This window comes from Vipera ursinii (genome assembly GCF_947247035.1).
Source record: "Vipera ursinii genome assembly, chromosome: 2".
Classification (NCBI taxonomy): Eukaryota; Metazoa; Chordata; class Lepidosauria; order Squamata; family Viperidae; genus Vipera; species Vipera ursinii.
Window position 1 is genome coordinate 86,490,409 of NC_139513.1, and position 71,734 is coordinate 86,562,142.

At 40.2% G+C, this 71,734-nt stretch overlaps 1 protein-coding gene across 2 annotated transcripts; it reads right to left on the minus strand.

Moving 5' to 3' along the window:
- Positions 1–39,982: 39,982 nt before the first annotated feature.
- Positions 39,983–53,254, minus strand: SMAD5 (SMAD family member 5). Of its 2 annotated transcripts, none has more exons than XM_083357032.1 (8): positions 53,169–53,254; positions 52,048–52,165; positions 50,296–50,817; positions 48,802–49,053; positions 48,077–48,196; positions 46,863–47,084; positions 45,450–45,706; positions 39,983–44,798 (listed from the first exon to the last, which is right to left on the minus strand). In XM_083357032.1, the coding sequence occupies exons 3-8, from the start codon at positions 50,696–50,698 to the stop codon at positions 44,655–44,657; spliced, it is 1,398 nt and encodes a 465-aa protein (XP_083213158.1). In that variant the 5' UTR covers positions 50,699–50,817; positions 52,048–52,165; positions 53,169–53,254; the 3' UTR covers positions 39,983–44,654. The 2 variants fall into 2 exon arrangements, with proteins under 2 accessions (XP_083213158.1, XP_083213159.1); XM_083357033.1 differs by having other exon boundaries at positions 52,031–52,165; positions 53,169–53,248.
- Positions 53,255–71,734: the final 18,480 nt, after the last annotated feature.

Below are 71,734 nucleotides of genomic sequence, written 5' to 3' on the forward strand. Positions count from 1 at the left end.
GATCTAGGCAGTTTCTCAACTTTGGTGACTTGTGAATGTGTGGACTTCAACTCATTACTAGCTAGACAATTCTGAAAATTGAAGTCCACATATCTTCAAGCTGGCAAAGTTGACAAACAGTGATTTAAGATGTCCCATTCCATTCCAAATAAGGAGAGACTATGGAAACAGTTACAGAGCAACTATGAAGATTATTCTATGAATCTGTCAGATAAAGTCCCTCAGCTTGTTTGAAACTGAACTCTAACTATACAAATCCTACAGAATACCCTCAGAGGTCTGCCTCACTGGCTATCTAATATCTACATGAAGCTGCTGGATGAGATTGGTAATTATTATGTGGTTAGGTATCATCAGTATACATCTCTCATATATAATGCATCAGGTATACATCTCTGTCTCAATTTGGCCAAATAATGGTGCCAAAGTTGTTTCTCCATATGTACTGTAGGATCTGGGTAAGGTTTCAGCTCAATCCTGGCAAGACTAAGTGACTATGGGTTTTGAGACATCCCCCTCTTTTGATCTGGAAGCTTTCCATCTTCAGCTCTAAATGAGGTTGTACACACACATACCCAAACAGAATCAGATCATAATTATGGAGTCCTTTTGTGTTCACAGCTCATGCTTGAAAAGCAGGTAGCAAACAAAGATAGTTGGGCTTTCGCACAAGTTTATCTCAAGTCTCAAGCCCCAATTGTACTAATTTCTTGATTGGAGCCCCTGTTTACAGTAATTCATGCTTCAGGCAACTCCCACTGAGATTTGATTACTGTATTGTGTCCTTTGTGGGTCTGCCCTTGAAGCTTCAACTTATCCAGATTGAAGTAGAGTGAACATAAGAGAAAAATGATAAATATATTTTTTAAAAAGTCTGGAAGCCTTATTTGGACTTTTTGCTTAAGGAAGAAAGACTGAACTGATGATTCAAGGATTTTGGATTTATAAAAAGATAAAGAGGAATGGAAAAAGTAAGACAGCAATTACTCAATCGAAAGAAAGGAGGGAATCAAAACTATATGTTTTTTTTTTACTTCTTTTTCTTATTTCTCTTTTTTTCTTATTTTTCTATTTATTCCTTATGTTTTATTGTATTGTAAAATTCTAATGAAACATTATATTAAAAAAACAGAATTAAGTGGTTCAGACAATCAGGTATTTCACAATATGTCATATAACACTGTTTGGTTAAGCTGTAGTTCCGCATTAGTCCAATATAAATAATGTAGTATAAAGTATAATGTTCTGTAAAGAAAAGATCAGGAAGATTGGATCAAGTTGCTGATAGAACAGGGAAAGGGGCAAAAATAATTCCTAGTGCCCTGAAAGTACGAAAGTTCACAAAGGTTAGGAGAGGTCCAGTGCTTTTTTTGTAAAAGAAAATGGTGCCGGAACTCACAGATGTCATACAACCTGCCTTGCCTACCCTACAAGGTTCCATCCAAAAAAGGTACCGGAACTCTGCTCTGAGCATTCTATGACAAAAAAGGACCTGGAGAGGTCTAATAATGCCTAGATAACTGAAAGTTCTCTACCACAGCTTTAAAGTAGTCACCTCATATCTTAATTACAGCACCTTAAATGCAGGTCTGGGAAATAACTCATTAACTAATATTAGTCAATCTCGTGTTTCTTGGTTTTACTCCGCCATCATTTGCCCACAGTGTGCTATGCTGGATTGCCCTACTAATACTGGCTGTGTGGATGGCTTGAATGTTCAGAGGAATTAATGGATATGATGATTATTACAAAAGAACTAAATCTCCAGACACATCTGAATGGAGGAAATTGCCACATTGCCAATTGAAAGAAACTAAGCTAAGTACGGCTGTGTGTATATGTGCGTGTTTGTGTATTCTTTCCTCAGAGACAATCCCTTAGCCATTTAGAAAACTGATTACTCTATTTTGCTAAACTCATCCTTCCCAAAATAAGAGACAAATAATTACTAGACCATTCAATTAAAAATGCTTTTTGCATGTTTCAAAATTAATGTTCACCCAAAGTTAGTAGACCACTTTATTTAGGCCACAGAGGACAGCAATTTAAAACAAAGCAGGAACATTGGCACAAGCTGTTTAGGAGATAGCCACTGGTCAGTAATTTCATTTTAAAAAGCTCCATGGTTTCCATTCACAGCAATGTTGGTTCATTCTTTAATAATACATACAATAAAATGTTAATAGTGGCAAGGTGGTGTTCCTTTTGCAGCAGAAAAAAAGGCTTTATCTTTCTCATCACAAAAGGGTGAAGCCTTTCTCTAAAATCAGAAAAATATTTTCTTTCATGTAACATGCTGCACATTATACTCATATATTTTGTATGTTGTTATCAACATTTAATCATCTCTTGAAATCCAGATGTATTGGATGATAATTCTAAAATAATTTCTAGCCAGAAATGCCCGTAGTAACATTAACTGGAAATTGTTTAGAACAGGGCTTTTCAACCTTTTCACCCATTGTACCACTTTTAGGATATGGCAACATCCGAGTACCACCAGTTGCCTAGCAAGGTGTCAAAAACTTGATGACCAAAAAAAAAGGGGGGGGAAAGTGATGAAGTACATGTAGTCCTTGACTTACAACTGTTTGGTTAGTGACTGCTCAGGCTTGTACGGTGCTGCCACTGGTTCAGCTCATTCCCCTCCCCTGCTACCACTTTTCTAGGATGGTCGTGTGCCAGGTGCCAATGTACCACAGGTGGTATCCATACCACTGGTTGAAAAGCCATGGTTTAGAAGATAACAGGTCAAATTGTTATTTCTTAAATTGTATATACATGTCAGAGCTTGCTAAATACAATATCATTCTGAGTAAATATTTGAATAAAACATCATTCATAAGAATTCACACTTATTAAAGACTTTATCGTGATTCAACTCCATGTAGAATCACAGATCAAGAAAATTTAGCTTTTTTTACTTCCAACCATAGAATGGATTATTTGTATAATCTATTTGTTACTGTACAGTAGATCCTGCTTTTCATGAGAACTACATTATTTCTAATTTAAGGATCCAAATCAGAACCATCTCCTTCAATCTAAATGCAGTCCTTTAAAACCATGAAAGTACACAAGCTTTTATCTAATCATTTGCTGCCTTTTCTCATTCCTATTACCTCTTCTAAAGCAGCTCTAAAACTACAACCTACTCTTACTATTATAACAATAACATTTCAACATAACTCATCTGAAGCATCAGCAGTATGAGAGAGTCCTAATTCCTTCAAAAGGTGACTGGAATGAAACAGAAATTAAAAATGCTTTATCAGCTGAGGAAAAAATTCCACCACTCCTACACCTTCAGTTGTTCTTGAAATGGATAGGGATAGGAATCTAATGTGCCTAGTTTAGAAGGAATTAAAACTAAAAAGACAAGTGGAACAACCTGCCTCCAGAAGTGTTGAATGCTCCAACACTGGAAGTTTTTAAGAAGAGACTGGCCAGCCACTTGTCTGAAATGGTATAGGGTTTCCTGCCTGAGCAGGGGGTTGGACAAGATGACCTCCAAGGTCCCTTCCAACTTATTATTATTATTAAGTATGTGGCAAAAGTTTAAAGGTAGTAGTCCTCCACTTACAACCATAATGAAGCCTGCCCATTACAGACGTAAGTCATGATGTTCATAAAGCAGGTCACCCACATGGCCAACTCAATTTTATGATCTTTTTCGTGGCAGTCATTAAGCAAACACCACAGTCATAAAATGACTGTTGCAGCCATTAAGAAAATGCCACCATCATTAAATTAACCGTTTACTATGGGCTGGTTGCCAAAACCCAGAACTAAATACCAGTTTTCAGCAAAAACTTCATAAAATGCAATCATGAGACACAGGATGCTACAAATGTCCGTAAATTCTGGCCTTTGAGTACCTGAAATGTGGCCACATGGTGATGGGAGGGCATCTGTCAAAACTTTGACACCAGGTTGTAAATACCCTGCAATCTGTCATATCTTCAAACAGTTGCTGACCAGACTGTTCATAAGTCAAGGACTACCCATATTCTCCTCATTTCTTCCCTCCTGAATAGATTATTTCAGCCCTATTCTGCTAGTGCAGAATATTAGCAATGTTAATCTTAATTTCCTTAATTTCCTTCCTGGTTTCAACTTGCCATCCAGAAATTCTCTAATAATGCAGTCCTTGAGAGTTAGGTCCAGTGGTGGGATTCAGCCAGTTCACACCAGTTCGGCAAAACTGGTAGTTAATTTTTTGTTGCCCAGGTCACATATTTGAATCCCACCACTGGTTAGGTCATGTTTGAATGGAGGTGGCAGCCTCTTGTAATGTTAATTGGATGTCAAGGGCACTAAAATGGACCGTATTCTAAGCTAAGGATGCAAAGGACAAATGAATAGATAGGTTTTCTAATTTTTTTTATAGTTGGCATAACAATCCATTAAAAAGCAATGGCAACACAAATGGCCATTTTTGCCTGTTGTTTATGATAAAGCAAGGGACGCGGTGGCTCAGTGGGTTAGGACGCTGAGCTTGTCGATCTGAAGGTCGGCAGTTTGGCGGGTTGAATCCCGAGTGCCGCATAACAGAGTGAGCGCCTGTTACTCGTCACAGCTTCTGCCAACCTAGCAGTTCGACAGCATGTAAAAATGCAAGTAGAATAATAGGGACCGCTACGGTGGGAAGGTAACAGTGTTCCGTGCGCCTTTGGCATCTAGTCATGCCAGCCACATGACCACGGAGACGTCCTCGGACAAGCGCTGGCTCTTCGGCTTTGAAACGGAGATGAGCACCGGCCCCTAGAGTCGGAAACGACTAGCACGCATGTGCGGGGGAACCTTTACCTTTTTTTACTATGATAAAGCAGTTTCTGATAAACCCCTTGCAGGAACATTCGATAAGATGCAAAGGCTTTCTAATAAAAAGTATATTCCAGTTTTTGCTTGCAGGAAAAACATAGACCACCACTCAGCTTATTAGCCATATCATCAAGGTGGAGATATGTCCATAAAAGGGAAAGAAGATGGAAAGAAGCTTACACATGCTTCCTCCTTTCTCTGCTTTCCCCTCCAAAAGATGTTGCTCGCATTGACAACCGTAACAAATTCTTTGTGATGAACAGAGGGTTTTTTTTCTTTCTTTTTAATTTTTTTTAACTCAAATAGCAAACCACTGAAGCAATCCATTTAAGACTTCTTTTCATTGCTTATTTCACTGGTGAAAAATGTTAACTTGCCCAAACTTAGCATAAACACATTTTCCTCTCAAAGGCAAAAAATAATAATCTAAAACCAACATTGCCTTCTCTCTCACTTTCAAACACATATTCATACACATAATAATTAGCCCTACAATGTGAAGGACAAAACAATAATTTATTTGATTGACTGACTGGATGTTAAATATAGAGGCTGCCTGATATAGAGGCAGCATACAACACGAAACCATACAAAACAATATAATACGAAAAATAAATGAGTAAAAGAGTAACATCTACTTGAGCAAATACAGTAAACTACAAGGAGCTCACCACCCACTCTGGCCAGTCTGGAGAAACAGCCAGGTTTCAAGGGCTCATTCAAACAAGCTTGTGAGCAGAGCAGTGGCCTAGTGGTGACAACACTCACCTCCCACTTGGAAGCATAAGAGTTCAATCTCAGGTAGCAGCAGATGTTTCTCTCCTGGGGTGCAAACAAAAAATATCTGCTGTGAACTCCATGTGACATCAGGAAGGACACCCAACCAGTAAACACTCAGCTCCACCCAGTCATCCTGACCCTACCCTGAATTAAGGGATTACAGGGTCATAAAAAGGGAGTTTTGAATAAGGTCAGAGTGGGAACAACCTTTTGAAGCCAATATGGCAGGCATAATGGGAAGGCCCATTTCCTGGGCCAGATGATGCTGTTAATTGATGGGACCTGGAACAAGGCAACCGTGTTGATTCATATAGGGTGGGCAGAAACTATAGAGCACAGGGCTTCCAATAAGCAGCCCGATGACACAAAGGACTTTATAAGTGATAACTAGTACCTTAAATTTTCCATGCTCACAGTTTTAAGGTGAAGGCTCTGTCACTAAAGTTTTTAACTCTCTTTACCATAACATGCCATTGAATTGAAAACAATTTTCCAGTGATCTCAGTTGAACTGAATACATATGTTGGAAAGGATAGTGTAGAAAGAAAAATCTTCATCAGGGTCCAGTCCAAGCTGGGAATAAACAACATGGAGACTGCTTTAGAAAGAAGGTTGTAGTTTATTGAAGAGGAGAGCCAGACAGAAAGATGGCTCTGGAAAAAAACAACTGACCACATGGAGCATAGTAGTGGGCTTTTATACCTTCTGGGGCTCTTGAGGTTTGAGGCTTTGTATTTCCTATGTCATGTACTTTGACATGAGTCTGAGTGTGCCCTTTTGGTATTGGTGGGTTAATCCTATTATGCCCTGTCTTAAAGTTTGGGTGGGGTACGTAGATTTTAAGGGTTTGTTTTCCTAATCTCTTCAGTTTCTAGTTGGAAGGCTCCAACCTTCCTGAATGGATTATTACATCTGCATTTCTAAAAGCTGGTTTCTGCTGAGTTGTCTGGCTGGTGGGGGGGGGGGAAGTTTCTGCCTTTTTAAAGATCTTCTCCATTATTCCTTTGGGGATATATATTCTTCCTTTAATATTCCCCAAAACATTTCTTTCTGGGGGGGGGGACTGACTTCCCACAATAGATAAGTGCATTTTTATTAATTGTCATTTATCATCATCCACCCTTCATTAAAATTCATTATAATCCTGACCATCTCAAAGAGGCATAGGAAATAAAATTAAAAACTATGAGAGTCTCCAAAACTTACATCAAAACAACTTAAAATTGCAGAAGGCAGGTAGGCAGGCACCATGTTAAAACCAGGACAGTAAAAACAACAGTGAAATGTTCAGCAAACTAGAGTCAATTAAATATTAAACACATTTCAGCCAGTGCTGTATATTATGTTGTGTTTTCTATTTTCCTGAGCAGTAGGGATTCTAGAGCAGCTGTGCTGATTATTTGCATGTGTATGAGGAGAGAAGGTGCTGGGGGTCTATATAGAGAAGAGGTACTGCTTTTTGTTGCATCATAAGCACCTTCCTTCTTAAGTTAGGACAGGGGTAGGCAACCTTGGCTCTTTTATGACTCGTGGACTTCAGCTCCCAGAATTCCTGAGCCAGCCGAGTCATAAAAGAGCCAAGGTTGCCTACCCCTGAGTTAGGAGTTAAAATAGTGTAAGCAGAATTTCCATGTTCCCAGATGTTATGTTAAAAATTGACCTCAATCTTGCTTTGTTTTTTGTTGGATTCCAGTAGACTTTTGTAGAATTCCTGCAAAATGGTAATTGCTTTTATAATGTTATTGTATTCAGGCTGTATACAATAGTAAGCAACTACCACAGCTCTCTTCACCTGGAAGTTCTCTGACTACCTTTCCAAATCTGGAGTGGCTGGGTTATTTGGCTGCAGGTATAAAGAGAAACCATCTACAAAATATTTCATGAATGTTTTACAAGAGCCTGTTATTTATAGCTTCTCTTTCTACTCATGCAGCTTTCCAGGGTTAACTAACTAACTAACTACTAGGCTATGCATTTCTGCCCAGAAATGAACCTCACTGCATTCAACAGGATTCACTGCTGTGAGTTGGAATGTAGCCTAAATGAATAAAGGATTAATTGAGTATTCTCTGCTGGTCCCATGTGCTTATGAAATTTATGATTCTTTTCCATCTGCTAGATCCAGAGACTGCATTCAATGGGGCAAATTCTTAAGATTAGTTATTTATTTATCAAGTTTATACAGCTTGATAAGAAGTGACCCTGGGCCATGTAAAAAATAAAGTAAAACAACAAATCTATAGAAACAATCATTAGCAAAATAAAAAAAACAATTGTTATTAAAAATTAAAAGATACAAATGATACAGCAGACAGATACAGTGAATCAATTAACCGCCATAGTGGATCCATTTTAGAATGCCATTGGTTGCCTGGGATTCCCAGGCCTGATGACCTAGCCAGGTCTTGAGGGACTTTCAGAACATTAGCAGGCATGGGAGGAGAATCTACCATAAGGCAGACAACACAGCACAGGAGGCCCACTTCCTGATACTAATCAAATGTAAGTCCTTAGCAGATGGTACCCACAGCAAGCTTTCTTTGCCAAATGTAATGGGAAGGGCTGAAGTAATTGGGGAGAGATGGTCCCTCAGATAACCTAGGCCAGGGGTAAGCAACCTCGGCTCTTTTATGACTCATGCACTTCAACTCCCAGAATTCCTGAGTCAGCTGACTCAGGAATTCTGGGAGTTGAAGTCCATGAGTCATAAAAGAGCCGAGGTTGCCTACCCCTGACCTAGGCCCATGCTATAAAGGGTGTTCAAGTTAAAAAAATACCACCATGAATTGGACCAGGATGCAAACTGGTAGCCAATGTAGTTCGTAGAGCACAGTTGACATGTGCTGTTCTGGGAAGACACATAATTGTCCATGTCATTGTATTCTGCACCATTTGAAGCTTCCAGAATCTTCTAGGGCAGCCCTATGTAGCATGCATTACAGTAGTCCAATCTCATGAGTGACTCTGAGCAGAGCCTCCCAATCCAGAATAGGCATAATTGGCATAAAAGGCAAAGCTATGCAAAGCCCCCTGCCCCCTGACACTTGTTCTTAAAGCAAGATTTATGAGTCTAGGAGAAACTCCAGATTATATACTGGGTCTGTCTAAGGCGGTGCAACCCCATCCAGCACCAAAAATGGCACAGTCCTAGAATTAGCAGAGCCCCAAACCCAAAGCCATTAAATCTTGCCAGGGTTCAGCTGAAGCCTGTTGTTCTTCTGGAAAGTATAATAGAGCCAACATACCCAGTTGTCCCTACTGAGCAGATTATGATCATATAGTTTTGCTTTGCTTTATTTTGAATCTTATATCTGGCTTGGAGGTGTAGGAAAACAGCACCCCCACCCCAAGAAAGAAATATTTTGGGGGATATTTTTAAAAAAGCAGAATATACTTCCCCAAAGGAATTGTGGGAGGTCACCCACCCAGAGAAGGAAATATTTTGGGGAATATTAAAAAAGACAGAAGATTATATTTCCCCAAAGGATCTTAAAGGCAGGAAAGCAGACCCAGTTTTTTTTAATAGTCCCAAGCATAAACTAGGCCGAGGCCAGGCCTGTAGAAATGCAGCTTTGATAATCCCATTCAGAAGGTCTGAGGCCCCATTCATGAGCAAATACTGCCTGCAGAAACCCATTCACAACAGGATCTTTTGAAATCCCTTGCAGCAAAACTGACAGCTAACAATAGCAGAGTGATAGAATTAGAATCAGCAATCCCTCACTCAAAAAAATCCAACACAGGAAGTAAGCCATCAGCCACAGCCACAGAGAAGCAGGACATGACCTTTAGGAAATAATAAGATTAACCCACTACCATTAGAATACCAAAAAGGACACACTCAAAAGCTCAGGTCAAAGTTCATACCATAGGAATATCTCCAAATACGGGAACAGGAAACAACCACAACATAAAAGCCCCAGAAAGTATAAAAACCCACCACTCTCTGTTCTATGTGGTCAGCTACTCCAGAGCCACATTTCTGTCTGGTTCTGCTCTTCAATAAACTACAACCTTCTTTCTAAAGCAGTCTCCATTTTGTTTATTCCCAGCTTGGACTGGACCCTGATGAAGATTTTTCTTTCAACAGACTAATGGAGAAAATCTTAAAAGGCAGAAACCTCTCCCTCTCCTCCAGCCAGAAACTCAGCAAGCCAGCCCTGCAGAAATGCAGATTTGATAATCCCATTCAGAAAGACTGAGGGCCCATTCTTAAGCAAATGCTAGCAGGCAGAAGCCCATTCAAGACAAAATATTTTGAAATCTCTTGCAGCAAAACTGATAGCTAACAATAGCAGAGTGATAGGATTAGAACCAGCAACCCCTCACCCATCCAACGCAGGACATAGCCATCAGCCACAGCCCCAGGGAAGCAGGACATGGCCTTTAGAACATAATACGATTAACCCACCACCATTAGAATAAAAAAAGGACACGCTCAAAAGCTCAGGTCAAAGTTCATGCCACAGGAATATCTACAAACAGAAAAGCCCAAGAAGGTATAAAAACCCACCACTCCCAGCAACATGTAGTCAGCTGCTCCAGAGCCACATGTCTTTTTTCTATAACCTCCTTTCTAAAGCAATCTCCATTTTGTTTATTCCCAGCTTGGACTGGACCCTGATGAAGATTTTTCTTTCAACAGATGTTAGAATACTTCAAAAAATATATTTCTCATCTAAAGTGTGCATGCAAGTAATTGTTATATTTCAATTACTCAAGCAAAAAGACTGGAGGGCTCAAACTGGTGGTCCCATCAAAGTTGAAAATCTACCTCTGATCTTGGAACTGGCAAATAGCCACTAGGATTAAAATCTCCTTCTAAAGCTACCTGAAATGCTGCATCGTGTGGAGAAAAATTCTGCCTGTTTTAGAATGGGTCTTTTGTGTATAGCCAGAGACAACACTGTGGACCAATATTAGCTAAGAAATGAATTCCATTAAAACAATAGGGCCTACTATCTTCTGAAAAATTAAGCACAATTTTAACTCTTAGATCCAATCTTCTGCTAAATTAATAAAAAGGTAAAGAAAAATGGGCTTTCAAAAATAAGACTATTTATGATCAAGTAAACTTTCTCGAATTAACATGAGATTTATTGGTTTTGGTCCACGTTATCCCTGGCAAACATGAACATGTCTTATCAGCTCTTATATTATCACAAATAGCTCTATGCTTAGAACATGCCAGGAAGAGATTAATACATCTATAACAACATATCATACAGATGGGATAGTTGTAATTTAATGTTGTTTTTATCCCCAAACAAGATTTAGTGGCTAAACCACAACAATTAGCAGTTCCTGCTCTAAACTGATTGTGTCTAAATTGTTATAGCTACAGGGCAAGTGAAGCACATGGGAACAGAAAGCAGAAAGCTGGGCCAGCAAATGGGAGAATTAGTGGCTGGTTATGGATGTCTTAGCCACACAGCTCAGTTTACTGCCACAATGATTAAGGAAATGTTCTTGAAGTGTGCATGCCCACCATTATTTCAACATTACACAATTTTATTGGGGAGGAAGATACGATAGAAGCAAGTCTTCCAAAAGCTAGGGGGCAGCAGTTGGCCAACTTTTTCTTTACAGAACTGCAGTGGACAAGGTTTTTTGCTTCCTATTCTTATGAAACAACCCACAAGCTTTTAACTCAGAAGTAGAGTTCCACAACATGGCATGGCATCATACTACAGTTCAGAGACATCCATAGAGGGATGTCAAAAAATGGAAAATATCGGCCACATAACTAAACCTTACCTCTTTATAATATGCAACACACATAGGCTTTAATTGCATAGTCACATCTGCTGTCTTGACTTTTTTGACACCAGCCCTCCTCATTCCCCCCATAATTGCCTGTGACTGCTGCTTTAAGTTTATATCTGTAGTAGTTATCCATACAGAGAGAGACAGACAGGCAGACAGAGACAGACAGAAAGAGAGATCATCTGTATCTAGATCTAAATATAAATATAGATATATAAAATACTTAAACTCAAATAATTAAATTATTTTGACTAATGTGTCCTGTGTCCTCTTCTGTATCCAGTTTTTGCTGGTTGGGAGGTGAAAACCTTATCACCTATTGAAACCCTGACATTCTCATTCAAAGCGTTACTGACTGGAGATTCTGATGCAATCATTCCTGTACTAATTCAGTCAGACAGATCTGCAAATCTGGGTGGGGAGGGGAAGGTGTTAAAAAATTCACAATTTATTTGTTTGTTTGTTTCCTTATTTATTTATTCATTTATCCATTTATTTATCTGTTCATCTATCTATATTTATATGTCTACTTCTATCTATCTATCTATCTATCTATCTATCTATCTATCTATCTATCTATCTATCTATCTATCTATCTATCTTTATCGGAATAACTTCTTTGCAGCTGCTTCCTAGAAACTAAGAGTGAATTGCTGTAGGCTGCTTTTCATACACTGAGAATAAAATCCTTAATTGTGAAATCTCCCCCACAGACATTAAAGAAATGCAGCTTATATTAATTGCCCCTCCCAATCGCCCAGGTAATGATCAGTAAACTGGGAGGCAGTGTGATGTACTATTCGGTGGTCAGTTAGGAGCTCCATGTTCTAGTCCAGTCTCACCCACAGAAGTTCCCTGCGTGACTTTGGGACATCCCCCTCTTTCAGCCCAAGCTACCCACCAGGGTCATAGAGGCATGGAAAAGGAGGAGGAGGCAGCACCATATATGTCACCATGAGCTCCTCTACAGAAAACAGGATACAAATTTAACAATGAAGAAAAATTAATAAATAAATGGTCACAGTATCCCTGCAAGGGATAAGAGGCTGTGTACTATGAGATCATTTAAGAAGACAATGTCAGCACAGTAGTAGCAAAATAATAATAATAATAATAATAAGCTGCCCCTCATGGCAACGAGGCTCAAATATATCGAATTTTAAAGCTATGTACAGTAGGTCTGTCCATGATCAAGGCATTGTATGCATGCAGAACACACGTAGCAATGTGATTCCTTATTCTTTTGCACCTTCCCATGTTCTTGCATCACCTAAACCTGCCCCACTGAGAACAGATAAAGTAATTTGAATCATTGTGTGACACAACTGCACCCATTCCTGGATCGGGAGGGTTCCTGGTCACTCTTGCCCTAGTCGCCTCTAGCTTGGACCACCACAATGTGCTGAACAAGGGGCTGCCCTTGAGGACACTTCAGCACAATGCAGTGGCGAAGGCAGTCATATGTGCCTCTAGAATAGCAAATGCCATACCTCTGCTCTGCGAGCTGCATTGGCTGCCAGTTTGCCTCCAGCTCCAATTCAAGGTGCTGCTTTTAAGCTTTAAAGACTCTCATGGCATTATCTGAGGGATTCCCTCATTACGTTGAGGCAGGGAAGGCACGCTGTGGGTCCTGTCTGTGAGGGAACTCACAGGAGATGAGCCTTCTCTGCCATGATACTGTCTTATGGAACATTCTTCCCACCCACACGTGAGATTAATTCCTTCCCTGTTAATGTTCTGGAAGTCCCTCAAGATCTGGGTATGGCTTTAGGTATGGAGTGGTGGAATGTAGTCAGGATTCCTAGGAGGGAGGGGCTGTATTACAGAGCGGCAAGAAACTGTGAAGTTTAGTTTGATTTGGAGGAAGAAGGTTACGATGCCTCCTTCCCAGAAGTTCTCAGAATATATGTTTAATGATGTGAGTGGTATGCTTTAGTTTGGCAAGATTTCTGTCTATCAGCGAGGAACAGTAAAGGAAACTAAGAGTGTCTTTCTTGATCTTTGAAGCCTAGCACCTGGAGTCACAGGGAACCAGAGACATTCTTAAATATATTATATAAGTTAATAAGTTAATTACTGCTAAGCTTGTAAGCCGGACTGTCTTCGGAGAAGGGCGGGATATAAATGGAATTTTTTTAAAAAAATGTATTATTATAGTTGGTATATTCACTTTTTCCATGTACCTTGTGGTTTGTATATTTTAATTGTTAATATTTTAATTTTTAATAATAATTTGTATATATATAGGTATGTATGTGTGTGTGTATATATATATATATATACACAGATAGATAGATATAATAGATATAGATAGATATGTAGATATTAACAAACTAAGCGAACACTGGGATGAAATAAGAAAAACTAAAGCAGTTTTTATTGCTAAAAGATCAAGCTTTTGTTGGCTAACTGCCAATGTCGTCAGGATGGAAACGCTGGGTGGGGAGATCGCATTTATACTGTTGGTGTCTGCACTCTGCTCATGGAGCACATCACAAGTCTGTTTGTTGAGGTTGGCCGTATTTCTTTGAGTTGTCGCGCATCCGTTTTGGGGGGGATGTAGTTGTCTCTGGGTATCTGTTGTCAAGAGTGAATTGCTGATAGTTCCATGTGTTGTAGCCATAGCTCTAGTCATTGCCCGTGTTCTCATACCAGAGGTTCTAAATGGTTGCTGCTCCTCTTCCCCGTGTTCTACATTGCAGGGTGGTTGTGTGTTGGTGCAATCTTGATTTTGATACAATGAGGGGCTCTGTGAATGCTTGCACTGTTTGTTTTCATATTGCGCATGTCGTTCCTCTTCCCAATTCCTTAGTGCCTGGTATGCAGGGGGGAGGTCTATGTGCAGGTTGATAGAGGAGTGGTTTGAAAACCAAGCTTCCTTAAACAAGCGGCCACCTTTAGTGTTGTCACTATATAGATATAGATATATAGATATATAGATATAGATAGATAGATAGATAGATAGATAGATAGATAGATAGATAGATAGATAGATATATGCTGTAAATTGACCTGCGTCCCCCTTCCCAAGGCTCTGAATTTGCTTGTTTCTTCCTTCTGTTCACCGTTGATGCCTTTGGTACTAAGTCTTTTAATTTGGAAGCCTGACAACAGGGCCTCTTCATTTATAAATTGTGCTTCGTGAACTGCTTGTGGTGGAGACAGAATAAATTAAGTTGAAATAAATAAAGACCAGCGTTAGTCAAACGAAGAAAGCCTTGGAAATATTCAAAGCACTGTATGTCTCTTGTATGTTAGATTCTTGATAGTAATAGTAATGTTGTGTGGTTGAATCATATGAAGTGGAGTTGAAGCTCAGACTGTAATGGGGCTAAAGCTACTACGTAGTGAGTTTTGGCAAAGACACAACTATGCTTCATCCCTTCTGCGAGGAGAGCGCCAAGAAAGCAAGAGGGGAAAGGAGTAGAAGGAAAAAAACAATGTGGTCTGTAATGTGATGTCAGGGACCACCTCATCTATTACATCTAAGGAGATAAGAAAGCAAATTAATTCTTCTGTCCCATCTACCACTGAAGGGTCAGCAGTCAGTCAGGATTCAAATCAAGAATTTCTGCATCCAGTGATCTAAACTCTCTGTGCTATCCCAGCTTTCCATTCATCTATCCTTTCTTCTCTCTGCCTTGACATTTCTTCTAATCTGAGCCAAGGAACCATGGCTGAAATCTCAGCTCTGCTCTGCACTCCTTCCAGAACCTTAGAAAAGACACTCTTCCACATGGGCCAGTCATGTTGTCCTGCCTTAAGATCACGGGATTAATGTGGGCAAAGAATCACAAGATGTTTGGTAGTATCAGTTATGATTTGAGATTTAGCAGGCCGTGAGTCAGAGCAGAAGTCCTTCCTTCCTTCCTTCCTTCCTTCCTTCCTTCCTTCCTTCCTTCCTTCCTTCCTCCCTCCCTCCCTCCCTTTCTTCCTTCCTTCCCCTTCTTTGACTACCCTTTTCTTCTTAGACATAAATTATTTGGCTCAGGGGTATAAAACAAGCAGCTTCTCTCAGAGGAAGCAGGGAGAAGAATTCGGGTGGGGGAGAGAGAGTGTTTATTTACATTTGACAAGAGCTGCTGACTTTTAGGAAGCCAAAGACACCCTCTCCCATTTACAGATTCCTTCCTTGCCTTTGAAATCTTGAAACTCTTCCCAAGCACACACATCTGATGCAATACCAAGTCTTGGGTGGTCTTATGTGATCTAAGAAGGAGCTGCTTCCCTCTTTGTGTCCACTGTCCACCAGTTAACTGTGGAGCCAGCTCCCCAGCGCTGAAGCTCGGTTCCCTACTGTAAAACTTCCTCGATCTGTTTTCCACCCCCACCCCCACCCCCGAAGGGTTCCATTCCAGCATCCACGGAAAACACTGTTGGGGATGGCTACCATCACGAGAAGAGGGTGGTGAAGGGCTTTCTTCTCCACCACCACCACCCCCAGCACCCCCACCAAGAAAAGGGATCTTTTCCCGGGATTCTGTCTTCCTCCAACCGACTGCTTTCATTTGTCTGGACTTTCGCTGCAGTCTTTAACACAACCTAAGGACACTCAGAGGGTGCGAATGGGAGGGAGGGAGGGAGGGAGGGAGGGAGGGAGGGAGGGAGGGAGAGGGAGAGAGAGAAAGGCAAATTGATAAAGAGAGATTTAGCTCCTTCACGGTCAGGCTGCAAAGGGGGCTGAGATCCGTGGGAAAGAAAGAAAGGGGGTTCGGCGTCGCCCTCAGGGGGGTCCCGCGCCCAGACGTAAGCCAAGTCTAAAGAGGAGAGGCGAAGTCTCCGCCGCAGTTTGCCCGTGTCTGGGACGCAGGAGCTGATTTTTTGTTTTTGTTTTTCTTCTTCCCGCTCCACTTCGGAAGCCCCAGCCCTCGGGGATTTATCCCGCCCGTCGCTGCCTCTCGCCGCCGCGTCCTGCAAGATGTCACAAGCGACGGAAAGAGGCGACGCTGCCGCCTGCAACCTTCTCCGCTGAGCAACGCAAGAGGGTGAAGTCTCGCTGCTGCAGCTTCGGCTTCTGCCGAGGACGGCTGGGGGGGGGGGGGGAGGAAGAGAGAAAGGGGGTGTCACACTGGGATCTAGGGGAGAGCGATTCCCTCCTTCCAAGGGAAGAAACCGCCCCCCACCAACACCCTCTCTCGACCCCCTCTGGCTTGTCCAGCCATCGGAGGTGAAGCGCGGGTCTTCCTTCGAGCAGAGGCACCAGAAAGCAGGAGTCCACTAATGCGACGCAGGGGCGGTCATTCCAGAAGGAAACCGGGGCTCGCCTCTGGAGACTCAGGCAAGGGCCAAGGAAGACGGGGTGCCTTTTGGTGGACGTGAATTCCCCCAGCCTTGGAGACAGGGGCGCTTCTCCTTCAGAAAAAAGCCTCGCGGATTCTGTGGTGGTTTCCCTTCAAAGCAAGTGAGTGGCCGCCTGCCAACCTCTTTCCCCTCTTTGCTTTCTTTGCCTGTTTGTGGGGATCTTATCCTGAAGGAAGGGGTTCGGGGGTTCGTTTTCCAGAGCAAGCCGAACTGCTCAGCCAAAGTTCCCAACTTTTAGGACCCCTCTGCTGCTCCATGCAACCGGTCTGCCAGAGAATCGAAGCAAAACAAAAAGGGCCAGGACAGAAACTCTTTAGTTCTTCTGGGCTGAAAAACATCCCTAGATGGCTGATGCCATCGATGCCGTTTCTGAATAACACTTTTTAAGGGCACGACCTTCTTTTTTAATTCTGAATGCAACTCTCACCTGCCTAGAAGAACCTTTACTTTGCCATATACAGACATACATGCATGCACGCATGCACGCACGAACCCGAAGCCCTGTTCCTGGATAAGCCACAAGGAAAGTATTTAAGGAGGAAAATGTATGGAGAACTTCTCAATTCAACTACTGCAACTGACCCTCACCTGATCGTTCAGACCAACACTCCCTATCCAGGGAGCACCCACAGACCTATCAGCTCTTCGGGTTTTTACATGTCCACAGCCAGAGTGTTAAAAGAAGGTGAAATCAATAAGCCGGACTTGGTGACATATGTTGTCCTGTTCTTCTTCCTGCTCTTGGCTGTCACCATCATTGTACTTTTTATTAACTGCCAGCTGAAACATTCTTTTTTTGCTACACTTCCTTACGATAGATCCCTGCGAGAAGCTAGGAGCCCATGGAAAACGCAGGCTGTCTAATCTTCCGCAGAGTAAGAAGGAAGTGGGGAAAGAAAGTCTAAGCTAAGCTTTGTTATGACCAGCATCTCATGAACTCTCTTATGCAATTTGCCATGGGGGTAATAGAGCCAGCTCTATACAAATGAGGATATTCTCTTCAACAACTAACTTCAATACAAAACGTGATCTGAAAGAGACCTATTTCACATACACAGGCATACTTTTCTGCATGTTCAAGATAATGACAAAAATATGTAAATAAAAAGAATGTGTATGGATTTTCACGAGTCAGTTATTGCCAACATCCATGTATGGATCGGGGTGCGTATGATCAATGATTTCAGACTGCGTATTAAATGTATGGGTATACATTTCAGCAGTTCAACTCACTATACAGCAGTGCTTGCACTGATAAAAAATATGCAGTCGAACTCTGATGCATTCTTGCCATTCTTTGCATGATTTATTTGTTAGTTGGTGTACATATTTAAATAATGCCATTAAGCTGTGCTAATGAAACTGGGATCTTCCCCTCTTTATTATTTTTTTTTTGCCTTTTGTCCTAAGATATGCATATATATTTTTTGCCTTTCATCCTAAAATATATATATTGTAACTTAATGGAAGGTACTAAAAAAGAAAGAGAAATTCTAAAATCCCAGGTCTGGCTTGATGTCTGCTTTCGTTCTTTTTAAAAAGTACTATTAAATCTTGTTTTACAATTGGATTCTTTTGAGATAATTATATTGATGCTACTGTTGTCTGCCTATGATCCCCAAACATATTAAAAGTGATTGCTTGCACTCAGGAAGCAGAACTGCTGAAATAATGACATTTACAGGTTATAAATCTACTACAAAATCCCATAAACCTCAGACTCTCTGAACACAATTTTACCCTTTCCCCACTGCTAAACTGGAATGCTATCTGCCCTCCTTGAATCAGCAGAAAACCAACTGGCATCAAAGTTTCTATCAATTCTGATCCTTCCCCTGCCTTTTATTTATTTTTTCTCTATCTATTGGGTGATAAAATCTGAAAGATTTTACCTTGATTGGGATTGCAATAAGTGGGATAATTCTATTTTAATACTCGAACAACTAAAGATAACTTAAGGCTGCTAACCTAGATAGAATAGGAACAAGTTCAAAGCAATAGAAACAAAATAGGGACTATACATGACTGTGGAGCCCTTGATGCTCTCTGAACATGGTGGTTTTCTTGCAGATGTTTCATTACTAAACTGGGTAACATCATCAGTGCATTAGTTTCTTACACTAGTCTATGAGGAGCACCAAGAACCCCATAATTTAACCCTGAGCTACAAATATTCTCTTTTATCGGTACTAGGCATGGAATACAGCAGGAAACTGTATTGTCCAAGCACATCTTGAAGAAATCCCATTAATCAGAGTTATTGTCTATTTCAGTAGGTGCCTAACAGGCTAACTTAATTATAAAATGAAATAAATAATGACGCAGACCCGTAACTCAATTGTATTAAACCATCTACACTGGAATAGAGTACTCGCCAATCTGAGCACTTGTATACACATCTGTTTACTCAGAACCTGAATTCAGTGGGCTCTACACATCAGCAACTGGACATAGGTTAATGAATACAAAATGTGAATTAATTGGAGGGGAATTGCAACAAGCTAAAGACTACCTTACATTACACACACAGAGAGAGGTAGAGGTACCTTAAGTTGAGCCATAAGACTAAAAATCAGAAATATATAAAAAAATATATAAATGTTGCTGTCCTATTCAGCTACAGAATTTTAAACTTTCAAAATTAAAACATGAGTTTATTAATCCTATTCTCTACTTTTAATCAATTGTGGTTTACCTGCAACTACTGAGAATGAAACGATATGTTGCTTAATTGCCCTTGCCAATTATGTGCTTTTATTCCTTCCCTCTAATAAGGTCCATTCTTCCCTTTAAAATAGTTACTTGAATATTCAGTATTTTGAATGGCAATTTCAAGAATTAAAGAGCACTTCTGCATTTGAGTGCCTTGCTGTCCACTTATCACTTTTCTTTGGCAAGTCACAGTTATGGAGGGCCTATCCCAGGACATCAGCACAGCTTTCACTGGTATCAATTCAGCCATTGTGGTGTATGTAAAACTAATGTGAAGTGTGTGCCACTGAGCAATAGCAAACATAAAATAGTTTTTCACTGTTGATTCATTAGAGGGAAGCTGACTCATAACATTGAGTATATTGTGGCATCCAGAACTGTGAAGGCTAGGATTAACCCAAATAACAGGCCACAAAGGTGGACATTCAGACATATACTAACTAATACTACTAAGATACCCATAGGCAATGATCCATATTTATTAATTTAGAAAATAAGGTAGAAATCAGTTAAATATAACTTCTTGCCAAGTCCATGCTCCTATGGTCATTAACTTCAGTTTCTATGCAACACTTAATTGAACATGTCATACACACTTTGATGCTGATCAAATGGAAGGTTTCGGTGGAAGGCAGAATTCTGTAGAGCTGTTTATATCTAGAAAGGATTCTTTCTCTTATTGCCTAGGAGATATCAATACCTTGAACATTCTGGAAAGCTGCCTTGAAAATCTGTTATTCATGAATTATAGAAATACATGATTGCTCACAACAACTATATCAAAGGTGGAGTGGGGAGAAGATTCCATTCAGGAAAAATTAAAATTAAAGCATATGTATTATTCCCATACATTATTGTTGGGGCCACATAAATACTGGTGGTTGCAAAAAAAATGGCCAAATATTGGAGAGGAAAGAAGGGCTAATCTTATCAACACCAGTTAACATAACATCTGACCTCTAATCTAAATTGGTTTATACTGGTGTCATTATGAATCTAAATTAGTACCATAGTGTTTTATAGTCAAATTAATAATCTGTATGGCTATAGACAATACAATGTTAAAATATATTAACAATATTTTATTTTAAGGTCTGAACAGCTTGTTACCATGCCTTTATAAAAAAACATAGTTTATTAGTTCCCTTGCCCACCTGTTCAGCTTTTTCTACCCTTGTATGCTCTTTCCCTCTTTTCTTTTTGTGTTGTGAACCATTCCAGAGAATTTTGACAGCATCTTTGAAGTTTCCCTTCATCCTTGAAAATACCAAAGTAGTAAAGGCAGAGAATTACCAGTCTCATATCTTACCTGCAGACCTCCCCAACACACCTGGGAATTCAGTAGATAAATGATGGCCTTTTTTTTCAACAGGCAAGATTTATATGTTGTATATATATATATATATATATATATATATATATATATATATATATATATATATATATATATATATATATATATATATATATATATATATATACTGCTAAGCTTGTAAGCCGCCCTGAGTCTTCGGAGCAGGGCGGGATATAAATGGAATTTTAAAAAAATATTTTTGCAATGGCCAAATTCAGATACATGCATTGTATATAATCATAATCATAATAGTAAAGTTGGAAAGGACCTTGGAGGTCATCTAGTCCAACCCCCTGCTCAGGCAGGAAACCCTATACCATTTCGGAGAAATGGCTGTCCAGTCTCTTCTTAAAAGCTCGTGTTGGAGCATTCACAAATTCTGGAGGCAGGTTGTTCCACTGATTAATTGTTCTAACAGTCAGGAAATTTCTCCTTAGTTCTAGGTTGCTTCTCTTTTTAATTAGTTTCCATCCATTGCTTCTTGTCCTGCCTTTAGGTTACATTCTCATCTTATCGTGTGCAAGAAATATTATTGTTTTTAAAATGTGTTTGAACATTTTCTATCCTGGCAAAGCTACTCTGAATGAAATAAAGACGATAATAATCCAGGCAGGCTGAAAGTGTAGCAGAATGTTCCACAATCCAAAAGAAATAAGGATTTCTTGCAAAGGAAATGCTCATTCAAGAATTTAGCATTAATAATATGTAGTATCTAGGAAAGCTATAGGTTTTTTCTGGAAAAAAAAATAGAGACAGTTTGTGGATTGCAGGAAAATGCAAACACACACAGTCCTCACAAAAGCTAGGTATTTAAGAATATTGAGGAAATGAATCATGAATGGTAAATGAACCTTTCACTGGTCTGTGGAGGTAAGATGCAATAGAATTATATATCCTATTTTCTTCAAATTGGCAGCATCTGGTTATACATCTAAATCCAGAGTTTGCAATCAGTCCCACCTAAAGCTGGAATGATTCCTTTGGCAATCTTAATGTAACAAGGTCTAATTCAATAACTGTAATTATGATTGTTTAACAAGTGAATTGAATGTTTGTTTAACAATTGAATGTTCATATATACTGTAGGTATTTCCCCATTAGCTATGGCTGGTATAATGTCACTAACACAATAGATCATACTGCAGGAGGTGACATTGTCTCACTGTTAATTCACTAATCTGAGACTAAATTATCCAAGCATTCATTTGTCTTCCTTCCAATTCTTTGATTTATGAAAACAGTATTATAAACATACTTTTGCTTAAATATACAATAGCCTTAGCCTCATACCCAATTTTGCTGTTGCTTCTGATGCAAGTACTGTGTTTACTGCTATGCAAAAGAACACTTAAAATGTCAGTGAGTGCAGATAAAATGGAGGTAAATCAATCATTCTCTCTGTCTAGTAACCCTTGGTTTTCCAAAGTATATGACCAATTTATCCGCGAAAAACTTGTTTTAATAGTTCTTTTTCTATAAAACTTCAAAGGGAGAACAAATTAAGAATGGAAAAGACCTCTTTCTCACTAAAGATGAACCACATCAAACTCTCATGCTATGAAATAATTATTGCAGGAATCTGTACTGAATTATTGAAATTAACAACATAAATCAGAACACGTTGCTTGCAGGGATGTAACTTTCGATGGAATCAGTAGAAATGCAGATAGAGTAAGTTCAAACGTACAGCTGGCCTGTGTCTTCTGCATTTTGCCAGGCAATGGCAAACCACTTCTGAAATCTTGCCAAGAAAATTGCAGCCTTGCTCAGGTAGTTACCAGCAGTCCATACAGGGCAGGGCAGGGCAGGACTTGAAGGTAGATGGTAATATCAGGAATGCAGCATGTTGTCCTACAACATCATTTTCCCAATTTAAGAGGCAGAATTTATGTGTCTTCCACACCATCAGAGCTGCAGATTTTCACACCTTTTCAAATCCAGGAGGTGGTTATGTTACTTTTAGATTCAATTATATAATTTTATTTTATTTTTATGCTGTAATGGCACAAGAATGGGATACAATTACAACACAATTGTAGATTTGTAGGTAAGTCACATGCGTTCATTTCCCAGTCATCCAGTATGCAATTATTGGGACCCAAACTAGTAGCAGGATAGATGCTTTGCTGCTTTGCCTTATCTGTTAATCAGCTATTTTAGCAAGACTAGAAAAGACTCTCCTTTGAATGAAGTGCTGGTTAAAGTGGATATGTTAGATGTCCCAACTCTGTGCCTTCTGGTTGGTTTGGGATTGTAATTGAGTTCTCTGCCATTGGTGATGCTAATTGGACAAGTCCAGAAATAGCTATCCCGACACATCTGGAGGCCATCAATTTGGGAAGGTTGTTCTCACCAGATTCAATGAACAATTTTATCGTCACTAATGTAGGAATTCTTGGATGCTGGGAACTATAATGCCGTCTTATGCAAGGAAAACCATGGCTACTTCATGATATCTTTGATTTATCTCTTCGTTTAATGCCCATTCAAGATAAAACGGTTTTAGAAAAGTACTTCTGTAAATATTGTAATGAATGTTTAAAATACAAATTGTCAAAAAAGAAACCAAAAATCCACAAACAAATGGGAGATGTTTCTAAGCCTTCAAAATTCTTCAGAAGGAAATTTCAGTTACTAACAGCTTGGAGAGACTGAACCAGATGCAAAGTTCCGCTTTCCTGCAGAGATACATTGTACAGTAGGATGTGGTATTTATATAGGAGTGGGTGGCCCCACTGAAACATAGGGGGAGTTTAGATATTCTCCATTACAGCACCCAGCATTGCTCAGTTGGATGCTGTTTTTCGATGAAGGGAAGGACTTCCTTTTAATTATCCTTTTAAAAGTGAGTCTATTTAGATACCTAGTTATTTGTGCTTTGAAACCTCAAAGACGTCAGCCTTTAATGAGAGAAAAAAAACACATTGGTAACAAGTTCAAGGTTCATTCTCAGATCTAAGACAAAATTCTGTCATTTTGAAATTGAAATCTAAGGCAGAACTTTGTTTGAATTCTTTGAAACTAGACTTTGTCAAACTACCAAATCTGCATCTTGCACTTCAGATGAATTCCATGTATCGTGTCATGATCTAAGTGTTAAAGTACAATTTGCTTCCCACTGTGAGCTTCTTCGAAGTTTGTGATATATTATTCACAGCAACACAAGCTGTTCATCTACAGAGATGAAGTTGCATGGGTATATATGTACCGAGAGAGAAACAAAGCAATGTTTTCCAGAAGTGTAGCATGCATACTCAAATACTAGCATTTCAAATCAATTGTGCGGAGAATAGCTTTTTCCAAAATCAGAACGAAGTCCAAAGTTACATACTATTAATATACACAAGCATTTTTATAAAGAGAAAATATTTTGGTTAGTTTGCCCATCTTGTATCACATTTCCAATAGTTGTAACGGAAAGAAATATGGAGAGTGGAGAAGTTAATGCTTGCAAAATGAACAAGATGGAAACACTGATGAACATAAAAGACCATTGGGGAAGAAATAAATAATTTAGAGAAGAGGTGCACAAGTGATGTTCTAAAGTCAGCATGCAGCCTTAAACAGTCCGTTCAGCAAACTGCCATTAAATTTAGCAAGGGGAAAAAAATCCATGAGATGTAATAAGTTGCTTTGGCATTCTTGAGTATTTATTATGATGTATGTACCCAGCCAGTAGACGATATGTCCAAAGGCAATTCTAACTGTATTTCTAAAGAACAGTCTTAGAAACAAGATGAACTTCCTGCTCATTTTCAGATCTCAGACCCACAAATATGCTGAAGGTCCAGCAGACATAACTGAAACCTAGATAAATAGGATTCCAGATAAGGGTATGATGCTCTGCCCACAGGATTCAGAAGAAAGTTTGATAAGCCTGGGACTGATTTCAAGAAGCTGTGATTTGGCATAGCAGTCTTCATGGAAACCAATAAAGGTCTGCTTTTCTTCTGTTTGGCAAAACTGAAAGAAATCTAGCATCCCCTTCGAAAAGAACTAGCTTGTCAAATGTCAAGGTACAGACATTACATTTTGACTTTTTAAAGGGATTTTCTGATAACTTTTAAAATTTCTTTATAGCTCGTTGAAATCTGCAGGAAAACCTTTGAGAGGCCAGGGTCAGAGTTTTTGTGTAAGGCACATATAATTAGAAACAGTGATCAAAATTACCTTTGTTTTTTGTGAGCAGTTGACATATAACATAAAAGTGATCCTGGGCAAGAAAGCTATAAAATTGCAGAAGGATTGATGCAAGGGAAGGAAGAGAAGGAGGGAGGAAGAGGGGGAAGGAAGAAAAGATTCAAATTTGAGAGCTGGGATGGTTTGCTTGGTCTGTCCCGCTACTCATATTCTATACTTTCTTGTTGTCAAATTATATTGAAATTGTACTAAATATAGCGATGTCCTCAGGCGAGGAACCTTCAAAAATCCACAAGACTATGTGCAAAAATTAGGCAGTTAAAATTAAATGAAAAGTAACAAAAGATAATTTAATGTTCTGCTCCACTGACACCAAAGTCACAGAAAATACAATAGGAAATGGACAGGTAAGGACAGTGAAGTGTGCTGCAACAGAGACAGAAGTTGCACAAATATTTTACAAACAATGAGCCAAGGCTACACTGTTTTGTACCAGCCTACTACCAGCCCTGCAGATAAGGCAGGGACAACCCCTTTACAAGAAGGCAAGAGGCTGGAACTAAGCCTGCCAAATTTATGGACACAAAAGCAAACAGAGCAAAAACAAGACACGAACCATGAAACAGGAGCTATTCAAACGGTTGCCTTCAGCAAACCAGCCCTCCCACGCATTCCCCTTTTAAACAGTTCAGGGCGTGGCTTTTCTCTGCCTCCTTCCGAGGTGCCCCATTGCCTTCCTCTGTTTACTCCTGATTGACTGCCTCCTGCATCGGGCGTCCTTGAACAGGGCCAGCTGTGGGTCATCTTCATCCACGCTGTCAGGCTCACACAGCTGGGTCTGTGTCGTAACCAGGTGGGAGGGGCCTGGCTGAGGGCTCTCATCAGCAAGCTCTCCAACACCCTCAGCAACCTCTCCAACACCCCCCTCCTCCTCCTCTGAATCGTCCGACCCAACTGCCGAACCCACAGGCTGACCCTGAATCACAACATACACACTGAAAGCTTCAAAACCTCTATTAAAAAGTTTGCTTTTTGGAGAAAGAACTGCTTAAAGAGCTTCAGTATCAGGAATGTCCAGTGGTGGGATTCAACCGGTTCGCACCACTTCGGCAGAACCGGTAGCTAATTTTTTGTTGTGCAGGCCCAGAATGGACTTCTGGAAGCGGCACCCACACAGAGAAATGGTTATTCACATGTTTGAGTCCCACCACTGGGAATGTCCATAATTCTTACTGAACATTGTACCTGGCTACCTCCAGTGCAATGATTTAAACAGATAAAGTTATTAGTCAAAGAAAAGTGCACACACCCCCAGCTGCCTTTTCTCTGCTTTCCTTGAGATTTTCCTGACATGGCAACCATCTGGAGAAATACATTCTTTTCTGTGGATATGCATATACCCCTTTGAAACAATAGATCAGTAACAAAGCCCCAGAAAGTTATATTGAGATAAACTTCAGAGGAGCCCACTTTGATTTGGGTGTTTTTTTTCTAACCTTTCCAAATCTGTTCAGTTTTGAATTCAGAATTCAGTCAAACCTGATTCAAATACCTGTTTCAGAACTTCAGAGTCCAATTGATGCATGTTACGCATGAGAAGAAGCATAACAATAGAACAGTGAATCACTGATTCTTGTAAATGAAAGAAAACCCCCAGAAAAGTCCTATTATCTGGTTTGAATGGGGGCTTCTAAACTAAATGACACAAAAGCCATATTATGAAAAGATAAGGAGCTACCAATAAGTTAAATCACAAAATGTCACAAGAAAATTTAGTTTGATGACTCTATCAATATGAAAATCCTTCACAACTGAAACATTTTCACCACTGCCAAAACACTGAATTGGACAATTTATAAGCATAGTCCTGACTATGCAAGTTACAATTTACTAGGGTGTGTCCTGTTAATTCAGAAGCATGATTGTCAAAACCTAACAATGGAAATTGAACACTGAAAAGGAACACTCTCCTTTACCTCCTTTACATACTGAACTAATAATTATCTGGTTATCTTCAACTAATTGTTGCCTATAAAGCAGCATCTCATGGGCCATGTGATTATCCTCTCCAAGGTCAGGAAGAGAACTGTTTTACTGTTAAAAAGAGAACTGCTTCTGCATGCTTAAAATAAACATAAGTCTTATAAGCAATAAGGAAACTGAAGTTCCAAGTTTTCTGTTCCCATTAAACCCTGATCTGGATATGTTTTTAGGCTGGGTTCTTGAGTGAAGCATTTCCATACAAGGATAATGCAGCTGGAAACCAACTCAGTTCTCTGGTCTCCATGACATCAGCGTACCTGAAGAAAAACTTACCTCATTTTGCTTGCAGCTCTGGAGCTTCAGAGGCTAGATGCTGCAATAGCCTAGATACATCAGGAAGAATGAAATTGATAAATAGATTGTCCCTTTGGCCAGTGTGCAAAGTGCCATCCTCTATACTTTCTTTACTCTTTGAGTAGTATGTGGGTGAAGGATTTTTATTGCAGCAATATCTGCAGAAATTTGAAATAGCTATGTCTGATTCTTGTTTTTGGCATTAGTGGAGGCAATCACAAAACACCTTCAAACTGTTTTCAAGGGTTTGGGGACTGAAAATGTGTCCTGTTTGCTTTTTTTCATTATTTCTCTGAACTTTGGGACATGTGATTTTCATATTGCTTGAATTTCTTCCCATTTCCATTTAAAACTATTGTTCATTCCTGTCCTGTTCCTTGTCTTTACATTCCCTATTATTTTGGATAATTATTTTTCTGTTCACTCAGTATTTTAAGCCACGAATGAGCAGGTCAGACTTTAGCTACATTGGGAACTGAAAGAGTCAAGGTCCAACATATCTAAAGAGCAGAAGGTTGGGAAATATATTTAGGAGAAATGAAATCCTTTTGATTAGTTACACCAAGTTCTTTAGTATCATTTTTATCTTTGCAATACTGGTGAATATCTGTAGCTCGGGTGTAAGATGAGAGTTCAGTCTCCGAGTTTGTGCTTTGGTTTCTGAATGTTTTATTACCAGGCTAGGTTACATCTTCAGCTGTGTTTAGAGGAAGTCTGTATCAGTGCTCTTCTGTTTATAAGCGCTTCAGGTGTGGCTGTGTCAATTGAGGTACTTGTGAAGGGTCAGGTGTGAGTCATCAGAGAGAGGCTGGTGATGGATCTTGTGATGGGAGTGAATTTCTGGAGGGGGAGGGGGGCCTGTGTGGGTTGGTTGGGGCTCAGTACTGTCTCCTGTTGGCTGTGTGATTGATGTGGATTCTGAGGGGTTTGTAGGCTGGTAGTAGATCAATGTGTCTATTGATGGAATCGCTGTGTCCAGACCCTCTTCAGAAGGGCCAAGACACACTGCAACACCACAATACTAAGAAAAGCAGAAGAGAAATGGCTTTCTCTGTAATGGCTATCCAACAAACTTGGTATTCCAACACACAGCACCCAAACCACAACACACCACACAGACAATCACCATGAAAAAACTAACCCTACCATACACAAAAATGACAGCCAGAATTCTCCAAGCCCTAGGAACAAACCCACTCTGTGTCACACTCTGCCAGAAATTATCCAGAACCAAAGACAAGACACAGAAGAATGAAAGAAACAATGCCATCTACAAAATCAACGGTAATGATTGCAACCACTTCTATGTGGGACAAACATCACGTCAATTAAAAAACCAGGATCCATGAACACAGGCTAGCAGTCAAGCACCACAATCCCAAATCCTTCATCTCTACCCAAGCTGACACCAAACAGCACCAGTTTGATTGGAGCAACACTAAAATCATCCGCCATGCCACCACCTGCCACTCTCTTGAGTTCATCGAAGCCTGGCACTCCACTAGCAATTCCATCAACAGACACATTGACCTACAACCAGCCTACGAATCCCTAAGAATCCAAATCAACCACACAGCCAACCAGAGGCAGCACTGGCCCCTAACCAAGCCACACAAGCCCCCCATACCCCCAGCAGTTCACCTCCCAATGACCCTGACCTGATGATGTAATCTCCCCATCATACAAGACCCATCATGGTCTCTCTCTGATGTCTCACACCTGACCCTTCACAAGAACCTCACTTGACACACCCACACCTGAAGCCCTTATAAACATTAAACAGATATCCCCTAAATGTCACTCACGATGTTACCTAGCCTGGTAGTAAAATGTTCAGAAACCAACCCACAAGCTCAGAGAATGAACCTTTACCCTCATCATTTTTATCTCTCACAGACAGGCATAATTTTGCTGTCTTGTCACAACACATGCCTGAAAAAAAAGAAGTAATTTTCCTTTGGCAGCATAGGGCTTTGTGCTTTTAAGTACCACTGCGATTATAATCTATGTAAATATATATATATATAACCATCTTTCCAGTGGAGTCTGCTATTTAATATTAATTAATAGCTATTTATATGGTCAGTTATAGTTTGTGTTCAATTAATAATTCTTAATAAGTTAAATTACACTTTCAATACAGTTCTATTACAATTCTCAATTATTTCTGTAAACTTTGAATTTTTGATTATGTTGAATAATTTGAAATTAGATTCACAGTCTAAGACTGGTAAAAGCTTAGTTCAAGTCCTAACTAAGAACCCAAGTATTATAAAAATAGTGCCAAAAGATGCTGGCAATTCAGAATCACTCAGTTGAGTTGGGTGGCTATAGACATTGAAAAGCACTTAGCAATAGCACTTAGACTTATATACCGCTTCATTTACAGCACATTGCCCCCAGCAATCTGGCTCCTCATTTTACTGATCTCAGAAGGATAGAAGGCTGAGTCAACCTTGAGCCAGTGGGAATCGAACTGCTGGCAGTGGGCAGAATTAGCCTGCAATACTGCCTTCTAACCATTAAACCACTACTGTTCTTTAAATAAACAAATAATAAAATAAGTAAAATAATACATTCCAAGCAAGTTGGTTTTTGTAAAATTCCATCTTTTAAAATTAAGATGTTCAACTCCTAATTTTGGGCCTAGGTCCTAAGTCCCTTCATTCAGCAATCTTGTAATTTTGAATGATTGCTGAAAGGTTATGAGTTGAAGGCTGCCTGCTGTCAGTTTATGAAATTTTACTGTAACCACTGATCTTTTTTTTTCAACCTTTGGTCTATACCACAGGTCGGCAACCTGCGGCTCCGGAGCCGCATGCGGCTCTTTGAGCCGTCTCTTGCGGCTCCCAGCCGCCCGGTGCGCGCGCACCTCTTCCAACGGGCAGTGGTGCGCGCGCACCTCTCCAAATGGAGAGTGGCACTGCCCGTTTGGAGAGGTGCACGCGCACCTCCCCGAATGGGCGGAGGTGCGCGCGCACCTCCCCAAACCTTTGGAGAGGTGCGCGCGTACCTCTGCGCGAATGGGCAGCGGTGCCGCTCTTTCAGGAAGCCCGCCGCGGCCCGTCTGTGAAGCTGCCGAAAGCGGCAGCTTAGCAGAAGGGCCGCGGCAGCTTCCGCAAAGAGCGGCGCCCCTGCCCATTCCGAGAGGTGCGCGCGCACCTCTCCGAACGACCGGAGGTGCGCGCGTACCTCCGCGCGAATGGGCAGCGGTGCCACTCTTTCAGGAAGCCCGCCGCGGCCCGTCTGTGAAGCTGCCGAAAGCGGCAGCTTAGCAGACGGGCCGCGGCAGCTTCCGCAAAGAGCGGCGCCCCTGCCCATTCCGAGAGGTGCGCGCGCACCTCTCCGAACGACCGGAGGTGCGCACGTACCTCCGCGCGAATGGGCAGCGGTGCCGCTCTTTCAGGAAGCCCGCCGCGGCCCGTCTGTGAAGCTGCCGAAAGCGGCAGCTTAGCAGACGGGCCGTGGCAGCTTCCGCAAAGAGCGGCGCCCCTGCCCATTCCGAGAGGTGCGCGCGCACCTCTCCGAACGACCGGAGGTGCGCACGCACCTCTCGGAATGGGCAGGGGCGCCGCTCTTTGCAGAAGCTGCCGCGGCCCGTCTGCGAAGCTGCCGCTTTCGGCAGCTTCACAGACGGGCCGCGGCGGGCTTCCTGAAAGAGCGGCACCGCTGCCCATTCGCGCGGAGGTACGCGCGCACCTCCGGTCGTTCGGAGAGGTGCGCACGCACCTCTCGGAATGGGCAGGGGCGCCGCTCTTTGCGGAAGCTGCCACGGCCCGTCTGCAAAGCTGCCGAAAGCGGCAGCTTTGCAGACGGGCCGTCGCCATCAGGCAACCGGGAACCGGTTCCATCTCATTTTTTAAAAAATGGCAGCCGCGTGCGTCCGCGCATGCGCAAAAAACCTTTTTGCGCATGCGCGTGCATGGACACACGCACGCGGCTCCCTCTTTTTTTAATTTGTGATGGAACCGGTTCCCAGTGGCTCTTTTTCTTTTTTAGGTTGCCGACCCCTGGTCTATACAAAGGTAACATTTGCTGTTGCTTGTTACATGCTGAAGTTATCATTATTATGTTCACAACAATGTGAAATCACAGACCTCAGTTCCTTAGTTGGTGTGGGTTTTCACATGCATCCAGTTCTTCCCAAGAACCTGGAATGTCATAATGTATTGGCATAGTATCTTATTATTATTGCCTTCAGCGTTGAATCCTGTTAACTACCTGGACGTGTCCCTTCAGTTTCCTTGGCACGATTTCAGAAGTGGTTTGCTAGTGCCTGCTAGTTCCACACTGAAAGACAGTGACTGGCCCAAGGTCACCTAGCTGCCTTTGTGCCTAAGGAAAGAACTAGAACTCCTGATCTGTAGCCTGATGCTTTAAGCACTACACCAAACTGGCTCTCATGGTGAACTTGCAGATATATAAATTCTTCTCGATCATTAAACTTATTTGCTGACCAAGAACCATAGAAAGTTTTTTTGAATAATCTCATTTTATTATCTTATTCCTATTCATCATTAAAACACTATCAGAGAACTTTTTAATTAAACTTTTGGATTTAATTAAATAGGACTACGAGATACAGGCTATAAAACTCCAGACCCCCCACTCGATTCATCTTTTGTGCAACCTTTTAAAAAAAAGCCTTTCTTAAAATAGTCTCTTTCTTGTTACAGCACAGGAAAAGTATTAGTGATAAAGCATGATCATTTCATTCTTTATCTCATTGAGTTCCCAACACCACTTTAATATATTTCTTTGAATGTGAAACCTAAAATTTTTCAGACTAAAACATATTTGCTATTTTTAATCAAGGATGCCATATCTGGGCTTCAAACGTCAAGAGATAAAAGATTTATGCATCATTTTCACAATGTTCAGTTGTGGTAGCCCTAGTTTAATTCCAATCCTACATTCTTCAGCATGGAATCAGGACTGGAAACAGCCTGGGAGTCATCAAACCTAACTACCTGTTCCATGCAGAAATCCAGCTTAAAGAATCAACAAAAAAATTCTATCCAGCTTCTCCCTGAAAACATCTGTGGGAGGAGTGGTGGCATCACCATTTCTATAAGTAATTTGTTCTAGAGTCAAATTGCTCTTATGGTGAGAAAATATCCCAATTTTGTATCATCTGCAAATGTGATAATCATTCTTTCCAGCTCTCTATCCACCTCTTTAATAAAAAAATGATTGAACCTCGTGGATTTGATGGGGAACCACTGTTGAACATCGCTTGAGTATGATGTTCAACTCAGCTAGGTATCCACTTACATCATGCCATCCTACCCAAACCTAATCAGATTGCTTATCAGAGCACCATGAAGTTTCATCAAAATCAATTACAGATAGTCCTTGAGTTACAACCACAACTGAGCCCAAAATTTCTTTTGATAAGTGAAACATTTGTTAAGCAAATTTTGTCCCATTTTATGACCTTCCTTGCCAACAGTCGTTGCACTCATTAGTAACACAGCTGTTAAGTGAATCTGGTTTCTTCATTGACTTTGCTTGTCAGAAAGTTGCAGAAGCTGGTCACGTGCCTCCCAAGGTACTGCAAAGGTCATAAATATGAGTCAGTTGTCAAGCATATGAATTTTGATCACATGGCCACTGGGATGTTACAATAGTCGTAAGTGTGAAAAATGTTCATAAGTCACTTTTTTTTAGTGCCATTGTAACTTTGAACGGTCATTAAATGAATTGTTGTAAGTCAAGGACTACCCATGTATGTTTTCAATATACCCACAATCTATGAAGGAATTTACTGAATAAAAACTGAATCAGGCTTTTTATATCAATTGTGTCCAATTCTTGGAGACTGCCTGGAATGTTTCTGCAGTTTTTTTTGCAAGATTTTTCAGAAACAGTAGTCCTTCCTAAGGCTGAGAGAAAATGGCCAGTCTTCCAGTTTCTAGCACAATACCACAATCAGTACAGGCAGTTCTCGATGTATAACAATTGGGACTGGAATCTCAGTCACTGAGCAAAATGGTCATTAAACAAGATACCCAGATTACTGATTTGTTCAGTGACCACAAACCCAGCACTCCCAGTTGTGATCATTAAGGAAGATTAAGTGAAGCATTGGGGTGCCTCAGAGGGTGGGTTAGGCCCAGCGCAGGTCATATAAGAGGTCTCCCTGCTAAGGAATTTAAAATCCTCCCTGCCAAAAAAAAATCCAAGCAGGTGTTTCAGCCTCCAAGAAGATATGCCGCATGCATTTGAACTGTCATTAAAAAAGGCTGCTAAGTTGAGGCCCATCTGTTTATCAAACTAGCTCAAAACAAGGCGATTCTCCTTTAGATTACATAAACCATGTGTACTTCAGAACTCCCACTGTTGGTCCTCAATGAATCCGGAGTTCTTAAGAAGGGAAGGACATGATTTATTAACTTTTTTACCCCCCAAGAAAATCTACTCTGAAGGGAATGACATGGTCATTGTACACTTTTGTTTTATATCTGACTGATTACTCATTTTGTAGGTGAATCTCAAAATATGCACTTACATAATATATAACATTCACTCATATTAGCAATTGAATTCCAGTTTAAACAGTTTCAAGATTTTTAAGGTTCTATTTTTGCTGATGAACATGTACAACACCTTATTTAGCATTGAAAAAACAGGAGACTAAATAATTTTTATTTCTTCCTTAAGCAATACAGTGCTATAAGTAGAGCACTGCTTGATCATTACTCATTCAAGCAGTTTCTGAGGAGCATATGCCAACGTATTTGTTCTACAGATAAGCATGCTATTTTTAAAACTTAAAAATATTCTGATTTTCAAGCAAGCTGATTAGCTAAAGAATCTTCCCAAGAACTAAAATGAAACCAGCATATTTTCTTGAAATAAAATTTTGGTGAATGCAATGGGAAACACTTTACAAGAAAAAGTGTGAAATGCCTGACCTTTTATTTTTCTTTCCCATCCCTTGTTAAATCTTACTTAAAGCTGGCACATTCAAATGGGATTTTTTTTCCTCTTTTTCTTTCTTAAAACACAGAGCTCTTGTTTTTGGAATCTCTTCTTAATTCTTGAACTAATTTTTAGTTGCTTTAATATAGAATAGAATCATATGCACATCTTTCCTTCAAGAGACCAGTCTTCATTTATAAAATGTTTCGGTTGGCATACACAGGGCTTTTTTTTGTCATAGAACGCACCAGAACAGAGTTCCGGCACCTTTTTCGATGGATTTTCCAGAGTTGCATTCTTTTCCTATTGTTTCCCTTCCTACCCTTGTTTGTTTTTGAAAACGCCCCGCTGGTGGTACAGTGCGAGCAGGGTCCCCTCTGGCGCTGTCTGCCTCCATGAGGCACCGGAGCACCACAGCCAGAGCGTGGCTTGATTGGCTGGTGGCAGTGGGAGACACATAAACATGGAGGCCTTTTTTCACGAGAGGGTAAGTGAGCCTTTTGCCTTCCCTTGGGGTGTGGGGTGTGAAATTAAAAAGAGGTGGAGCGAAAGGAAAGAAAGGTGGCTGGCATAGAAGCTTGCCCGACAGCGAAACTTTACTGTTTTTATTCCTTGGGTAGTTCAAAGGCTGGGATGTCTATGAAAATCTCTTTTTAGTCTTGTATACTTTATATTCAAACTTCAGAAGGGAAGAATAAGAATAAAGCCAATGTCTTGTGATTTGGAGGTATTATTAATAATAATATATATTAATTATGTATTGGTCAGATGTAAAGGTAGACCTACAGAATAAGGTTTAATCAGATCTATTTATTAAATTGGTTTAACTTAAAGGTAAATTAAAAGTAATCTGTTCACTGACAAAGTTTCAACTTTAATTTGTTTCAAGTCAATATCCATATTAAACTCCAAATGTAAACTTTTCCACCTTGTTTGACCACTTCTTAAAAAATAATTCAATCTTTTACAAGCAACCACATTTTGTTTTATTGGGCCAATTTCATTCCACATAGAAAGCTGACATTTCCACTCATTAAACTAAATGGGTATGCCAGTGGTAAATGTCCCCAAAGATTAATAAAATGCCTTGTTGTACTGTAATTTAAAGCCACACAGTGCAAGGTAACATTAATAGTATTAACTTTCCTTGAACAAAACCCTAGTCTTTTAGATACTTTGTAGGGTAGGCAAGGCGGCTTGTGTGTGTGAGTTCCAGCATCTTTTTTTTTTTTTTTAGAAAAAAAGCACTGGGCATATGTAGCACAATGGATTAAGAAATGAAGTGGTAGAATCGACCATATTGCTTGAAAGATATAAGAGACAGGACAAAGGAATTGCATTGAATTCTACATTCTGGAAGCTGAAAATGACTGAAGCATGACAATACTCAGGAAGAAACCTTTTCCTTTTTTTTCATTTAGTTAAGTATGGAGAAATTTGAAAGGGGCATTCCCTTTGTATGCTGAAGGGGTACAATGCTGATTGATGTTCAGGCCAAATCACTAGCTCTGTACTTTATCTCTATAAAATCTTAAATAATTTCTCTCTTTGAGACTGAAATCTACAGTTGCATAGAGCACTTTGCATCCCTAGCCCCCCCCAAAAAGCTTTACAAAACAGAAGTTTAAATTTCCCTTTCTGGTATACATTGCTCTTTCAAGACTAGAGATCTTTTTGGAGCCAAATAACTCACAAGATTGCATGGGGTCCAAAATGCAGTAGGCCATATATTATCATATTCCTATAACATGTGTTATATCATGCATTTGGTATAATTCTGGGTGTAAAGTCAGAGTTGACTTTAAACTACATATCCCTATAAAGCTTGGCATTGAGGTATTTCTGGTACACAAATGTACCATCAACATGGACGCAACCAATCCATCCTATCACACACACAATAAGAAACTCCTGACGATTCTTCAAATTTTAAAGGAAGGGTTAAAAGCTGTAACCATTATTTCTCCATTGAAGTCAACATAGCCTCTGGATTACAGTTAGATTGACCCCTTGAGTACTGGCCCTCCTGAAACAGTTCTGTAGTGTTTGGGGAATGAGAATGGTTACAATTCTACTTAATCACTTCTCAAAACAAGTCATTCTTGTACCAAAGGGAAAAACTCTGAGCAGTTACATTTATTTGAATATTTTTTCCCTAAGATAATGTGTTTCAAGAACTATAGTGTTTTCCTCTTTGGGAGCAATTGTGGCTGTTTGCCTTTCACATTGTTAGGAATGCCAACATGGGAAGATTACTCTGGACAACTTTGTGTTAAAAGACACAGCTGGTTGGCAGCACCTAGTCAAACTAGTTATGTGGATGAGAGACCACCAAGAAGCCCAATCCAGAAGGCAGCACTGCCACACCACTTCCACATTCTTGCCAGAAGCTATGTAGGTGTGTTCATGCAGTCCTTAGGAATCAAACTCTACTTGAAAAAAATTTTTTATTAAATGTAAACAATAGCAATTAAGACATTAAAAAGTTATAGTTACAAAGGCAATTTCTGTCACATATTGTTTTCTAAGGGGGATTATTTATGAAATTGAAGAGAGCTGTTTTTAAACTTATCAACTATGTTACTGTTTTTTTAGAAATAGAAACTGAAGTCCTAAATAAGCATTAAACTGTATAATGTAATGGCTGAGGTGGTGGTTAGATGGCTTTGGTTCAAATCTCCATGCAACTTCCAGGTTCATTTGGTTACTTTCATCCAGCCACTCTATCTCACCCTAAACTACTTCATAAAGCAATTTGTTTTGAGGATTATAATTATACAGATAAAAATAGGATACAAAAGGAAGAAATAAACAGGATTTAGGTAAAGTATAAAAATCAGTTTCACCTAAATTTGGGATAACTAAAGGTCCAATATGAAGCACACTCATAATACTTACACAATATAACCTCAATTTTGTGTCCAATTGTATTTTTACTTAAAAAAACAGAAAGTATAGGTCTGTTGAGCGGAAGTGATCTAGTATTTTATCATTCTTGGTTGAAATAATTGAGAATTCTTTTTTTTAAATAAACTCAAAAGGATTAAGTGATAACAAGCTTTTTCACTTTAGGTGCCCTTGATGATACACACTGACAGAAAATTATCAGTTTCTTTCTAGAACAATTTCGATAGTAGAGCAAAACATTATCATAACTACCTCCACAGTAAACTAAGGTTCCCACAGGTGTGCAGAGGCAAATAGGCCAGCTGCAACATCCCAGAAGACGGGAAGAACAACAAAATGGGATCTCCCAGTACTATATGCCAGAAACTAGCCCAGTAAAGTATTTATCCCAAGCTCAAGCTAAAAGGATTTCTGGGAATAAAGCAAGAAATCTATGATTTATTGTTTAGACTTCTCTCAAACATTTGATTTTTTTTTCTTCCCCCACACTCTTCCCAGGTCAATTCAAAAAGCTTAGCTCAGGAAATAGTGGCTACCTCAGGAAATAAATTCCTGTTGTTGTTACTTGTGAAGTCGTGTGCGACCCATCGCGACCCCATGGACAATGTTCCTCCAGGCCTTCCTGTCCTCTACCATCTTCTGGAGTCCATTTAGGCTCATGACTAAATTCCTACCTTTGCCCATTTTCCACTATCTATCTCATGGTCTCAGAAGAAGCACTTGAATATATGTATGCTTGCAAATATAACCAAATATTGATTAATAAAGAGTTAAATTCTTTCTAGCTGAGAAGAAACAGCAATAAAAATACTTTAAGATGAAAAGCAACTTTCAAAACGATACTTCTTGAGCCTACATCCCAGACAGCTCTGAAATTCTGCTTACACAAAACTGGAAATTCCTTTCAAAAGGACATTGCTTCATTTATAATAACCATATTAACAGAGTCAAGATCAAATGCAGAAATGCTCAAAGAATGAAGGTAAAATGTATTGTTGGAATATTGTATCTTACAAAGTAAACAGAAGTTGCATCCATAATATACACCAATATATATTAGAATAGTATGAATTAAATATAGACGAGGAAGGGAAATTTATTAAACCACCCTATGAATCCAGACTACACTTTCTCAAAAAGTATTTTAAAAAACGCAAATAGTCATATTAATTATTAATGCAATAGTTTGCAATATTATTTTACATATGCTGTTACCAGGCAATAATTCAGGCAACAAACACTTTTTCTTATTCCATAACCTAGCTTAAGCTATAGTTACAGCTTAGTTATAGAGCAGGGGTGTCAAACTGCCAGTCCATAGGATGCGTCTTGGCAAAACCCCGCCCACCCTATTGTCGGCAATGGAAAAAAAGTCGTGACACGTCACATGACCTTGCAAGTTTGACACCATTATAGAGCCTACAAGAGGGAAGAAGTAATCATCAGTAACATATGGAACATATCCATAGTTAAATGGCTAAAGCCTTGGTGGAGCAGTGGGCTAATGCCTCCTTAAGCAACACCAGCTGCCTGCAATTAGTGCAGGTTCGCATCCCACCAGGCTCAAGGTTGACTCAGCCTTCCATCCTTCCGAGGTAGGTAAAATGAGGACCCAGATTGTTGGGGGCAATTAAGCTGACTTTGTAATAATGCCGCTTGGGGGTGTGTGTGAAAGCCCTAATAAGCAGGCATATACATAGAATGAAGGCTACTGCTAAGCTTGTAAGCCGCCCTGAGTCTTCGGAGAAGGGCGGGATATAAATGGAATTTAAAAAAATAAAAAATAAATAAAAAATAAAAAATAAATAAATCAAGCAACAACTCATTACATAGTTTTGCCAACCATTATTCTACACAGACGACAGAGAATGAGGTGGCTGGATGGAGTCACTGAAGCAGTAGGCGTGAGCTTAAATGGACTCCAGAAGATGGTAGAGGACAGGAAGGCCTGGAGGAACATTGTCCATAGGGTCGCGATGGGTCGGACACGACTTCGCAACTAACAACAACAACAAAATTCTACACAGATTGTTAGGCTGAGCTTTAAAAAAAGTAATTGACAAAAGTAAATAAATTAAAATTCCTAATTCATTCATGCTTATTGTAGAACTTACAATGTGTTAGGAAAATGAAATAAAAGTATTTAAGATATGTTCTAATTTCATGGCACACTTTGGTGTTTTAAGCAGGCCTGTAATTCAGTCAGATGCAGCAATATCAATTGATCTTGATCTACAATTTAGTTAATTCAATTTTGCAGCAAACTAAACTAATATGGAATCTACAGAGGAAGTACCTAGTACACCTTTGATAACCATGAAATAAATGAAATAAAAACTCTTTAGCATAGATGCATCTCAGATAACTCCTCATGGAGAATTGCCTCATCTCTTATACAGTAAAAATGGCTGAGAGATTCCTATATTAATTACATAGTACAAAAAGAAATGAAAGTATCCAGTTTTACTCAAATAGTAACTTAAACAATTAGATTGTCATTTGGATTAAATCTGAACATACATTTAGTTTTATTCTTATATATGTCTAATCTATTTATAGAACCCATGTTCTATAGCTTAGTATTACTATTATCCTTATCTTCACTAAAGCCTCTTATTGGTATTATTATTATTACTCTGCTGCTTTGCATGTCTACTGAGAGCTGTGCACCAGAGACAAATGTCTTGTGTATCTAATCACACTTGGCCAAATAAAGTGTTCTATTCTGTATTATCATGGAAAGACAATAATTACTGGTTTATTGTAAAGCCAAGTTACCTTCACTGGTTATAGACCTAAATTTAACACTGATTGCCTTCTGACTATAGCTATCGTTTAAAAAAAAAGCTACCAACAAAAAATGAAAAACCCAAATTGTGTATATAAAACTCCAAATCACTGGAAGGGAAATGTAAGATATACCAGAAAAGACAAGAGTGTTGCAATAGTGTTTAATACATTTGTCCCAGCAGAGAAATAAGGGAAAATCAAATATTAACTTATTGCTGTAATACACTCCAAAAATATACATTTGCTACAAGAATACCACATATATTCTGATGGCAATAATTGGTTCAAATGGCATGCCCACAACTCAAAATACATCAAAAAGTCCATTTTTTCTGGAACTTATGATATATGAATGGCTTCAGCAATAAAAAGGGCCTTTTATCCAGATTCTAAACAAATGAGTTTTTATCTCTTTACTAGAAGGTGTTAATAGATGTTAGTACCTGGATTACTGATTTATAGCAAAATCAACTGCAATCCAAAAACATTTAGGATTTCTCTGTTGTTGTCTCTCACTCATATACCACTCTTTATAGTTCCCATTCATTTAACTAGAAAAAAACTGCCCCAAACTCCCAGGGAATTCCAACCTTAACTAACAAGAGTATTCAATAAAAGCAGCTGCTTAAAATAAGTAAAACAGTGTCTCTACTTTTCCTGTTCAAAGCAAGTAACTCTGGAGTAAGCTGTTTTTTAAAAAAAACTTCAGCAGAAACTAGTAATACATATAATGGATCTTTATAAGATGAATTTTCAAATTTTAACCTTTTAAAAAACATCTTTTCTCACAACACATACACATGTTTATTCTTTATCCTTGAAGAACCTTTGTCATTCTATTTCTCTCTCAACATGAGTCAAAGGCCAAATATGAAGGGTACATTTTTTTCACCCGGTTTCCATGGAACACACTATCATGATCTAATGATATCCTTTTATACAGCAATTTAGATGGCTTTAAAAAAGATCAGACAAAATGATTACATACAAGATTAACAGTTGCTAACCATGTTACTTATATAGCATAGCTCTAAATGATAAGACAATAGAGAATTATAGCAAAGGGAAATTGATCTATCCTGCTTATAGACTAATACAATCATCTAATTGATTCCTATAGATGGGCAAAAAAGGCCTTAATTTTACAGTGCTCTATTCTTACATTCTTAAGATAAAACCACCATGCATTACAAATTGTACCTTCTCTGGTCAGGAATCATAAGTTTAAAACTGTTAACTGTTTAAAACATTTTTCTAGAATTTAGAACTAGTCTTTGAAGACATTATCATAGAATACACAAGTGGTATTTCAAATACCAGTGTATAGCAGGATTATTGAAATGCAACAATTATCAAACAAGATTACAAATATTTAAATGGAAACAGTACTAATCTGCTTGCCACATGGCCACTTAATTTTCTTTTACATTGCAAACAAGCCAAATTTAGTCTCATATTTTATATTTTCCCATATTAACTACAAATTTCTCAAAAACTGAGGAACTTGTATTCAATTCAGGGACTCCAAATACACACTCATTTAACTTAAGAAGTGCCTTGATATAATTATCACATCTTGTGAGTTGGGAATAATTAAGTCTGGAAAAGGCTCTTGGAATTGCAATGGCTATGTCAAATAAAAAAATGACAACTCAATATGCACTACTTTGAAAAATAAATTTCCATCCTGGACATATTACAAAGTGAACAGAAAATTAAATTGTCAATATGCTAATATTGCCACTTTGTCTAGCACTTCTGATCACTGTACCAAACCTTTTCTTAATAGAATATGAGGCCATGAACTGAAGTTGAATCAGAAAAGATCAACATAAAAGGCAGATAAAAGTATGAAATTCACAATTAGAAATAGTTGGTAATTTGGCTGGAGTTTAGACAAATTCTAAAAGGTCACCAATGGCACTAATTGTAGTGACTACACACCTTAAGTAAAAACAAAACAAAAGAACAACCTGCCTTTTAATGTTAGGTTGTTTTAAGAATACAAGCAGGAGAGACCTTTGATTTGACTCAGGATGGGTCCTCCCTATCTACTTTATTCTCCCTCATTTTATACATTTTAAATCTATCATAAGTTACTTCTGTAAGACATTTTCTCCGTACAAAATTCTAAAATTACCAAACTTAATCAGATATCATATTAAAATAAGCATGTAAAACTTTCAATCAAAACTGGGTAAAAGATATCTGCATTGTATCAACATATACTATGGATCTGCATATGTTCTTGATTATTTTAATACACGAGGTGCTGAAGTATCGAGACTGAAGGATACAACCACCTATAGAGTGTAAAACAGTCACTGGCTTAGTCACACTGGCTAAGATTCTTTTTTGAGCTCAGATAGTTTGGATAGAATCCATAACAAACTTCACAATTTGCTGTCAGAAGATCCCTTTTAATTGCTAGCAGTGAAGGGGCAAAATAAAAATTATAACTTAAAAAAAATTACCAACTTGACAGACTGCCTTCCATTTCCTAGGAAGGAAATTAGTGTAAGTATTTTTCGAGGAGTGAAAGCCTTCAATAATTTACCACTGAAAACTGAAATTTCAAGGAAAGATTATATATTTAAAACCAAAGTTTCAATTAATTACTGGTTGCATAGATGAGCATCAGACAAACAGATTTAGGGAAATTTCATCTCCATTTCAGTTTAAATTAAACTTTAACTTGTAATAGCTGTTGAATCTTAATATATTGTTTCTTTAGTCCAAAGAATCAAAGTATTCCTGAATGTAGACAAATAATGCTTAATGGGTAAAACACCTGTATCCCCATGACAAACCATTCATCAGTACTTGTTAAGCCTTTCCATTGGTTTAGTCAGAACAATTCTAAATACGAGGGCAATTCGGAAATAAACCTGTGTTTGGTTATCAATGACAGACACTCGCAGTTATGGAACTTTTATTATACGCATTAGAAACTACATTACTTTTCGACATAATCGCCATTCAAATTGAGGCACTTGTAACGTCTTATAAGGTTCGAAATTGCTTAGTAGTAGTCACTCAGCACCAAATCTGGGCTATGGGGAGGGGGGCTGATCAAAAACATCCCAAAGGAACTGCTTCAAAAGTTCTTGGGTGCGTCTAGCAGTGTGCAGGTGAGCATTATCTTAAGCTAACACACCGGATGGTTCGTCTGAGTTTTTGTAACATTTCACAGTAGACTTCTGAATTGGTCGAACCATGCTAGCAGTACTCCTCTGACACCTTCACATTTGGTGGGATTTTCTATGGCCCCACTTCCGGTGTGGTGTTGGCTCACAATAATGTTTGCCCGCACACCGCTAGACACACCCAAGAACTTTTGAAGCAGTTCCACTGGAATGTTTTCGATCACGCCCCATTGCCCAAATTGGCGCCAAGCAACTACTATGAAGGAATGGCAATTATGTCAAAAAGTAATGCAACATTGTAGTTTTCTAATGTGTATAATAAAAGTTCAGTATCTGCGAGTGTCTTTCATTGATAACCAAACGGAGGTATATTTCCGAACTGCCCTCTTATGATCCAGATGTTAGATTGCCAGCTCTTCTGTTAAATTATACAAGAGATTCTGTGTGCATGAATAAAGTTCATGAACAGTATACTAGAGGTATACATCTTAATTTTAAAAATGTGCTTCATGTATTCAATATATACCTTTAGCAGGAATTAGCCCATTTGCACAGGGATTGTAGGGAAGACAGGAAAGATAAAGATGTTAAAGGGGGGGAGTGATAGCAAAAGAGACAATTTGCTATGTCACCCACAAATTAATGCATAGCTTCCATGAGATTACTCTTGAAAGAATGTAGCCCTTGCCAATAAAAAAACCTTTATTTTACATCATACAACTTCCAGTCACCCACATGACAATATTCTCATAAATCATTATCATGAGAATGAGCTTCCCCAGCAATAAAAAAAACAAGTGTTTTACAACACTTATTAGGTAAAATTCAAATCTCCCCAAAACAGAGTATTTAAAGGGAAAAAATATTGAAAATTAACAAATGTAGATTTTTAGGAAGCCTCCAGACTATTTTCTACAAAATGCAAAATAAAATATAAAAGACAATGCACATTCTTGCAATGTAATATACACAACTTTTAGTGTTTTGTATTCAAATAAATGTTAGTCAGTGTTGCCTCAAAAAGTGCATACCCTGGATAAAATATCTTGTTAAGCACCAATCCTACACACATTCATCTGAATCTTCCTGGATTTTGATCTGCGTACAGGACTATATTATGAAGGCAACACTGAACTGTGATGAAAGCAACTTTGCTACTGATTAAAGGAGAACCTGCTCTAATGCATTTTGTTATCACTATCTGTAACAGGTGCTTATCAACATGTACATACTGAGGTCCTATTATTTAAGCTAAAGGCAATCTTAGGTATAATAAAGCTAACTCTTTGTGGATTTTTATCGTCCACAAAACCATATAGTAATATTAAAAACTGGTGGTAAATTGTAGCTATATATATTTAGCAAATGAGATCGTGTTATTCATTTTGTAAAATCACTCAAGAATGTGTCCTCAGAAAACACGTTAAAATACTTCCAGTGGAATCAAAAGTTATTTGAATATGGATAGTTCAGATTAAACAATTTCTGTATTTTCAGTTTTCCGCCAAATTGAAGAGTCTTAAAATGAAATGAAAGGGAAAATGATGATAAAAGCAATGGAATTGGCCATTTGTAGAAAAGGAAAGCTAACTTATGATGAATCCACACTGGAAGCTTCTGGAAAATTAGAAAATGGTCACTAAAATTATGGTTGCTGAAGAAATACTTTGGCACTATGAAACAGAAGAAATAGGATTAAGTGGGGAGCCCATTTGGGTAAGTACTTTATCCAGCCACTGAAGAGGCCCATGAAGATGGATTTCTATCCAACATGGGGTGCTTGTAACATCTTGTCGGTGGTATTCTGCTCCCCATCCCTATAAAGAATGATACATATTTAACTAGATTAGAATTAGACACTAAAGCAAACAATTAATACAACACTTACTATTTTAAAAAAGGATTTGGCTTGAAGAATGTCGGCCTCTGCTTATTTCATTCCACTCAACAAAAACATGTCATTTAAACCATCAATCCCTAATCTAATGTCTTCTAGTTTTGTTGGACTACAAATTATAAACTTTTTACCAATGATAGACACATGATAAGAGTTGCAAAACTATAACTTGGCAGAAAGCCCAGTCAACACTGATCACTCAAATAGTACTGGAATTGTGATTAATCATCTCCTAAATAGGTATTGATTATGACCCCACTTTTCTTGTGTGGGAGAGGAAATACTACTATTTATTAGGTCAATAGAAAGAAGAAGGTAATCTTCATCCTTATTTCATCCTGGAAATGAATAAAGTGGAATGGCATATATCCAACTATCTATACACCCTTATAAGCTATTCACAAAAACAAAGAATAATAAATCTGAAATGCTGAATTAATTCTGAAGATTTTCTAATTAAATACAGTAAAGTAATACCTGTTATATGTTAAAATTGCAGTCATACTTAATACATTCCAGATATATTCCAAACACACACAATACAGTAAATAACAAATATGCCGCAACTTACCTTTACAAAACTCATACGAATTGTGCACATTTTGGTGAGCTCATACACTGCCTCAAATCCATGATTGACTGATTGAGCTAGAAGCTGAGCAAATTCCTGATTGTTAAAAATTTTAAGACTGCAGCCACTGGGAATCTTGCATACAGTTGTAGGGTGAAATCCGTGATGATAATTACAATTCCTACTTTGTACAAATATGCTGCTGTCGCTCAGGCATTCCGCATAGACTTCCCCACCAACATAGTACAGATGAACGCCTAGGGAGAGGAGAAAAATCCCAAATATTTAACACAGTTAACTTGCAAAAATGATTATAGCCTCTTCCTTTCAGCTGTTAGGAACTCCAGCCAAATTTCTATTTGAAAGGATTCCAACTGTTTCCAGTTGTTTAAATATGTCAAGAGTATCATTTCAAACACCAAATATCTTAACCACTAGATGTCCTCATCTTCCTTCACTCAATACATGATAGAATTATTCAATAAATAAATGATATACTCCTTTTTTTCTTGCCTCATCAATTGGGCTTAATGTGCAGGCAACCTGGTATGGAGATGGGCTTTAGGATTTTAAGTCATCACCAACACTGAATTGTATCTGGAAAGAACTTGCATGCCTTGTAGAACAAGTATTTATAGAGTACTGCCAGTTAGCATCCGTTATTGCTCACTGCTATCCAACGTTCTTTTGAAAAGCTTTTTAGAGATGTTCCCAAGGAAAGTGCATTGCAATAAAATCCAATATAAAATCAAGGGGTATCTCACTATGGCAAGTCTGCTCTCATCGGGAACAGTTGCAGGTAACAAACCAGCTGACATTAACAAAGCTGCTTCCTAAAATTCTACATGCAAAGCTAAATACAGAAGCACCTAAAGACTACAAACCGATTTTTCAAGAATTGGAAAATACCTTGAATTGGGCTATATTCTGCCAAATCACTCTTTGTACCACAGTACTATTCAAGGATATTTTAGGGACTGTGTAATTCTATCACCCGCTTTTTCCTTGATTTGTCTTTTCCAAATTCAAACCAGAAAGATAACCTGTCATGTTTAGCTATCACTCTCCTTCACCTCGTTTTATTTTCAGTACAACTTGTGATGACAGAATCATGATATCTCTACAAATAGTCCAAACATGTACACCACGTACAAGAGATTAGAAAATAATTAACTATTTGTTTACCACTAAATCTTCAGTGACAAAACTCTTTAATACAATATTTTTGATACAAGGTTTCATTTAAAAAGTTGCTAAAATATCAAGCTGGCATTTGTTTTCAAACTGAAATGTTCAGATTTATAACATTTTTCCATGTGGCATAATATTACTCAAAACTGTATAAGCACATTTAATTTATCCATACTGCAAGCCCAGCCTATTTACAATCATATAAGCATACTTCAGGATTACCTTTTCCAATGTGTCTCCGAGTGTTCTCAATTGTTGAGTTACGATTAACATTGGACAGCAAGCCTAAGCAGAATCTGTTTTTGTTGTTAGAAGGATCTGTAAATCCATCTACTAAGATACTGGTAGAAGACGCATGAAAAGCCTCCCCAACACGATTGTTTAATTCATAATACACTATTGAACACCAGTGTTTAGGTTCTTCATAGGCCACAGGATGAACATCTACAAACAAACATGAAAAACCTGTAATAATTCCAGCATCTACAGCTTAACTACAGTATTTAGCATTTATGCATTTTTCTTATTGCTGAAGAACTTCAGTTATATTCCTGCAAAAATCTTCCCAGCAGATAGTACCATCAACGGCAGACTATAGACTGTAAAAAACCTCATGTTACTCCAAGATTCTGAATTCATTAGTGAGCTATAAATGCAATAATTGAAAGAATAACAGCAAATCTTCTTAAAGCATTTTAAGAGAACTTATACCTTTAGATAACAAATTGTGTAAGAATTTTTTTTTCTAAAGATTTTCACTTACAAATAAAAATAATAAATACAGAATTAATGTTACTTTGCACAGCTGGCATGTTTAATATATGCTGAATCATTCAACAGAAGTTAGCTACTCTTTTGAAGAACAGGCCTATAAAAAAGTTCCATCTCTATCAAAAAATAATTTTATGCTACTACTATTACAGCAAATGAAAGACACTTTATCTTATCATTTTCCAAATTCCAACTAGTTATTCTCCTTGGCATAACCTTGAACCTTCTCTTATCAACAGTTTGCAACACAGAAATATATGCCCTGGAATGCAGTTTCAACTTCTTATATGTGAGAATTAATAGTGTATAACCATCAAAATTACCCCTTAACTTCCATGTAAATACAAATTTAACTGCAACTTGCATTTTAAAACAAAATACCCTCAGGTCTGTATTTTCCTCACCCCTTTTGAACCCATGATTCAGATGAAAAAGTAAAATGCTGATCAGATGACATTATGTTCCTCTTTCTAGTTAACAAACTCTCCGTATCTCTAATGACCAAATTCTTAAATGTTAACAATCTCATCCCATGTACAGAAGACAGTGTGAGGTTCTGCACTTCAAAATTAAAATAAAAGGTATGGCAATAATTTATCTTCTTCCTTCAGATTGTAATTGGAAAATTATCAAAAAGTTTCAAAATATTAACAAGTTTATCTCACCTCTGCTTGAAATATTGGGCATTATCTGAGGAATTATACTATTGCTTGTATCCATAGACTGTGAAGTATCTTGACCCATTTGGTCTTCAGGAGGCATATATGCAGGTGGTGGTGTATCAGCTACAAATGAAAAAAAAAATGAATATTTGAGCAGTACTAGTACATTTACCTTGAACTATGAGGTTTTTTTCAACTATAATCACTACTTGTCTTTTCTGTCATCTTCTGCCTCTTCCATTTTCGGAATCTAACAAGATAGAAAATGTTCTCTTCATTCTCGATTGTTCTTTTTTTTATTCTCTTCCTCTGCAAGTCGTTTATGTCACAATCTATCTTGCTTCATCTAGTTGAAGCTCCATTTCATTTTCTTGGAATTAGAAAGAAGCGCTACCAGATTCTCTGACTGATATATTAACCTGGAAGCTGTTTCCTTGATACTGAGCTCCAACTCAAAGTCATTTTAGGATTAGCTATAAGATGTTCTAATTTTGAACTTATTTTACTACACAGTTATTGTTATTGCTATTATTTTCTGCTTTCGATTTATTCTCGGAACCTCTACCTTTTCTCCCTCTCCTTTATATCTTTTTGTTTCTATCTCCCAATCAATGTCTATTTAATCAACATGAGTACAAATATAGCATAACCTATATGTAATTCTAATTCCCTCTGGTTTTATAATACAAGTTCTACTTTTCAATGTTTGCCATAGAAATAGTTCTTACCTGGTAGCTGAAATGGGCTAGATGGTCCAGAACTAGCTGGAGAATTTGGATAGGTACTGCTGCCTGGAGATGGTGGGTATGGACTATTGGGAGACATGGGAAATGGAGTGCTGTTGGGCTGCTGGAATGAATCTGGAAAGGTAGCATTGTGTGGCATATGTGGTTCGTTGTGAGTTAAGTTTCTAAACTGAACCAAAAGGCTATGCTGTGGGTTAAATTCACTGTGCCTTGGCACCAAGACAGGAGGTAAAACTGAAAAAGAAAAGAACATATTAAAATAGTGTTGAAGATTTAGACATATCATAATTAGCTCTTGAGGAGTAAAAATACAAAGACAGAAACATATGGCAGAAACTTATTGTTTCCCCACTTGGAAAAGTTACCACTGGAATGTACAACTTGATGGCCAAGGCCATATGTTGCTCCATAGTCTTGAGCCCCCAAATTTCCTCTTGAACTTGTTGCTCAATTATAACTTTTAATTTAACAAAAGTGAAAATCATTCTCACTGCATGAGAATTATGTCTACTAATATTTAAATTGAATCACAAGGTTTTGCCCTGGACATTCCCCCCCTTTTTTAAAAAAAATCTATCCAAGTTCCCCACTGACATTCTTGGATTTGAAAACTTGAAAACCCATGAACATTATCAGTGACCAATCTATTTGCAATTGAACTAACTTTGTACAGAACTCTAATGCAACATAAAGCTTTTCTGTATTAACTAAGACAATTGCACAAGATGACTGAACAACTGTGATGTTAAATAACAGAACATGTAAAAGATTTTCTTTTTTCAATAATCAATACATAAATTATGTGTTAATTACTGAGAGAAACTAAAGTATTATCATGAAAAATTCTTATTTAACAATGATCTAATCAATTGATATTGCTTATCACCAATACCGTGTTTCCCCGAAAATAAGACCGGGTCTTATATTAATTATTGCTCCAAAAGACACATTAGGGCTTATTTTCCAATTAGGTCTTATTTTCAGGGAAATACAGTACTAAATGAGTCAGTCTGGCTGATGATCTTATCTGGGGTTTATTTTGAGGGGAGGGCTTATATTAAAAGCATCCTGAAAAATCATGCTAGGGCTTATTTTCCGGTTTGGGCTTATTTTCAGGGAAATACAGTAGTTTTAAATAGCATAAAGTTCAGGGAGGAAACAATCAAAAGCAGGATTCATATATCTCATTATGCCATTATGGGGTTATGTTTTGGTTTAAAGCAACGACTGTATTAGCATGGTTTGTAGACTATGGTTTATAGGATAGCTCTATCATCTATGAACCTGGCCATTAAGGGATGCTCAACAAATTATGGTAAAAGCAAACCAAGGGTTGATGTAATGTGTGATTCTGGTCTACAAAGTATCAATGTTCTCAGATGCAATTCCCATGTACCAATTTGACCCTCTCATTTTCAATATGCTGCTCCTCAACAAGTCAACTATTTTTTCATGGGTAAAGGCTTTGAGACACACCTGGGCTCTCCACCCTTTTGTAATGATATGGATTGATACAAACTTCTTTCTGTTTAGATCCAAAAGGAAATTCACAAATGTCCAATGGCTTCAGCTCATGATGACTCTGCAAATCAGGCCAACGCCACACACGGCAGTAAATCACGTGGGGAAGGCCTTTGCGGTGTGATACTTGAAGTCGCCCATCTAATGAACGAGGAATTGTAACACATTTGCTGGGTTGTCCAGGACTACTTAGTGCCTTTTCCAGTTCCTCCATGGCTCCTTTTTTCTTCTTTAGTTTTTTTACTAAAGCATCGACTGCTTTTTCTGCCCATTTTTCTTCTTCATCACCTTGTTTCCAGCCCAACAAGCGTTTTACAGCTGGGCTAGTAAACGAGAACAGACTGGCCATTGAGGTCATTTGACAAGTTTTAAAGCAATTTTTAGAACAAAACTGCTGATTCTCAAACACAAAAATATCTCTGCAACTGCAGCAGTGGCTAAATTATTTTTAATCCAAAAAAGTGATTTTTCTTAGACCTATAAGAAAAATTACAGAACATCAGTTGATGCCAGTTTACCAGAGAAATAAAAGCAAACACAGATAATAATTGGGTAATTTTAAACCTCATTAAATTTAAATCAAACATGATGCATATTATTAACAGCCTTTTAATCTGAACCAATTTTCATGCCATGGGGATAACACTTAAAAGAGAAAACAGTTGGTGGCATTAACAAAGGAAGTCCCTTGAGCCAAACTCCTTCTATCATTCACAAAGCCTAATCATTTGGTTAAACAGGGGAAAAAGCTTGGATTTTTTTGTAAAGATACATGAAAAGATGACATTTATTTTAACATGAACTGTTACTGAAATGCATGGTATATCTTAAGAGAAGATGTGCATCTATTAAGACATCAGTGGGAATACTCTGGTGATTTCTGAGCTGTCTAAACAATAGCAATTAGGTGCTGGAAACACTCTGGTGATTAAAAATTGATAGCAATTAGGCACTCTGTACACAAGAGATTCTGTAATACAGTTCCAGTTTTGAGAAACCACTACAGGTTTCTGAGGTTTTACTCCTACTACTCCTTTCTGTTAACTCATCCTGAAATTGGTGTTGTCATAAAAAGAGAATCTATGTCTTTTGAAGAGACAACAACTGTGTGGATTTCATTTAAAGGAATAGAGCAGTGAATGATCAATGGTGCAAGCAGCAGTAGAAAAGTGAACATTCTCTGGCAAAGGAACCAGTGAAGCCCCTTGTTAGGGAACATGGCTCAAGACCCCAAGAGTGTCAAGCCAGATTGCTTCAGGACAGGAATGAGTTACAAACAGTCCATTTTTTGTTACTAACAAGGTCCATCTGCAACTCTCTTTAAAAAAATAAAAAGGCGTAAGGATGACAAACGGAACTAATGTGCTGTGGCAACATGTTGATAAGACCTCATAAAATCCCTGAAGAATACTCAACAAGTACAGACATAGACAATAGGCAGCTGGCAAAAAGTAGCACTAAACAAAGAGAAAGGATGTCAATAACAAGTCAGTTCCGTTTCTGCCAAAGAAACTGCCAAATATTGTCTACGGGGGTTTCTGATAAACTACAGCAAGTCAAAACAGCTAGCCCACCCCACTGCATTTTCAGTCCATCAACCATGAGGCATTAAAAGGGAAGGAAAGCTCCTTCCTCGCCTTGCTAGTTCTCAAAAGATGGTGCTTCTTAATAAGGTTGTAGGAAAACGTGCCTGGCAATCACAGCTACCTGTTTTGTCAGTTGCGAGAAGACAGCGGCAGGCCGGCCGCAGGAGCAAAGACAGGCAAGAGTTTTTTACCATCTGCATTCGGCATCTCTCTGGATGGGGTGAGGAAAGGCTGGACGACTAAACAAGAAAAAGCACACAGAGAACAATCCAACAGCAGCCATCAGAGGCGTTTCTTCACTCCTTTTGCTAGGAAACTATCAGGATGCCACAGGTGCTGACTAGGGTACACTCTACATTATCATAATAGGGTTAAGCTGACAAAGCACATTTCCTCATTCAGAAGTTTAGTTCTGTACGTGCTGCTGCCCAAGAGGCAACAAAGGGCCGTTCTCCTCCAAAAGGCTGCTTAATCCGGGTCCCAAAACCTACAAGAGTACAAATACTTACATGCCTGAAGAGACCTGCAAACAAACAACGAATTAAAAGTTCCCCGCTTAAGGGCAAACCAGCGAGAAGGGGAGACTCGAGCTCGCTTGCATTTTGGGATAAGAACCCCACTGGGCCGCCAAAAGATATTACCCCCCATCAGCGGCTGATCCGAGGACGGCCAAAAAAAAAAAAAAAGGCAGGTTGCGCGGCCTTGCAAGGCTAGTGCTTTAAAACAGGGGTCTTCAAACGTGGCCCTTTTATGACTTGTGGACTTCAACTCCCAGAATTCCTCAGCCAGCGTACGCTGGCTGAGGAATTCTGGGAGTTGAAGTCCACAAGTCATAAAAGGGCCACGTTTGAAGACCCCTGCTTTAAAAGCACCTTCTGCAAACATCGATCCGTGTCAGAATGCCCGCAAGCCTGGGCCAGGCCCAAACCGGGACACCTCGGGCTCCAGTCCTGGCGGCCGCTCTGGCCCGCCGCAGAGTTTCGTGGCGGGGAGGGGAGGGGGGGGGCAGGAGAAGTTTTGCTACGAAGAGCCCCCCCACCACCACCCTGGCTTCCAAAGCGAGGAAGCGCCTGGCGCGATGCGGACCTCTCGCTCTACCCCCAGCGGCGTTGGCTTGCAAAAGGCGGGCCGGGCGGAGAACGATTCCCGCCGCCACTTCCTCACCCAGTAAAGACGCGAAGGGCGCCCTCCTTCGCCCCCCCCTCCCTCCTTCCCCCCGGCTTTTCCAACGGGTTAACCTACCGCCTGACGCGCGGCCGGCGGCCGAAGAGGGAAGCGGCAACCCCGGGCAGGGGACCCGACAGAGCCTCCGAGGAGGGAGAAAGGGGCGGAGTCGGGCATGTCAGTCGAAGCCAGGGCTCACGTGACAGGCCCAAAGGCGAAACGCGGCTGGTTGAGCTTGGGCGTCACTCAAGCGCCAGAAGCCTGTGATTTGCGGAAGGAAGGAAAGTGGGGCGGGAGCGTACGCTCGGGCTCTGGGGGGGATGGGAGGGGGAGCGGAGGAGTGCAGGCCTGTTCTATTGGTCGCTCTTACGCCGCGTCTTGCGTTCGCTGCGTAACTTGCGTTTTGTTCCTAGCCTTTGGCCTGGCTAAGCGGCTACCCGGCATCCTCCTAAGTCAGGGGTAGGCAACCTCGGCTCTTTTATGACTCATGGACTTCAACTCCCAGAATTCCTGAGCCAGCATAGCTGGCTCAGGAATTCTGGGAGTTGAAGTCCATGAGTCATAAAAGAGCCGAGGTTGCCTACCCCTGTCCTAAGTGATTTCATTGCGGCTTAGCGGCTCAGGATATTTCTCGGGTTCAGATACTTCTACTCCCTAAGGGAGAGGCTTGCCAACGAAGTTAGGAGGTATAAAAATTTGCACGATGTAAGCAAGGGATTAAAAACTCGAACGTAAATGCAATTTCAGGGAGAGAAATTAGAAGAGCTTCGGAGGAAGACTCGAGACAGCTGCAAAGAAAAGTGGAAGCAACTGGGAGACAAGTTTGTCAAGCTTAAAAATAAATGAAATCAAAGAGCAGGGACCCTGGGCCCAGAGGACAGAGAATTTCTGCCCAATATGTATGTAATGCTGTCCTGGTTGGAAGGATTTATAAAACATCGGGGAACCCAGACCAATTTCAACCTACGCTGCACCTGAGATAGGAAAACTATATCCCAGACCATTGTTATACTGTATATGTAAAAAACTGGGCACATAGTTTCTTTTGACCCACAACACACTCCTTCACACGTGGAGCTTTGGGATCAACAATAATCACCTCTTGTTATGACCCAGATATGCATAAGCAAACAACACCATATTATTGAATTTTTCTTAATCTAGTGTGAACTTCGTGCTAATTTCATTGGTGCGTTTAAAGGCTATGCATGTAATCATATATCTGTTCAGACAATCATTTTCACAAATTATATCACTGCAGCCTGAGGATGTCATTCCAGATCCTGTAGAGCAAACCTTGAATACAAAGGTCATCTCATCCACATCACACCTCCTGTCCAGGGACTCAAGTGTCTTCTCACTGCATAGCAGTGATTGTGATGATGAAGCATCAACCAGTGCATCCACAGTGTCATCAATAAAGGCACTAGACTAGTCCCTCAATCAAGAAAGAGGAGGAAGAAGATGGGAGGGAATGAGATACTAGACAGCCTTGCCACCCTATGCTGGGAGCAGCTTCAAATCTACTACAGTGATGTCCAAGTTGAGCGTCATCAATAGCAGGACGTATATTGACGAATGTACAACTTTTGCACTGGATGTTGCAGGCTCTTTGTGGAAATTTCTGCCAGAATGTATGGAAGCCACAAAATCCAGGATCTTCACTACACTTACAGATGCACAGTACCAATAGTTTTGACAATTCAAAAGTGTTGCATCGACAATTCAAAACTTTCACATTTACTGTTGAGAAACTATTTTGTATAAATGTTTTTGAATTCAATTTTCACTCAGTTTTTCTGACAATTTCAAATTATTATGCTTTATATTATATAATAGAACCAAATGAAGGCCAAAATAAATTACTTTTGCCTGCCTATGATAGGGTATTTGTGAACTTCTTTGCTATAAAAGGAATGTAGATAATTAGAATTGTGTTTTATTTATTATTACTTGATGTTACAACTGTTGCTTAAATTACCTGATAGGTTTTTTTAACAAAACCACAAGTCAGGCTAATATGTGTACATCAAAGCTTGGTTGATATTCCAGATAACACAACTGACCAAGTTTCTTCTGTACAGAACCTATTGATGACAAGTTGTCTGGGTGTGTAGTTTAACCAGTGTCAGTTCTTTGCTACATTTACACTTTTATAGTAGGCCCCAAGATGCATCCTAGCCAGGGCATCTTTTCTGCTGGAGTCTGGAAAAACTCCATCAGGTTCCTGCAGACTCCTGCAACAGCACATGATGGTTCGGTGTTTGACGATGTCCAGAAGTTACAAGCCAGTTGTCATTTGCTACCTGCTTTCTTCGTTCTCCCTCCTATATCCTACCTGATATTGAAACAGTATCTACAAAGTTTGGTAGCACATATCTTGCTGTTGGTGTGGTTGATGGTATCAGTACTAATGAGGTAATTGTGAAGAGGAGCACATACCTTGACCCCTCAGTGACTGGGTGAAACTCCATGGGCTGCCAAAAAATCTGCCACCTTGCAGCCAGAATTCCAAACTGTTCTCTGTGATCCGTCTTGCTCTTGGGTGATGGTAGTTACATAAGCAAACCCGCTCCTCAAGATTAGAAGATTAGATTGCAGTAGTAGGAATAATAGGATAGACTTTGGCAGCTAATGATTCGGATGCATCCTTATAATGAGAGAAAAAAATCAGTAAAATGTTTTTATTTAAGCTAGTTCAATTTTAGAAAATTACCGTGTTTTTCTGTCTATAAGATACACCCTTGTATAAGACGGTCTGGCATGCGAGTTTCTCTGCACCGATCAGCTGTTTGGCGGAGCGCCGAACAGCTAAACCGGCAAATCTGGAAGTTCAGCCGGCTGACGATCTTGCCCCCTCCCCCCTCCTGTTAGTGGCACGCCTACAGGGGCTTGACACCTGCACCAGGTGGCACGGCAACCCACACAGGCATGCCATGGGCTGCGGAGGTTACCATTATTTTTCTGTGTATAAGATGTTGCACTTGTATATGACACACCTGATTTTTGAACAGGGTGTTTGCAGGAAAAAATAGCATCTTATACACAGAAAAATACGTTATTTTGTCAAGGACCTCTAAAAACAAAAACAATGCAAAAGAAACCCTAGTGAATACATTGTGACATAAGGAATGATGATGGAGAAGTAAAGTCTCTTCCGTACCACCATTGCCAAATAGAAGCAGTTCTCAATTTACAGCCATTCATTTAGCAAACATTCAAAATTATAATGGCCCTAAAAAAAGTTTAGTTACAACCGATCCTCACACTTATAATTGTTGCAGCATCCCCACAATCATGCGATCAAACGTTGGGTACGTGTATTACATGTATTTATGATATATTAATGATGGTTGCAGCATCCCAAGGTCATGTCATTGCCCTATATGACCTTCCCAGCCAGCTTCCGACAAGCAAAGTCAATGAGGAAAGCTGGACTCACTGAAAGACTGCATGATTCACTTAATAACTGCAGTAATTTGCTTAACAACTGTGGTGGAAAAGGGAATAAAATCTGGCACAACTCATTTAAGAACCATCTTACTTAGTTTAATGTTTTATAGTACAACCACTAAGAGTCCCTCTTTGAGGGAGATGGGCAGATTAAAAATGTGAAAAATCCCATCTGCATGCCCCCTGAAACTAGCTAATCTGTGCTAGTTCCATTCTTTGAGCCAAAAACCAGTAAGATGCTATAAAGACTGTAGGGTTATGACTCATAAATAGATTGGACTAAATTAACACAAAAAAGGCAGGACTCTGGCCAAAAGTACCATCAAATTTCTCAAGTACACTATTGAGGCAGGACATTTAAGACATGGTATCATAGCCTATATTGCCAGTTGACCTAGCTGATCTTTCTGTTGTTCAATTTCAGCTAGCAACTACTCCCTACTGATGTAAGGTGGGACTTCTTTCATGGTGGTTGGCAGACAATTTGGTCTGATGCCAACAGTTAAGGTTAGACTTAGATAAAATATCTTGGTCCTTACAACAAGGCAAGCATGTGAGTGTTCGGAGAAAACAAATGAGCTTATTTAAAAAGGTAAAGTTCTTTGTAGACAAAGCCAAGAATTGTGGTTCACAGTCATTTTTACCAATTCGAGGGTCATCCAGGTATGAAAATTTTTCCCCATGCATTCAGGTAGATGCAAGTTTGAAAAGTTGTTTGCCAACAGAAATCTGACACACAAGACCTTTTAGAGCACTGGTTCAGGCATGCCTATTTCCCAAAGTCATGCCTCTTCTGAGGGACCTCATTGAACACATTGTTCTACTTATTTAATCTTTATACACATGCAAGGACCAAGAATCTTTCCAGCTTAGGCTCTGAATCAGCTTCTGCAACAGGTGATTGATCACCTGACTGCTCCAGAACTGCAAGCTCATCCTCCCAATAGATCCTGTTCCTTCTGACTCTTATCTACACCTAGCTGAGTGCCTGCTGATTCCCGAGCTGCATGGTCAGAACCTGTTGCATGCTGATTCTTTGATTTAAAGTCTGACTTATCAATCCATCCCATAATACCTAGCCAGCTCAACTCTTTACAAGATGTGGTTTGTCCATGGGAAAACCTTACCCCACTAACTTCTGTTTACTTCTTCTCCCCCAAACTATTTTGAGAATATCCATTGCAATAGATCAGACATGTGTCATGCCAAAACTGTGCCCACCCCATTGCCAGCAATGAGGAAAAAGTCATGATACATCACGCGATGTCACATGACATCTCAGGTTTGACATGCCTGCAATAGAAATTGGGCTTCAGATGTTCTGATACAGCCCTATGGTTATAGTGATTGTTAAGTTCTGAGCTGAAGTTGAATAAGCAATCGTACCATGAATTTTAAAGTATTCTATTACAAAAATCCAGAGGGGGAGTGGGAGACAGGGTGTATACATGTTTTAGTCCAAAGATTGCCTCCTTGGTGTATTGCTAGCTCTGATTAATAATACAACAGCAAGATAATCCTTATTCCTTTCTGCCACCAGCATTGACTTAAAAACTCTGCAGTCAACTTCCAAATGAATTGACTTTCTGGTGAGTTTCATAGTCTTACTACTGGGCAAACCTGGACAAAATTCCAGAGGGCTTGATAGGCAGGTACAATTCATGTGTCTGATGGAGATGGAGTCAAGCACACACTGAGACTGTCCTTGGGTTGGAGTTGGGCATCAGGGAGAGCAGAGGGTCATCAGGAGGATGCGTAGGCAGCCAGGGCAGGGAAACAGGAATTTGGCAAGGAAACAGGAATGCAACTTTTCACATGGAGTGATTGGGAAGGAACAGTATCATGTGTGAACTGAAGAAGAGCAAGGAGTTGTTTGGAGAGTATAACAGGAATTAGAGCAAGAAGCATAGACCTATATACTGAAGCTGCTTCAGCAAGTGAGATGTGGCAGTGGTGTGGTTGAAATCCCCTCCAGCTGTGTACGCACAGTTTGCAGTTCCATTTGCTCCTGCAGCGCCAATGATGAGGTAGTCAGCCTGCCATTTCCAGGTAATGAGTAACTTGTTTGTGAGTTACCTACATTTGCGGGCTGTAGAGCAGGGCTTTTCAACCTTTTCACAGATTGTACCACTTTTAGGACATGACAATATTTGAGTTGCACCAGTGCTTAGCAAGGTGTCAAAAACTTGATGACTAAAAAAGGGGGGGATTTGGGGTTTTATTGATTAGATCCATATGTTATAGAAATGGCTAGTTTATTTATTTATTTATTTATTTAATTAAATTTCTATACCGCCCTTTTTATAATTTTATAATTATAAAGTTTATAATATTATGGAAAAGTAAAAAGTTGAGGTTCAATGTTAATGCTTCCTTCTACTGCAACAGAGGAAGTGTGTTCTTTTTTCCTTCTCTCCCTCACTCCCCCCCCTTTTCCTCCCCACTGTGTCCTACTATTGGCTTTTGTATTTTTGTATTTTATTCTATAATCTAATAAACTATTACATACTGTAGGAAAAAAGTAAAAAAGTACCAGTTTTAATTTATTTGGTGGCTGTTGCTTTGCTGAATCACTTTCCCTTTGCACTGACAAATGTATGATGAATCTATCCATGTTGATTAATATACACCACTACCAGCTACCAGGGCTCTTCAAACTTGGCACTTTTAAGACTTGTGGACTTCAACTCCCAGAATTCCTCAGCCCTCATCGCCGGTTGAGGAATTCTGGGAGTTGAAGTCCACAGGTCTTAAAGTTTCTAAATTTGTAGACCCCTGAGCTAGCTGGTTGGCCCTTCTGAGCTCTTCCACAGTGTAGTAAGAATGCACCCCCCCAATCCCTTCCCTGTACCCTTAAAGACACAGTAATCAAGTGCAAAGCAAGAAAATAAAGAAACACAAACACAATTTTTTCACTTTTTTCTCTTTAAGTTGCCTCAGGCGTGTCACCTGTCACAAGGTTGCAATTCAAGACTGAAAGGCTCCGGCAATTGCAAAAAGCTTTAGCTTTAAATTAAGCCAGTTTACCTTCAAAGAAAACTTTCTAAAAGCCACAGATAGACTCAATTAAAGGGGGTAAAACTAATTACATTTGTTTAAAGCATGGGTGTCAAACTGCCGGCCCATGAGCTGGACATGTCATCCAGAAGCCACACCCACCCCATTGCCGGCAATAGCAAAAAGGTTCCGATACGTTGCGCAATGTCATGTGACATCATGAGTTTGACATGTCTGGTTTATTGTCTTTTTTCCCCTTCCCCCACCCAAACCACTTTCTTTTATAGCCTCTCCTCTCTTCCCCTTCCCTTTTTCTTCAGTTCATCTCCAGCTCCGAGCTGCTTCTGGAAGCGCCAATCAGCTGGAGCCAATCAGCTGGAGCCCTGCTGGCTCCTGAGACTTCTGCTGAGCCTAGACAGTCCTGCAGCTGCAGCTGCCTCTCCCTCTCCATCTCCCTCTCCCTCTCCCTCTCCCTCAGGCTTGGCTCACTTCAGCTCATTCCCCTCCCCTGCTACACTTGGCTAGCAATCACGTATCACCTGCCAGGTGGCAAAGTACCACAGGTGGTACGCGTACCACCAGTTGAAAAGCCCTGTAGAGGCCTCATGAGGTAGTCAGGATCATCTGCCACATAGGACAGAGCACTCCTGCTGGCAAAGAAGTGCTACTACATCTGAGGAAATGATAGGCTCGCTAAGGTCCTCCACGTTCTGATCTGCTGGTGTTTACAAATCTATGCTGTGTATCATGACAGTGAGACAGTTATCACTGGATTTTCCCCAAACTTCTTGACTTTTTCTAATATGGTGATGTGCTAAGAATCTGACTGGACAGAAATGAGTTGGGTCTCTTCTCTGCTTCTCCCATCCTATTCAGTAAATTAGTTCCCAGTACATGTAGTTCTCAATTTAAGTCCACAAATGAGCCCAAAATCTCCATTCCTAAGCAAGACAGCTGTTAAGTGAGTTTTGCCCCTTATTACAACTTTTATTTTCACAATTGTTAAATGAATCACTGCAGCTGTCATTCAGTCATGAAGTTAATCTGGTTTCCCTCATTGCTGGGATGGTTGCAAGTGGTGTACATGTGACTCCAGGACAGTGCAACTTTGATAAATACATGCCAGTTGCCAAATGTCCAAATTTTGCTCACATGATGATGGAGATGCTGCACCTGTTGTAAATTGAAAAAGGTCATAAGTCTCTTTTTTTCAGTGCTGTTGCAACTTTGAAGGGTCACTAAATGAATGGCTGTAACTTGAGGACTACTTGCAATGCATACTAGATCAGACCTTTCATCCACAATTACTGTTAAGTCGTGGGCTCTTGGGTGCAGGAATGACGACACAAGGCTGAGTACAGGATAACCATACTTTATTCTTACTGGAACTGTACTGAAACTTGGGCTGCAACCAGCCACAATATATAGTCTAGCCCAGGGGTCAGCAACCTGAAACAGTGAAAGAGCCACTCGGAACCGGTTCCCTCACAAAAGGAAAAACTGGGAGCCACAAAAAATGTGTGCACATGCGCATACATGCGTGCATGCGCAGAACAGGGTATGACTGAAGAGTGGAGCCAAGGCGAGATATGCACCTACGCTGCATATTTGAATTGATTGGTTGAACTTTTTTAGTCCCACTTTTTTTTTGTACTGCACATGGCAGAGGACTGGAAGCCTCAGGAGACGGCTGAAAGAGCCGCATGCGGCTCTGGACCCGCGGGTTGCAGACCTGTGGTCTAGCCCCTAGGTGGCAGCCAATGGGTTTGAACCCACTCTTGCCGCCTGGGGCTAGCCAATTGCAGGACCAGAGACAGCCAGTCTGGGTTGCTGGAGAGCCGTTGGCTTCTCTAGCAATGCACATGGTGTATCACCACAAGCCCAGTACATAACACCCCTCCCCTCTTAGATTGAACTATGACAACCGCGATTAGTCTTACAGTTGTCAAGACTTATTAATCAACTCACATACAACTGTAGTGATAATAATAAAAATAATAAAAATAATAAAATCAGTGTGGCTACAATGAGATTAAACAACGTCTAATCAACAGGTTTCCATTGCAGAAAAGAGCAGTTTCACAATGCACTAATTTCTGTAGTTAGTGGTAACAGGTTTTACAACAATATGCATCACTTTATTTTACAATGTAATCTGTGAGGAACGTAGGAGGCTTGTTTGGCCTAGAGGAACATCTTGGAGTTCCCATCACTTTGTGGTCTACCAGCTTACCCAGTGGGCTGGGTAGACCCATGTCCCTTTGTGCTCCAGTGTCAAGGGGATTCGAAACGCTTTGGCTGGCCTCACCAGGTTGACCCACCCCAGAGTTAGTCTGTTCAGCAGAGTAGGCACAGTGGTTGCTGAAATTCAGTTGGCTCACTTCGCCAGGGGGTCCATGTTGCACTCCTGTGCTACCCAGTTCTTCCTCAGAATCCATCTCCTCTGAGAAGGAAAAACCCTGGTGGTCCAAGTGAGGGCTGGCTTGGCTGCAAGTTTGAGGACCTTGGGAGGGACTTATGATGCTTTCTCCCCGGGTAGCTACACTCTTTGGTCAAATTTGAATCTCCACGCCATCTCCGACATCTTGGGCTGGAAGTGCCCGGTTAGCTTCTTCTTATGGTCTGTGTATGAGACTACTTTGATGGGTGTCGGCGCGAAAAGATTCTCTGCCAAATCAAAGGTTGCTGGGCTGCACACGCAAAGCAGTGTTGCGGCCTTCAGATCTTCCTCCACAATCTGATTTGCTCTCAGATAGTTCTCTACTTGCGAAAGGTAAGATGGCTATTCTTCTAGATGCTTCACGTCAAATTCTCTTACTTTGCCGACCTTTGGCATTCTTCCTTCAGATTCCTGCAATCTTCAGATCCTGCTTCTAGGCTCAGGGAATGCATCCTCTGAGCGTGAGGCCGCTAGTGTGGCTTGCTAGCCGACCTAGAGAGGGGGGAGGAATGCCTCTTCCCTCCGGCATGTGCTGCCGACCCCTCATTGATTTCAGCTCTTAATCGGCGAAGCAGGATCCCACCTTCATCATCACTGTTAAGTCGTGGGCTCTTGGGTGCAGGAATGACGACACGAGGCTGAGTAGAGGATAACTCATACTTTATTCTTGCTGGAACTGTACTGAAACTTGGGCTGCAACCAGCCACAATATATAGTCTAGCCCCTAGGTGGCAGCCAATGGGTTTGAACCCACTCTTGCCACCTGGGGCTAGCCAATTGCAGGACTGGAGACAGCCAGTCTGGGTTGCTGGAGAGCCGTTGGCTGCTCCAGCAACGCACATGGTGTATCACCACAAGCCCAGTACATAACAATTACATAATCTTATTCCAGTCTAGTACTGAAGAGCACTGTCAGATAAGAAGAAAAAAAAACTCAGCATGGATACCAGACTTGCTGGTGAAAGTGGGACCAAGCAAGGAATAGCCACCAGCTGTCTCACATATATACAAATACATATAAGGTCCTGCTTTCTACCCTCCTGACTGCTATACTCCCATTTTCCCTCTCTAGCTCCCTTTTACCTAGGCACATATTGCCCCAAGGATTAGCCATTTCATCTTTTCCCTACCTGCCAATCTGCTGGACCATTTTCCCAAGCAATGAAGCAAAAATACTATTGAAGAGCTGCAAAATAATAATAATAATAATAATAATAATAATAATAATAATAATAATAATAATAATAATAATAATAATAATAATAATAATAATAATTTAATTTCTATACCGCCCTTCTCCCGAACGACTCAGGGCGGTGTACAGGGCAATATAATTAAATATAATATATAAAAGTTAAAAAAATATATTAAATATTACAGCCCAATTCAATAAGTTAATACAATAACATTAAAATACCCCTAAACCCATCAGACCAGGCCGGCTTGTTCAAATAAATATGTTTTTAGGTCACATCGGAAGGAGCGAAGGTCGGGAGCCATCCGGAGCTCCACCGGTAAATGATTCCAAAGGTCTGGCGCGCCCACAGAGAACGCCCTCCCCCTGGGGGCCACCAGTCGACACTCTTTGACCGACGGCACCCTAAGGAGGCCCTCTCTGTGGGAGCGCACTGGACGAAGGGAAGTTGATGCCGGCCGCAGGTGCTCCCGTAAGTAACCTGGACCCATGCCATTTAGGGCTTTATAGGTCATAACCAGCACCTTGAATCTTACCTGGAGGACAACCGGAAGCCAGTGCAGCTCACGGAGTAGAGGTGTTACATGGGAGTATCGGGAAACCCCTACCACCACTCGCGTGGCCACATTCTGCACCAGCTGGAGCCTCCTAGTAGTCCTCAAGGGCAGCCCCATGTAGAGAGCATTGCAGTAGTTCAAACAGGAGGTCACGAGTGCATGAGTGACTGTGCGCAAGGCATCCCGGTCCAGATAGGGCCGCAACTGGTACACCAGGCGAACCTGGGCGAAGGACCCCTAGTCACAGCTCCTATATGATCTTCCAAAGAGAGCTGTGAGTCTAGGAGGACACCCAAGTTGCGAGCCCTATCTACATGGGGTAATATCACACACCCCCATAGTTAACGATGGAACAATCTGAATTTCCCGAGACGCCGGCACACACAGCCACTCAGTCTTGTAAGTGTTGAGCTGAAGCCTGTTCCTCCCCATCCAGACCCGAACCGCCTCCAGGCATCGGGACATCACATCGAGGGCATCACTGGGGTGGTTTGGGGTAGAAATAAAAAGCTGGGTATCATCCGCATATTGATGGTACCCAACCCCAAATCCACGAATGATCTCACCCAGCGGCTTCATATAGATGTTGAACGGAAGAGGTGAGAGGACCGACCCCTGAGGGACTCTACAAATGAGAGGCCTCGAGGCCGACCTCTGCCCTCCTGCCAACACTGACTGCGAATGTCCCAGGAGGTAGGAGGAGAACCACCATAAGACGGTGCCTCCCACTCCCAACCCCCGAAGACACCGCAGTAAGATACCATGGTCGATGGTATCAAAAGCCGCTGAGAGATCTAATAGGACTAGGACAGAGGAGCAGCCCCTGTCCCGAGCCTGCCAGAGATCATTCACCAGCGTGACCAATGCCTTCTCCATGCTGTACCCGGGCCTGAAACCCAATTGGTATGGGTCCAGATAATCAGCTTCATCCAAGAACAAAGGAAGCTGCTGCACCACCACACTCTCGACAACCTTCGCAAGAAAGCGAAGGTTGGAGACCGGACGATAGTTGTTTAACACAGCTGGGTCCAGGGCAGGCTTCTTGAGGAGGGGTCTCACCACCACCTCCTTCAAGGCGGCGGGAAAACTACCCTCACTCAAAGAAGCAGTTATCACTGCCTGGAGCCAGCCTCGTGTCCCCTCCCGAGCCGAATATACCAGCCAGGAGGGGCACGGGTCCAATAAACACGTGGTGGAGCTCAGCCTCCCCATAATCCTGTCCACCTCTTCCGGAGTCACAAGATTGAACTCCGCCCAGATGACATCGACAAGACCACCCATGTTCTCACTGTCAGACTCTGCCCAGTCGGAGTCCAAACCGGTCCGGATCCGAGCGATTTTGTCCGACAGATGCTGGCTAAACTCCTTGGCCCACCCCTGTAAGGGCTCCTCCCTCACCTCCTGATTCAGGAGGGAGCAAGTCACCCTAAACAGGGCAGCCGGGCGATTTTCTGCGGACGCGATGAGGGTGGCAAAGTAGTTAGACCTTGCTATTCTCATCACCGCGAGATAAGACCTCGTAAAGGATCTTAGTCGCAATAGGTCGGATTCAGACCGACTGGACCTCCAACAGCTCTCTAGGCCCCATCTCCGACGCTTCATTTCCCGGAGCTCCGCGGAAAACCACAGAGCCCACTAGGATCTGCACCGGGTGAGGGGCCGCATGGGTACAACTTGGTCGAGTGCCTCCGTGGCAGCCTTTTCCCAGGCCTCCACTAAGGCCTCGGCCGAGCTGTGAACTAGGGCGGCAGGTGGGGACCCAAGCGCCGCCTGGAACCGCTCAGGGTCCATTAAGCACCTGGGGTGGAACCATCTAGTTGGTTCAACAACCCCACTACAGGGATTGGCAAAATGGAAGACCAGCCACAGGAGATGATGATCGGTCCATGACAGGGGCGTAACAGTTGGAGAACCCCCGCCCAGATTATCTAACCACCGGCCAGATAGAAAAATCAAATCGAGCGTGTGACCCCCCCATGAGTCGGGCCCTGAATTACTTGCTTCAGGTCCATGGCCGTCATGGAAGCCATGAACTCCCGAGCTCAGATGATCCCCCCAGGGATGGTAGATTGAAGTCACCCAAAATTATAAATCTGGGGAACTCAATCACCAACCCCAAGAGGATATTGAGAAGCTCAGGCAGGGCTGCTGCTATGCGACTAGGCGAAAGGTACAGCAGCAGCAAGCCCAACTGAGCCTTAGGGCCACATCTCATGAGGAGAGACTCACTCCCGCCTATTTGGACAACGGTGGCCTCCCGCGGACATAAGGTCTCCCTCACAACTACCACCACACCCCCGCCCCTACCCTGAGCCCGAGGCCGGTGAAGCACCCGGAAACCCAGAGGGCAAATGTCAACCAGAGGGACACCTCCCTCTGGGCCCAACCAGGTCTCCGTAATGCAAGCCAGGTCTGCACGCTCCTCCTCAACCAAATCACGGATGAGAAGGGCCTTATTAACTACGGACCTGGCATTAAAATACACCAGCCTGAGCTCAGGTGGCTGCTCATCCCCATTCCCGGGACCACGGGATGAAACCAGAGGGTCAGAGCGCATCACCGCTTGAAGACAGCCCAGCTCTTTCCCCCCACCCCCAAATCCCTTTTCTTCTGCTTTCTTTATGCAAGGCCTATGAAGGGTTGGTAGTGCTTGTTCTTCTGAGCTCTTCTTCTAGGTGAACTGTCGCATGTGTCATCCTCTAGATTTCTGCAGAAAGGGTGGCAGTTATATCTTTTTAGTGCTTGAACAAAATAGGGCAACCTCATTCCCTTTGCTTTCTTTCATGGTGTGTTGTCCCTTGCTGTTGGCACCCTGCTGTTTGTCTAACAAGTGATAAGGTTCAGCTGCAGACCATTAACTGTTTCCTGTTAGAGTTCAGAAAAAAAATGCTCTCCTTAGTTAGTATGTGAAGTATTTCTCTGCCCATAGATTAATTTACCTTGATAAACTCAATAATTCTCTTGGCTGATAAAACAAGGAGTCAAATCACAGCTGTCTCAGCTCATCCTGATTTATTTTTTAGGATTAAATGGATTATAAAGTGGGGAAGGGAAGACTAGGTTCATACTTTTTAAACAATAATTGGTTCTAGAAGCACACATTCAAGTTCTTCATTCTAAAGGTCATGTAAAAAAGCAAGGCCAATTTCATTTATTTTCTTCACCTTCTAAAATTAAATTAGTCTTAGGATCTCCATTTATGTCCTCTGGAGTAAATAATAAATATGGAATTTCAGAGGCAAGGAAGACATCAGGACCAAAGACTGTGTAAATGATAAGTGTTTATTTGAATAAACTGCCCCAAAGGAACCTGGGTAAATCAGACTTGTGTTTACTGCAGGGGTGGGGAACTACTGTATGGCCCTTTTATGACTTGTGGACTTCAACTCCCAGAATTCTGAGCCAGCCCAGAATTCCTGAATATGGCTGGCTTATGAATTCTGGGAATTGATGTCCACAAGTCAGAAAACAGCCATAGTTCCCCACCCCTGATTTAGTGCAACAGACCTGCCCCAATAGCTTTCCAGAAAATGTAATAATAATAATAATAATAATAATAATAATAATAATAATAATAATAATAATAATAATAATAATAATAATAATAATACTACGTTGGAAGGGACCTTGGAGGTCATCTATTCCAACCCCCTGCTCAGGCAGGAAACCCTATACCATTTCAGACAAATGGCTGGCCAGTCTCTTCTTAAAAACTTCCAGTGTTGGAGCATTCACCACTTCTGGAGGCAGGTTGTTCCACTGGTTAGTTGTTCTAACCGTCAGGAAGTTTCTCCTTAGTTCTAGGTTGCTTCTCTCCTTGACTAGTTTCCATCCGTTGCTTCTTGTCCTGCTTTCAGGTGCTTTGGGGACTCCCTCTTCTTTGTGGCAGCCCCTGAGATATTGGAACACTGCTATCATATCACCCCTCACCCTTCTCTTCATTAAACTACACATACCCAATTCCAGCAACCGTTCCCTATATGTTTTAGCTTCCAGTCCCCCAATCATCTTTGTTGCTCTTCTCTGTACTCTTTCTAGAGTCTCGACATGTAAGCAGAAGGGGGGATATTCTAAAAAGGGCCTGTGGATCACCGCTTGTTATGTAAGTCAACTCCCTTATTGTTCCCACCAAAAATGTTTGGAGAGGAAGCAGTGTATACTAGCTGAATTTCTTCCCATCTGCATTTTGTTTGGAATCCTCCAGAGCAAAATGCCCAATTTTGTTCCCTTCAGGGACATCTGCAGTCAAGATGGGGATTGATGGCTGCCTTCCAGACTGTAGGCATGCATCATTTCAGACTCTATTTATTATTTAGTTCAGAAATGTTTAGCCCCGTTAAAGGTAAATACTATATTGTTTGATAGAATCTGACTTTTTTTGTGAGAAATTAAGAGGCTTACATTTCTTGTATCCATTTTTTTCTTTTTTTGCACTAGTTGACCTTCTCTGTCATCATAACTCTGTCTTTTATTTTTTAAGAACATGTAACAGGAAAACTTTTAGCTTTAAAAATAAAGATTAAAACATTAAAACATTAGAATTAAAAATTTAAAAAATATTTTTTATTAAAATAATGAAATACAAAAAAATATAAAAAGAAAAATTATGAAAAATTTTGAAACATCAAATTTATAAATAAAATGTGCACAGGTTAATAATAGTTTGCTTGAATGATCAATAACAAAAGATGCGATATTTAATTTTAAAATCAAATCACCCCTCAGAGGGAAGCCTACTATAAATTGCAACTCAGACAAGTAGGTAGTTAAGTAGGTAGTTATAGAAATTCCCTCCAGCTGTATAATTAAAAACAAAAAATTAACAATATTGTGCAGAGGTAACATGTTTTAGCCTAACATAATTCAAAATGTTGACTAACTTTGCAGTGTTTCTCTTTGCTAGAAATCTATTTAATTAATTCTGTACTGATCCACAATCAGGCAAACAGGGTTCAGCCATAAGGTCTCTGTACTATTTGTGTGTGTGTGTGTGTGTGTTTGTGTCCAGGTGCTGTTTTATCTTCTCAAAGAATTATTCCCCTCTGAAGAATTATTTCCATCTCCTTCCTTTCCTTCAGGTGCTACGTTATCTTGCCAAAGAATAAGTAGCCCATCCAGCCTTATTTATATTTGCTCTGTGATTTATGGTCCAGACTCCAGAGGCTTTTTAAGGCTGCGTTCTGCATTTGAATCTTCAGCATCTCTCTTCAAATCAGCCTGTGCCAAGAGGAAGCTTGTCATGGCTTTTAAAAACAATCTGGTTCATAGTGAGAATTTACTTCATTCTGCATTCTGCAAAACAAGGTTCAAGTATTTTTAGATGTCAATCATATTTTGCAAGTCAGTTCTCTAGAAACAGGACGTGGAAATGGTTGCCCTGAGGAATATTCTACTCAAAATATCAGTATGTGTCTCTCTGTGTAGACCCATGGGCATATGCTTGCATGCAAAATAAAATAATATCCAACTTACAGCTTAGTCTGATTGCAGGAGTGCAATACATGTAAAAGATGAATGAATCTTCTTTAAAAAAATTCTTATGAAATGGAAAATTGGAAAAAAATGTGAGAGTGTCTAAAATTATTCAGTCCACTTACAATTTGTGCAAGAGAAACTGAAATGCAAAAATACTTTCATTTAATTAAAAAAAACCTAGAGTTTTGGGGTCCTGGACTGACCCAATTCCAAATTTGTATAATTTTGTGTGTTTCTGTGACTCTGCAATTCATCATGAGCTTTGCAAATAGAGGCCTCTTTATATATTTACAACATCTGTAGGTCTGTTGTCCAGGAATTTAGGCAGTATTTGTAAGGGACTCCTCTGAAGTCATTTTATTTCTCTCCCCAACAGCAAGCTGTAAGGTAGTTTATTTATTGTTTGTTTGTTATTAAAAAGATATATATGGTTGTCCAACTCACACACTGTAACTCCAGGCTGCATACAGGTGGTCTTCAATGTTTGAAGTGAAAGATAATGGTTGGTCAAAATCATCAAAAGTGCTCTATTATTAAGTAACATTTTTAATTTAATTCTCTCTCTGGGTGTTTTATTACATGGTTACTGTTTGTTTCTGTTAAATTTGCCATATTGTTTCTTGAAATGAAATACAGTATTTCTCAAAATATCAATATCCAAGAGTAAATAATAGTAATATATCCAAGAAGAGATAATAATAGCACAATAACAGCAAAACAAATAAATTGCAGTGCAAAAGAATGACTAAAAGAGCAAAGGGATTACTAAAGGAAAATTTTGTTACTTGAAAGTATCCATTTTCTTTGATAACCCAAGTTTTTAAGCTTGATCATCATTACATGATTCCATTATGTGGAATTGTGTCCCACTTCTTTGCATCCAGTGATAAAAGAGTTGTGAAGTAATATAACAGTGTAGTAAAGAAATACAGGTGTGTTCACTTAATGAACCTAATTGGGACCAGAATTTTGATTGCCAAGCAAAGTGGTTGTTAGGGGGAGGGGGGGGAATCACATTGTTGCATTGCTTAGTGACAGCAGTTCAAGTAGTCCCAGTTACAATTGTTAGACCAGGATTGCACTGTCCTTAGGTGATGACTTCACATTTCTCCTCCTTTGCTGTGCTGGCTTCTTTTTCAACTCTTCCCCCACCCACCTACTTCCTCCCATCTCTGCCTTTTTGGATGCCTGGCACTCTGCCACCCCTGCTGCCCTTCACTCAAACCAACACTCTTCCTTGAACTCCACTGACTTGCACTTTGCTGCCCCTGCCACTTCCCACCCTTCTTAGATGACCAGGCCCCTACCCTGTTAGCCTTTTGTGAAGCTCTAAAAACCTGGCTATGCTCCTGAGCCTAGGGCGCTACATGCACCAAGGGCCCCGCCTCCTGGCTCTACTATCAACAGGCCAGATATCTTGCATTTATACGTCCTTGAATTAGACATTTTAATATTTTTTTACTGTTTTAATGCTTTTTATTATTTTTATTGTTGTTGTTTTTTAATTGTAATGTATGTTCTGAATGTCTGTGGAGATTCTCAGTCATCCAGGTCATGGTTGTCCCTTTTCAAAAGGCAGTTCATTCAGAACTGAAGACGCTTCTTGGATGAGAAGTGAAACGTCTTCAAGCAAAAAGAAAGTCCAATTGCCTTTGGGAAAAGCACCTCTGGGACATGTTTTGAATTGTGAGCCGCCCAGAGTCGTTTGCTGCCATGGACAGCTATAGAACTCAAACAAACAAATAAAAAGGAAGAAAGTGCCAAGGGTCAGTTGAGGGCACCAGGGGCCAGCATAGGCAATAGAGGGCAGGATGGCAGGCCCAGTACAGGGCAGACAGCAGAGATGGCAAGAAGCAAGGCAGTCAAAATGGCAGAGATGGAGGGGAAATAAGTGGAAGAGGGAGTTGAAGCACTTCCTGAGGTCATCAATATGGGTAGGCTGCCAAGCGCCACATTTTATCGTATCGTGTACAGGCAATGCAGTGACTGTAACTTCGAGGACCAGTCATAAATATTAATGTCAATATGTCTATGGAGATTCTCAGTCATCCAGCATTTGGGGACCATTTGCTCAATGCTGTAGTAACTCTGAATGGTCATTGAATAAATGGTTGTTAAGCAAGGACTACCTGAATTAGCTGATTGCAGTTGAATGAGAAAAACAACTAATTTACACACTAGCAATTACAACAACAGCAATATCCCCACCCCCACAAGGTAAAGATGGCGTCCTCTCACCTAAGGTTCTGAAAACCTGACCTGAGGGAGGATGTTTATTATCTGTTTAAAGACCCTGCTTTGTTTCTTTATATTAGATCATTTTAGTTTAGGCTGTCCATCTGATTTAATGTTTTTAGCCCTTTACATGAGGTTTTTTTCTAGTCTGGGATGTTGTGCAGATTCCACTCAAGTTGGGAAGCTGGTATATTTAAATAAATAAATAATAAATTAATAAATGATAAGTGCAACATTCCAAGAAAAAAACACCATAAAATCACAGAAGTGGAGAGTTGAGGGCACTTGGATC

What these genes read in the sequence shown, in the direction of transcription:
- SMAD5 (XM_083357032.1), bottom strand. Translation starts at nt 50,698, where the DNA reads ATGACCTCAATGGCCAGTCTGTTCTCGTTTACTAGCCCAGCTGTAAAA. An exon ending in GCCCAATATTTCAAGCAGAG is followed by an intron (nt 47,085 to 48,076) that starts GTGAGATAAACT and finishes GTTTGTTTGTAG; the next exon opens with ATGTTCATCCTGTGGCCTAT. An exon ending in TTCGTATGAGTTTTGTAAAG is followed by an intron (nt 44,799 to 45,449) that starts GTAAGTTGCGGC and finishes CATTCTTTATAG; the next exon opens with GGATGGGGAGCAGAATACCA.